Raw genomic sequence first — 72,089 nt, 5'->3', positions numbered from 1 at the left:
TTGATGCTCTATGTAGGTGTGGCAGAACCAGCTCTGACATGAGCTTCATGGTAAATGGTAAATGAACTGATTCTTATATAGCGCTTTTCTACTCTCCCGGAATACTCAAAGTACTCTTCCCCTAAGCACTGACTCTAAACTGAGTGCTTTTCTAACAACATTCACACACACATGCTGCACAATAATGTTTAACATTTAGTATTTACTGTCATATTCCCATATATCATTGTGATGTTGTTTATTCTATTACTCTTGTTCTCTTCTGCTTGCTTTCTTTTTTCTTTCTCAGCAGGTGACCCAGGTGATTGATATATGCATTTTTTTTCTCTGCCCGTTCTGTTGGTTTTTGTCTTTTGCCCTTCTCCCCCGTACCGCTTCTCAGCTGTTTCTCTTTCCCTCTTTCTTTCTCCCCTTCTTTCCCCCAGTCAAGTCTGTCCCGTATTCAGTAAGTGAAAATAAAATAAACAATAAAAGGTGAATCAAATGGACCATTACGGCAAGGCTGGGATGGTCAGTTTGGTAAAGTAAATCCGTTGGGCATCTTTCTTTGCCTTTAGACAACAATTCTGAGGGCAAAAGAGCCAAACGGGACAGGCCAAAAAAACAAAAAAAAAACAAAAAAACATTCACACACACATTCATACTCCGATGGATGCATCGGAGAGCAACTTGGGGTTTAGTATTTTGCCCAAGGATACTTGACATGCAGACTGGAGGGGCCAGGGATCGAACCACCAACCTTCCGATCAGTAGGTGACCTGTTCCGTCTAAAGTGTGGCCTTGTGGCCTTGTGCTGGGGAAGAGCGCTGCAGAGATTTAGAGAAGGTCAGGGGCAGCTTCACTCTGTCTTTAGATAAACTTTAAACCACAGACTGTATATCAAAGGTGGATGTTGCAATATCCATGAGGGGTGGATCCAGTTGTGAGCCAGCGCTCTCATTGGCTGATGACTTGTGACTGACAGGTAGTTAGCCAGAGTGAGCATGCTCTGAATAATCCAGAACATACAGACTTCATGTTTCACTCAGTAAGACCAAAATCACTCAGGGAGGGGCAGCTATCTGCTGTGACCGGTTGGGGTGAGAGAAGGAAGACAGCATAAAAGACATGCTGTGGAAGAGAACCAGAGATTCTTCTTCTTGAATTTGCCCCTCGATTGGCGGTTGGTTGTCGCATCTCCGTCGGATGTCCTCGTTTCGAAGGCGGTCTGGGAAGTGATACTCATAATACTTGCCAAAGGCAGTGCATCTGGAAAACTTAGAGTTTGTTGAACCAGAGATTAATAACAACTATGAATAGGGATGGGTATCGTTTAGGTTTTATCCGATACCGGTGCCAAATTGGTACTTTTGAAACGGTGCCGGTGCTTAAACGGTGCTCAAACCAGTGCTTAAAGAATGGAGAACACAAAATTGGTCCAAAAACCTCTCATGTTCAGCTGGTTTTTTGTAAAAAGATAACAATGTTAGCCTTTTCTGCAGCTGTGGGGCATATATGGTATCACTCTTGGCTGGAAGCAGTGCTTAAACAATGGAAAAAACACAAACTTTGTCCAAAAACCTCTCATGTTTAGCTGTTTCCCTCTTTTTCTTTGGTCATTTTAGCCTTTTTGGCCAGGGTGAAGGGAGTATCTGCCATCAAACAAGAAGACAGCTGCATGTAGCTATGATGATGTTTGCTAGTTCACCTTACATGCATTAATGTAATAACGTGGTTAGCCTACTCAATGTAAATTGCACCCGAACAACATTAAGCTACTCACGCAGAGAAGAACGGCTGCTGCTGCCATCATCATCCGTCATCACTACATCACTACACTGGCAGGGCTAGGGGCCAGGACTCTCCTCTTCATGTTTTTGGGGGATGTTGCTAACTCCGGGTCCGATAACAGGCAACCCACCCGCAGTAGATGTGCTCGGTGTGAGGTCTCGCAGCAAGCTATCAAATACGGCGCATTTCTCGGCTTTTTAAAAAAACGCTATGCATCGCCAGGTGTTTCATCGGATTTGAGGTGTTACCTCCTTTGACAGTATCACAGTATCAGCTTAAAGCACTTGTTGCTGCTGAGTTTGCATATTTTGCTGTGAAGTACAGCCAGACTTTTGACCGCTTCGCCTTGGGCATTTTAATTTGTAGCTCTGCTCTAACAGAACGTACGTACCTGGACCCGCCTACTATCCTCGGAAACGTAAAATGATTGGCTAGAAGTGTATCACAGCTCAGGAAAAAAAAAGCACCGAAATAAAGCACCGAAATGTACGCTGCTTTTCGGTCTGGTTACTACCGTTTATGTCAGAACCGGTGCCATCATGGCACCGGACACCGGTACCCATCCCTAACTATGAATCATGTGATTAAAGTGAGTGTGAGGAGCATGCTCGGATAGTAAAGGGCCCTCCTGAGGAGCTACACAGCGGTCCTGGTGGTCAATAATATAACACCCTGAAACACTTTGAGTGAGCTCACCTCAGCACATCTTCTCACCTCCAACACCTTCAACACCTCCACCTCCAACACCACTTCCAACACCTCCACCTCTGCTTCAGAGCAGGTATTACTCTTGAAGGGATTTCATGCATCATATTTAAAACGTTGATATCCTTTGTGAGCATGCAGCCACAGCTGTGACTGACCACAGTGAGAAAAGGAAGTGACATCAGCACAGGGCCTGCTGCAGATGCAGGGTCCCAGCTCATGGAACAGCTCTCTGTCATGTGTGTGAATAAAAAGTGATTTAAAGAGAGGCGCCGGCTGCTCTCAAACTGAGACTACACTCAGCGTGGAAGTAGCTTCGGGATCAGACTGCACAACCTGGACTATCCAGGGAACCGGGGTCAGCTGGTCCAGGGAACCAGGGTCAGCTTGATCAGGGAACTGGGATCGGTCATTCAGTCTGTTTGCAAGTGTGTCGGCTTGAGCGGTAAGGTGTCAGCAGGTAGAAAAGGTTTGATAGTTTGACGTTACAAAGAGTTTGAGCTCCAGATGAGTTCAGTGATGATGTCATGATTGAAGCTCCACCTACAGCTCCTGCTGTGCGTGTTTCAGTCAGGTGGGTTCATGAGGTTCTGCTCGGTGTCTGTTTGCAATGATCTTGTTCAGCTTGAGCTGTGCATCTCCTGGACATGGTCACATTACGTGAAAGCTTCTGACTGGATGATCTTTTTAATCATTTTAGGAAGTTGCTTTTTGATGAGAAATGTTAATTTCATATTTTTTCCCCATTTTACCTCATCTGGCTCTCTCCATCTGTCAGCCTCCTCTGTTACTTCCTCTCTCTCATGGCTCGTATTAGGCTGTAAAAGTTCAGAAGTGGTTCTTGTTGATGAGGTTTTTTTTAACTGAAATCCTGCCAGCTGCTCTGCAGCAGCAGATGGGAGAGGTCAGAGGTCAGAGAGACTGTCAGAGAGATTTGTTTGTGTCGGAGCAGCTGGTTTCTGAAAGTGACTCCAGAGAGAGGCTCTTTATTTGGGCCAAAGTGAGAAATTTCTTCACGTGAACATGAACACAGTTCAACTCCTACATGGAGCTTGCCGCAGCAGCCAGCAGGACAAACGGCTGCAGGGCCGAGGAAACGTGCACGTTTGATTTTAGGGTGAAGCTCTTCAGCTCGGGCTGTTGGGCTGCAGCTGTCTGATTGGTCATGTGAAGTTATTCCAATCATGCAGGGCGCCAACCTCCATTGATGATCAGTGACTCGAGTCAACAGGAGGTAATACCCTGACACAGCCAACTGTAAATCTGAGGTTGACAGCTGTGTATGTGTGTGTGTGAGTGAGTGTGTGTTTGTCTGTGTGTGTGAGAGTGTGCATGTATGTGCATATGAGCATGTATTCGTATCTTCGTGGGGAGCAAAAATTGGAAGTTTACTATACTACACACTTATGGGGACCTAAATCCCCGTCCCTACAAGTTTGAAGACGTTTTTGAGACTCTTTTGAGACTTCTGGTTTTAGTGTCAGGGTTACAGTTAGATTATGGTTAGGTTTAGAACAGTGGTTCTCAAACTTTTCACAGTACAACCTCTTAAAATATATGGCTCTTGAAGTACGACCCTTATGACCGACATTAAAGTACAGTAGAATAGGCCTATTTAACACCACATACAGTTTACACGAGACAATTTTATTTCTTATATGAATGTTATTTATTTTAACTATCATAAACAGGATGTGACATGTGATAATAATAACAACTGTACTGCATTAAAACATTTGCAACAGGTGGGATCTTGGAGTGATGACCTGATGAAACCTAGTTGCGGGCCCAAACAAGGATGTTGTGTTTTTAACATGTTTTACTGCTATTTAATCTGAACAAGCCCCTAAAACAGTCAGTGATCACCGACGGCCTCTTTCAGTTTTTATCATCACTATTCATTATCAAGCTCAGTTTTTAAAACCTTACGATGTAACTACAGCTCAGCAGTATTATTATATTGCAGTTGTTCTCCTGACATTTGTTCATAACCATCGGGAACCCTCACTGAGTGGAAAAAAAGTTAGCGTTCATCCTCCAGCTTCACTGTGTTTATATTATGCTAACATAGCTGTGTCACTAGCCACCACACAGCACATCATTATATACCAGCTAGCCCAACATCGGTAACCCTACAGACACCACTGCTGTTTAGTTTTCTGTCTTCATTTACAGTGGGGCAAAAAAGTATTTAGTCAGCCACCGATTGTGCAAGTTCCCCCACCTAAAATGATGACAGAGGTCAGTAATTTGCACCAGAGGTACACTTCAACTGTGAGAGACAGAATGTGAAAAAAAAATCCATGAATCCACATGGTAGGATTTGTAAAGAATTTATTCGTAAATCAGGGTGGAAAATAAGTATTTGGTCAATAACAAAAATACAACTCAATACTTTGTAACATAACCTTTGTTGGCAATAACAGAGGTCAAACGTTTACTATAGGTCTTTACCAGGTTTGCACACACAGTAGCTGGTATTTTGGCCCATTCCTCTATGCAGATCTTCTCGAGAGCAGTGATGTTTTGGGGCTGTCGCCGAGCAACATGGACTTTCAACTCCCGCCACAGATTTTCTATGGGGTTGAGGTCTGGAGACTGGCTAGGCCACTCCAGGACTTTCAAATGCTTCTTACGGAGCCACTCCTTTTGGATCATTGTCATGTTGGAAGACCCAGCCTCGTTTCATCTTCAAAGTTCTCACTGATGGAAGGAGGTTTTGGCTCAAAATCTCACGATACATGGCCCCATTCATTCTGTCCTTAACACGGATCAGTCGTCCTGTCCCCTTGGCAGAAAAACAGCCCCATAGCATGATGTTTCCACCCCCATGCTTCACAGTAGGTATGGTGTTCTTGGGATGCAACTCAGTATTCTTCTTCCTCCAAACACGACAAGTTGAGTTTATACCAAAGAGTTCTACTTTGGTTTCATCTGACCACATGACATTCTCCCAATCCTCTGCTGTATACTCCATGTGCTCTCTGGCAAACTTCAGACGGGCCTGGACATGCACTGGCTTCAGCAGCGGAACACGTCTGGCACTGCGGGATTTGATTCCCTGCCGTTGTAGTGTGTTACTGATGGTGACCTTTGTTACTTTGGTCCCAGCTCTCTGCAGGTCATTCACCAGGTCCCCCCGTGTGGTTCTGGGATCTTTGCTCACCGTTCTCATGATCATTTTGACCCCACGGGATGAGATCTTGCGTGGAGCCCCAGATCGAGGGAGATTATCAGTGGTCTTGTATGTCTTCCATTTTCTGATGATTGCTCCCACAGTTGATTTTTTCACACCAAGCTGCTTGCCTATTGTAGATTCACTCTTCCCAGTCTGGTGCAGGTCTACAATACTTTTCCTGGTGTCCTTCGAAAGCTCTTTGGTCTTGGCCATGGCGGAGTTTGGAGTCTGACTGTTTGAGGCTGTGGACAGGTGTCTTTTATACAGATGATGAGTTCAAACAGGTGCCATTCATACAGGTAACGAGTGGGGGACAGAAAAGCTTCTTACAGAAGATGTTACAGGTCTGTGAGAGCCAGAGATTTTCCTTGTTTGAGGTGACCAAATACTTATTTTCCACCCTAATTTACGAATAAATTCTTTACAAATCCTACCATGTGGATTCATGGATTTTTTTTTCACATTCTGTCTCTCACAGTTGAAGTGTACCTCTGGTGCAAATTACTGACCTCTGTCATCATTTTAAGTGGGGGAACTTGCACAATCGGTGGCTGACTAAATACTTTTTTGCCCCACTGTATGATACATTTTAATTTTTGCTGTGGCGGATAAGATGCCGGATTTTTGGCATCACGACCCTACTTCATGGTTCGTGCACTTTGAAACTCAGTTTGCTCTTCGTGGCATTTCAGCCGACGACACAAAATACCATCATGTGGTGGCCTCGCTGGATCCACTGTCCACCCGCCGTGTGATGACCCTCCTCTGGGATCCCCCCACCCAAGGGAAATACACCGCTCTCAAGGCGCTGCTGCTGTGGCGCTACTCCCTCTCTGATGCAGAGTGGCTGAGAAACTCCTCTCTCTCTCGGGCCTGGGTGATGGTACCGCACTCAAGCTCATGGAGGGCACGCTGTCCTTGTTAGGAACGGATGACGGCGGATTCCTCTTCACTCATGTCTTCCTACGATAGGTGCCTCCCCAACTACCTGCTGCTGGTCGCGAAGGATTACCACTCACTTGCAGAAGAAGCGGATCGCATTCTCCTGGCTACCAGGAGCTTTGGCATCAAGGGTTCCGATTCACTGGCGGCATCTCCCGCAGCCCTACCAATTCTCCCACCAGCGCTCCGTAGCGGCCACGACCGCTGGCGATAAGGAAGGGCTACTCTTTATAGAGGACTGACGCTCAGTGACACATTTTCTGGTTGACTCCGCCTCCCGGAAAAGCCTCAGGAACTCTCGTGTCGTCTTTGCATACCTCCACAATAGTATATTATTTAATCTTTAAAGAAAATTGAGATTTTCCGCATAGCACCAGAGACAGCCTGTGTGCCGTACCACTCTTTGAGAAAGACTGGTTTAGGGTAAGCGGTTAGGGAAAAGCAAAATGTCAATTAGATGTCCCCACAAGATATGAATACCAGATGTGTGTGTGTGTGTGTGTGTGTGTGTGTGTGTGTGTGTGTGTGTGTGTGTGTGTGTGTGTGTGTGTGTGTGTGTGTGTGTGTGTGTGTGTGTGGTTTTCCAAGCTTGCTGCTCTGACAGTTTTTGGTTGTTGATTCATGTTGTCGTCCAGCTGTACCAGCAGTGAGCTAACTTATTTTGAGATTATTTCTGCCAGCTTTAATTCTTCATGGTCCTCAGCTGTGTCAGTAACTGGATTTTGGTGTTCCTGTTATTTTGTCCAACCTTCCACATGACTGTCCTCTCTCTCTTCACCTCTTCCAGGATCTGGCCTATGCCTCCTTCCTCTTTAATAAGCTCCAGCGTCTCCAGTTGCCTCGCCGTGTTCACCATACTTCTATCGAAGCCCACTGTGATGTATGCGGTGCCTCCTTCCAGCAACTGAGGCAACTCGCTCTGCAGCGGGCTCTGGGCATCAGCGGGGAGATGGCACCACGCCCTGCCACTCCCAGCGCTGCCCCAATCTCAGAGAGCAGCTGGGTCTGCAACGAGCTCCCAGTGAAGCAGCAGAGGTGGAAGCACGAGGAGCAGCAGCAGGAGGGAGGAGCCCCATGGAGATCGAGCATAGTGCAGAGCACCTACCTCGGTGGGGGCGGAGCTAAAGGGCTCGCCACAGTAACGCCCCTTCCCCTGAACCCAGCTCAGAACCTGGAGGGGGTGTGGAGGGTCTCCTGCTGCACACCTGAGCTTCGAAACAGTGCGGTAAGCACCCTATTTAGCTAGTTGTTCAGGAGAACCACAGATGTCAAGGGTCAGGGGTCACCTGGGTCAGGATTGTATTTTCTCCAAACGTGCGCTCTCTGCTGGTCTCCATATGAACTGTTCAGTTATCTCACACCAGTTTGCTCAGTATGGCTCCACCTGTACTCACTTGTGCACAACTGTAAACACACACACCTGTGCACACCTGTACACACGTGCACACCTGTACTCAGAAACCAGAAGCTTCAGCCTCACATTTTTTTCTGCATGTTGGGTCTGCGCTTCCACAGGCCCCGCTGGTTTAGAAACGTATTCCTATTAACGAAGCAAGGAAGCAAGACAATCAGCGATCGATCAATTTCACTTGCTAGCAAAGGGAGCCAGACGGCAGCAGTCCTCTGCCCTCGGTCCTCTGCCCTCGGTGTCAAACGAGTCCAAAGAACCAGCTTCCCCTGCCGCCTTTTATTCTGTTACACACAAACAGTTACAGTACACACAAGCACCACCCTAATACCCCCCCTATGGTTCTAAAAGATAAGGTACTATGTGTGTATGTGTGTGCACGTGTAAGCACATGTGTGTATGTGTGTGTGTATATGCATGTGCGAGAATGTGTGTGTGTGTATGCATGTGAGTGTGTGTGTTTGTGTTTGGGGGTGCGTTTGTGTGACCTCCTGCACACAAAAGGGTCATAAAAGCAGGAAGCTTACTAAACAAGAAAACAGAACCCTCACATAGGATGTCTCATAATAAAACACTATAGCCTCCCCCACCGTTCAACAGGCTGGGCATGTCAACAGAAACAAAAGAATGTCATTGATCCTATAGTTTGTAGGGAACGCCAGGACTGACATAATGAATTAATTAAATAGACCATTAAATAATTAATTAAAATGAGAAATAATTAATTTAATAAATATTTATGACACCTTTAATTAATTATTGACTGTTTTAATTAATTAATAACACATTTAAATAATTATTGACAGTTTTAATTAATTATTTACCGATTTATTTATTTAATTCATTATGGCACTATTGTCCCATTCATGTCTCACTTTGAAATAATTTTATCTGTCAGCCTCACCCATCAGAGGTCGATTTAGAGGTCGATTTAGAGGTCGATTATCTTGTTAATAATTTCACCTCCTCACTACGTACGACTCTGGATACTGTAGCTCCTGTGAAAACTAAGGCCTCAAATCAGAAGTACCTGACTCCGTGGTATAATTCTCAAACACGTACCCTAAAGCAGATGACTCGTAATCTGGAGAGGAAATGGCGTGTCACAAATCTAGAGGATCATCATTTAGCATGGAGAAATAGTTTGCTGCTTTATAAGAAAGCCCTCCGCAAAGCCAGAACATCTTACTATTCATCACTGATTGAAGAAAATAAGAACAACCCTAGGTTTCTCTTCAGCACTGTAGCCAGGCTGACAAAAAGTCAGAGCTCTTTTGAGCCAACCATCCCTTTAACGTTAACTAGTAATGACTTCATGAACTTCTTCACAAATAAAATTTTTATCATTAGAGAAAAAATTACCAATAATCATCCCACAGATGTAATATTATCTACAGCTACTCTTAGTACCATTGATATTAAGTTAGACTCTTTTTCTCCAATTGATCTTTCTGAGTTAACTTCAATAATTACTTCCTCCAAACCATCAACGTGTCTTTTAGACCCCATTCCTACAAAACTGCTCAAAGAAGTCCTGCCATTAATTAATTCTTCGATCTTAAATATGATCAACCTATCTCTAATAATCGGCTATGTACCACAGGCCTTCAAGCTGGCTGTAGTTAAACCTTTACTCAAAAAGCCATCTCTAGACCCAGCAGTCTTAGCTAATTATAGGCCAATCTCCAACCTTCCTTTCATATCAAAAATCCTTGAAAGAGTAGTTGTCAAACAGCTAACAGATCATCTGCAGAGGAATGGTTTATTTGAAGAGTTTCAGTCAGGTTTCAGAGCTCAGCACAGCACAGAAACAGCTTTAGTGAAGGTTACAAATGATCTTCTTATGGCCTCTGACTGTGGACTCATCTCTGTGCTTGTCCTGCTAGACCTCAGTGCAGCGTTCGATACTGTTGATCATAATATCCTATTAGAGCGATTAGAACATGCTGTAGGTATTACAAGTACTGCGCTGCAGTGGTTTGTATCATATCTATCTAATAGACTCCAATTCGTGCATGTAAATGGAGAGTCCTCTTCACACACTGAGGTTAATTATGGAGTTCCACAGGGTTCAGTGCTAGGACCAATTCTGTTTACATTATACATGCTTCCCTTAGGCAGTATCATTAGAAGACATAGCATACATTTTCACTGCTATGCAGATGACACCCAGCTCTATCTGTCCATGAAGCCAGATAACACACACCAATTAGTTAAACTGCAGGAATGTCTTAAAGACATAAAGACCTGGATGGCCGCTAACTTTCTGCTTCTTAATTCAGATAAAACTGAGGTTATTGTACTCGGCCCTGAAAATCTTAGAAATATGGTATCTAATCAGATTCTTACTCTGGATGGCATTACCTTGGCCTCCAGTAACGCGGTGAGGAACCTTGGAGTCATTTTTGACCAGGACATGTCCTTCAACGCACATATTAAACAAATATGTAAGACTGCTTTCTTCCATTTGCGCAACATCTCTAAAATTAGAAATATCCTGTCTCAGAGTGACGCTGAAAAACTAGTTCATGCATTTATTACTTCCAGGCTGGACTACTGTAATTCATTATTATCAGGATGTCAAAAAAACTCACTGAAAAGCCTTCAGCTAATCCAAAATGCTGCAGCAAGAGTCCTGACAGGGACTAGAAAGAGAGAGCATATTTCTCCTGTTTTGGCTTCCCTTCATTGGCTTCCTGTTAAATCCAGAATTGAATTCAAAATCCTGCTCCTCACATACAAGGTCTTAAATAATCAGGCCCCATCTTATCTTAATGACCTTGTAGTACCATATCACCCTATTAGAGCGCTCCGCTCTCGCTCTGCAGGCCTACTTGTTGTTCCTAGAGTATTTAAAAGTAGAATGGGAGGGAGAGCCTTCAGTTTTCAGGCCCCTCTTCTGTGGAACCAGCTTCCAGTTTGGATTCGGGAGACAGACACTATCTCTACTTTTAAGATTAGGCTTAAAACTTTCCTTTTTTCTAAAGCATATAGTTAGGGCTGGACCAGGTGACCCTGAATCCTCCCTTTGTTATGCTGCAATAGATGTAGGCTGCCGGGGGATTCCCATGATGCATTGAGTTTTTCCTTTCCAGTCACCTTTCTCACTCACTATGTATTAATAGACCTCTCTGCATTGAATCATATCTGTTATTAACCTCTGTCTCTCTTCCACAGCATGTCTTTATCCTGTCTTCCTTCTCTCACCCCAACCGGTCGCAGCAGATGGCCGCCCCTCCCTGAGCCTGGTTCTGCCGGAGGTTTCTTCCTGTTAAAAGGGAGTTTTTCCTTCCCACTGTCGCCAAAGTGCTTGCTCATAGGGGGTCATATGATTGTTGGGTTTTTCTCTGTATCTATGAAGCGCCTTGAGGCGACTTTTGTTGTGATTTGGCGCTATATAAATAAAATTGAATTGAATTGAATTGAATTGAATCAAACTAAGTGGGCGGGGTTGCCACTGCAGCTTCTCTAACATTTGATTGGTTGCTGTGCAAAGTAAGTCAAGACAGGTCGATCCTAGATAATCGATGGACTTGGGGAAACCAGGTATCCCAGAATGCATTTCAAATCACAGGCAGTAATGGTGGTGGTGTAAAGTTTTAAAATGCCAGCTGTTTAAATTACAGCTACTTATGCAGTAACCATGGTAACCACGGACTCTGAGCGGCTGGATCGACGGAGGTCAGACAACAATTTTACATATATGATCTTAAAACAGGGCACAGCCACTTTACGTCCTAGCCTAATATCAAATGTGAACTCAGACTGAGTCTATCTTTGACGTTTTTTTTTAATATCTAATCTTCTCTCTCAAACATTTAAACAGCAGCGAGTCTGCAGCTGAGGGAATACAAACTCAAATTGTCAGAACAGGTTTGATAGTTTCTTCTGTGTATTAATTTGGTGATTTGTTAAATGTACAAATGTTATTCTAATCTGCTGCTGAGTCTCTTACGCTGATGAAAATGCAGAAAACACAGATCACGAACACCTGTTCAACCAATCACTTTCATTTCACTTTGATCTGTGACAAACTGACGCGCTCATCTCTGTTACAGTGTTGCGTTAGACTGCTATATTTTTTTGTTCTTTATGCTGTAGATTTTCACGTCTCTGGAATAGTGGGCAGTAATAAGGATGATTTTCTGTTAAATCATATTGATATGACCCGTGAATTATTCGTAGATGACCGTTAGATTAGTCAGCTGGGAAACGCTGGGTTAACTCAGAGAGCTTGTGGAGGTAAGCATCAACGACACAGAGCTCTCAGTTCTCACTCCTTCTTTATTCGTGTCCAACATCAACTGCGCATATCGCGCCACAAAACACAGGAACACACTTCCTATACACTGGGTGTGAGTGGAGCCCTCTAGTGGTCCACCACACATGCCCCCCGAACACCCAGCAGAACTAGTCCAGGACCCGGGGCTTAAGCAAACGGCCGGAACGGCTGAACCGGGGGGTGGGGAACTGACAGAGGGCAACCCAGTCCGGGAGCGAGGCTGGCACTGGCGGTCAGAAAAAGCTGCAGACGAGTCGGACTCCGTTGATTTTGGGTCGCTCCTGGGGGAAAAAACAGAATCCATCAGCCCGGTGACAGGTGGGCGGCCGCGGCGAGGGGTCTGGGCCGGGACCACCTGATCCTCTTGCATAACATGTGCAGGCTTAAGTCTGTCAACAGACACAACCTCCTGCCTACCGCCAAAGTCCAAAATGAAATCTTTGTTGCTTGGTTTAAGAACTCTGTATGGCCCGTCATATGGTGGACGCAGCGGAGTCCTATGGGCATCGTGCCTGACGAAAACGAAAGGAGCAGAGTCCAACGAACTCGGAACAAAAGTGTCAGGCAGGCAGTGGTGCACAGGACCAGGAACAGGAAATGAGTCTCTTGGGGGGGCGAAAAGGCAACAAAGAGGTATCGAAACATGGGGGAGGGCTCTCAGGTAAGAATTCCCCAGGGACCCGGAGAGGCTGGCCGAGGACCAGTTCAGCCGGGAAAACCCCGAGGTCTTCTTTAACCGCGCTACGCAATCCCAGCAAAACCCATGGAAGACGGTCGACCCAGTCGCCACTTGTTAAGGAAGCCCGGAGCGCGGCCTTAAGTGACCGGTGAAACCGTTTGCACATCCCGTTAGCTTGCGGGTGGTATGCTGTGATGCGGTGGACCTTGACCCCCAGGCCGTCAGCCATAGCAGACCAAAGCTCAGAAACAAACTGGGGGCCCCTGTCCGAGGTAATGTTAGCAGGGGGACCGAAACGCAAAACCCACGTTGACAAAAAAGCCCTGGCCACCGTCACCGCTGTCGTGGACGCCAAGGGTACCGCCTCCTGCCACCTGGTCGTGCGGTCCACCACAGTCAAAAGGTGCGTGAAACCCTGTGACTGCGGCAAGGGACCAACCAGGCCCACATGAACGTGATCGAAACGCCTACCTGGGACACGGAAAGGTTCGAGGGGTGACTGTGTGTGCCGGTGGATTTTCGAGCGTTGGCATGGGATACAAACCGCCGCCCATTCTTTCACCGTCTTGCAAAGGCCCGGCCAAACAAACCTGGCGCTGACCAGCTTGACCGAGGCCCGGACGCCGGGATGAGAGAGGGCATGCACCGAGTCAAAAACACGACGACGCCACAAAAGGGGAACCACCGGGCGGGGGCGGCCGGTGGAAACGTCGCAAAGAAGGTGCGGACCGCGTCCCACACCGGGGTGTACTCCAGCACGAGGCCCGTTTTTGTTGACTGAAGGGAAAGGACGTCTGGGTCAGCACGTTGCTCAGCGGCCATGGCAGCGTAGTCGACGCCGACATACACCGGAGAAACCAACACACGTGAGAGACAATCAGCGACGTGATTGGACTTACCAGCCACATGCTGAATGTCTGTGGTAAACTCTGAAATGGCCACCAACTGGCGCTGCTGGCGTGCGCTCCATGGGTCAGAGACCTTGGACATCGCAAACGTCAAAGGTTTGTGGTCAACGTACGCAGTAAAGTTGCGACCCTCGAGGAAAAAACAAAAATGTCGTGTCGCGAGGTGCAGGGCCAGCAACTCCCTGTCAAAAACACTGTACTTGCGTTCAGCATCCCGGAGCGTACGACTGAAAAAGGCGAGCGGTTGCCAGAGACCTGAAACCCGCTGTTCCAACACCCCACCCACTGCCACGTCGGACGCGTCGGTGGTCAACGCGATCTCCGCCGACGGAAGCTGGTGGGCCAGCAGGGTGGCGTCAGCCAGCGCAGACAACACCTGGATGCGTTCCGGCAGCCAGTCAACCGGATCTTTGGCTGTTTTACCTTTTAAGGCAGCATAGAGTGGCTGTAGCAGGTGGGCAGCTCTGGGGAGAAAAGCGGTTGTAAAAATTTATCATCCCCAAGAACTCCTGCAACGCTTTAACCGACGTGGGACGCGGAAAAGTCGAAACGGCCTGGACTCTGTTGGGCAACGGAAGCACACCTTCAGCGGAAATGCGGTGCCCGATGAAATCCAGAACAGGCAACCCAAACTGGCAGTTGGAAGGGTTGATGATCAGGCCGTGCGCTGCCAAACGCTGGAAAACCTGGCGCAGATGGGACTCGTGCTGGCTCGCTGAGCAGCTGGCCACCAATATATCATCCAGAAAAAAAAAAAAACCAAACGGCAGTCCACGCAAAACGGAGTCCATCAGCCGCTGAAAGGTCTGGGCAGCACCTTTCAGGCCAAACGGCATGCGCAAAAACTCGAACAAGCCGAAGGGGGTAATGACAGCAGGTTTAGGAACGTCTTCGGCGCGCACAGGAACTTGGTGATACCCCCGCACCAAGTCAATTTTAGAAAAAATCAATGTTCCGGCGAGAAGGGCAGAAAAATCCTGAATGTGGGGGATGGGGTAACGGTCATTCTCCGTGGCATTATTTAAACGGCGGAAATCTCCGCATGGTCGCCACTGACCGTCCGATTTGGGCACCATGTGAAGCGGAGAGGCCCATGCACTGTTCGAACGCTCTACAATGCCAAGGCGCTCCATGGCTGCATCCCCGGAGGTCACTACATTAGCCCGAATCAGGGGTCACCAATGTGGAGGTAAGCATCAATGACACAGAACTCCCAGTTCTTACTCCTTCTTTATTCATGTCCAACATCAACTGCGCATATCGCGCCACAAAACACAGGAACACACCTGTGGTCCACCACAAGCTGAAGATATCGTGGACATGCTGACCTCGCTCCGTGGTGTACAGGGCCGTTTACCCTCATGATTAATATTCACAATAAAAATATTAGCTGAACATCATGGAGTCTGTATGTGTTTCATAGTGTCGAACAACCTTTGTACAGTTAAACCTAGCAGTTACTACATGACGGAAACACCAACGTTATTTCTTTTATGCGTTTATATGCAGGTCATGCTCATTATTGAACAAAAACCCAAACATCAGATGTTAATCGGATTTATTTGCTCTCTCTCCTCCTTAAACATGTTTTTAATGTAGAATTGAAACAGGTATGACACATACGAACATCAGGAAATAAAAACCCAATAAATATAACCTCAGTAAATGAAGTCAGTGTACTGCGGGGGTTATGGCAGCTGTGTACCAGGACCTGCATTTTGTTGGCGGTAATAACAGCTCAATTGCTTGCGAGGCAAGCGGGTCTATCCCACCCTTTGCCATGAGACTGGGCTGGGCAGACATCTCTGAAATCATCAAAGGGCTTTTGCAAAGAGGCTCTATCTTGACAAACCAACCACACATCTGAAGATTAAACCACTACATTCTCGGCTAAAAAATATTAAAACGGTATTTGATGACACACAAACAAGGTTTTTCAAAGTTCAGTTCTGTTAGTTTTAACATGTCGGTTGTTGTGTGCTAAAAACAATGGCCACAAGGCCAAAGCAATGGTTCTGACTCGATCAGCGTTAACCCCGCCTCCTGGGTTGGATGGATGAGGTTGACAGATAAAATTATTTCATGGTGAGACCTGAAGGAGTCAACTGTGCCAAAATGAATTAATTAAATACACCATTAAATAATTATTTAAATGTGGCAATAATTAATTAAAATGTTAAATAAATAATTAAATGTTGCAATAATTAATTAATTCAATGCATCAAAAATATTTAATTAATTAATTATTTCCCACTTTAATTAATTATTGCCACATTTAATTAATTATTTAATGGTGTATTTAATTAATTCATTATGGCTGTCCTGGCGTTTCATAAGTTTGAACTAAGACTTACAAATTTAAGTAACACAATGACGACATTTAACAATTTGACTCCAACACTGCACATGATTCTAATGCAGCTGTAAAGTCAGGCTACAACTCTTTGTGTGTGTGTGTGTGTGTGTCAGCTGCAGTTATAACAGACTGAAATTTCCAGTTTCTCCGGTGTTCCCAACCTTCAGCAGCAACCTTTGGAAAAAGACAAAGTTAGTCTCAGGTGTTTGATGGAGCAGTTGTGACAGCGTGATGACGGCAGCGGGACTAAAAACTCTCAAAGCGCTGTAGGAAGCCAGGTCTTCATCATGGGCCTCATTATTTGCCATCAGCATGCTGAGTTTAATCGTGGCAGCCTCTGATCCTCCACCAGCTCCGTTTTACTCCTTCTCCTACAGCAGTGATATGATCGTTCTGAGATTCACGATTCGCCGAGGTCGTCATCATCCATGGGGATACGTCCTCACAGTCCCACTGTTGACACAATGCACCTCCTCAGACCTGGATCGTTTGTTTCATGGATTCTTGTATAATAGTTCAGCACAGTTACAATAATTCACTCATTAAACCTTCACACAGGTGTGACATGATGACAGTGATGACATAAGCAGAAGGTGAAAGGTCACAGAGCATGTTTTCTTTGCTCTGATGTTTTAAACCTTCGCCGTGTCTGTTCCTCTTCCAAACTTGGATGGAAACCATCACTGCACAGCTGTGAGGCGGTAATCGCAGCGTGCTCTGTGGCCCTCGTGTTTGATTGGTCTCACTCAGGATGGCGTTTTGGCGCTGGCTCATCCCGTTGCCGGCTCTCTGTGTAATCCTGTTAGCCAGCCGAGCGTGTTGCGGTCACACAGCTGAAGAGTGGATCTGCCCCAGTGTGCCACTTCCTGTAACTGCGGTAATTCACCATAACTAGGCCACGGATCTGAGGCCAGAGACAGGAGCTGTGCTACTGCAGCTGCAAATAGCTGGACGTTTCTGAGATCACACTCATCTGTGGCTCCATTATCCTGGAATGAAAGCACAAAAGGACAAAACAAGCTGCTCTGTATGATGAAATGTAATTATAGCAGCAGACCAGCTGACCGGTCATTAGCCCAGTAGGACTAGCCATTAGCCACGGTAAACCGGAAAAAGCCTTCAGTGGTTGAAGCAGCCATGTTTGAGCAGAACAGGAAGTCTGGATGGCAACGATCAGGCTAACGACCTGAGGTAATTAACTAATGATCTCCTCATCCAGAGCTGCCTCCTCCTGCTGCTGATGAAGCCAGGAGCTAACGGCGCTCATCTGCAATTTCTGATAAATAAAGAGCGTTGGGGGAAGTCTGACCTCTGAATAAAAATAATACTGGGATATCGGCATTATTTACTATAAATATTATACTGCTACAAAAATATATTTAAACATAAATATCAAAGTCTGAGTACAGATGTTTCTCTAAAGGTGCAGCATTGACGGCGTCTGATGGCATCGGGATCCTCTGTGAGGTGGTGTCAGTCTGAAGGAGACTGTCTGCTTTTATTAATTATGTAAATTATGAAAAATGTGATGAGTTTTATTAAAAAATAAACGATTTAAGAACAGAACAAACATCAAAAGGAGACTGATGCTGGATTTCATGTTTTGGCTTAAGACCTGATATTTGTCTCATCTGTCAGGGTCTGACTGCAGATGGAGGTCATCTGACTGTGACGGGTACAGCCCAGAACGTTCCCGTTAAACCAGCAGCCCACAGCGTCAGCACCCAAACCAGCCAGCCACCGTCTGCCGCTGCCGCCTTCTTGATCAGGTCAGTGAACGCAACACGACAGAGAGACGCAAAGCAGCACATGCTGCACATAGATCAGTGTGACTAACCAATACTAACGTGCTTTAGACCTGCATTCTGGCCAGCAAGGGGCGACTCCTGTGGTCTGACTGGATGAAGTCTGTGAGCTCAGTGCAGGGGCGGATCTAGAGAAATTTTCTTAGGCTGGCATGAGGGTGGCAAAGAAATCAAATGGGGTGGCAAAATCAAAGCCCCCCCCCCCCAAACGCATATGCAGGTGGTTACATATGGTTAAAATGATTCAAATGCAGTAAGTATACATGTTTTTCATATAAATATAGTCTATAACTTAATTTTTGTCTGTAGCCCACATAATTACACACTTTAGTTACATAAACCATGTGAGTTTTGATGTTATGTACTGTATAGCCTGTATAATAAATAAATATGTAGCCCAACAAGTATAAAATCCAGAAAGCTACACAACATGGGGCGGTTCATTTACAAACACAAGCCTAACTTGAGTTTCACATTGTTTTTTGTTAGAAAACAATCACATTGTTACAGCTTAAATTACACAAAATGTCAGAAATCTGCACTTTCATGAACAAAAATTTAAACCTAATTCTTCATGATTTGTTGGATTCACCCACTGACGTCTGAAATACAATCGGCCATTTTTGACTCCTTTTGAGTTTACGTTTGTATTTCACCCTCAAATTGTTTCTTTTTTTTCCCCCCTTGCCTTTTTGGTATCATTCTTTTCAGCTCAACTGAATTTAGTTGTTTTTTCACTGACATGCTGCATTAGTACTACTATTACTATTAATAGTACTATTACTGATCTGAAATCACACAAAGAACTTAAATCCTAGTAGTATTTTTTACTGTAAAAAAGAAAACCACAGACATGTTGAGTAAATTTTTATAACTTGAAATGAAAATATAAATTGTACATTTTCTAAACATATACAACTATTTATCTAAAAATGCAGCCAATGCACATGCTGTTTTTTTCATTTTGCACAACCATTTAAAAATATTACTAAAACTAAAATGAGAGAACAATCAGGTGTTGCAATAAGATGCCCCGCAAATGATGTGTGCCAGTAAAAAAAAAACAGCACAGGGATAAACCTGCAGGCCTGACAACAGGATGTGTACCACTCCGCTGGTTTTCTACTTAGTGACAGTGTTTACATTGCAAATGTGCCTTAGTGACATTCATTAGTGCCCTCAGTGACACACAAAATAAAACGACTACACAACAGAACAGCTACACAAGACAACACAACACACTAAGTAAACACTCCACACTAAACGTCACAAATCTCCCACATCTAAAAACTCTCTCTCTCTCTCTCTCTCTCTCTCACTCATTCGCTCTGTCTCGCTGCCGTTACCGTCATTCCCAAAACTCTCCCCTCTTCCTAAACAACTAAATCCCACATGTTGACTTTTTTTTTAATTGGTCGACATGGTACATTTTTCCACCGATAGGAAAGTGGTGGCTTTTTTTCCTTTCTTTACTGTTTTTGCGCTGTCCTTAGAAAATGCTTAAAACACACACACACAAATACGTGATGACAGTATTTAGAAAAAAGCATGGCTTATATATATTATCATAACTCTGGATTTGTCACGGCTGGGAAGGCGAGCCGTGTGGTGTGGAGGAAGGAGGACCCAAGATGCAAGCAGTGGATGAAAACGCTAGTGAAGTTTATTTACAAGGTGTAGTGGCAAACAAGCAGTGGGGGCATGACAAATAACTGAAAACATCTAAACTGGGAGAACTAAAATAACAGACCTGGGAGCATACGACAAGGGGATGAGGGGATGAGACGCAGAGAGGCAGACGACGAGCAGGACACGGAGTAACACAGACGAACCGGCAACAGGCAGGAGAACACACAGGGCTTAAATACACACACCAGTAATCAGGGGATGAGAGACAGGAAGGCAACACAGCTGGGAGGAATCAGAGCTGACGGGACAGGGGAAACGTAAACTGATCACACTCACATCAGACAGAGACCTTCACAATAAACTAGGAAACTCAAACACGGGGAACCAAACAAGACACAGAACTAAACAGACTGCTTCACAGACGGGTTGACACCATAGACAGACAGAGACACAGACGCAGACTCAAAGGCAAACCGAATATAACACATAGAACTCAAACAATAATAATAATCATCATCATCATCATAATAAACTAGAAAATGATAATAAACGAAAAGCGCTGTGTCACCGACCCAGGACCATGACAGGATTTACTGGCCCGTAATTAAAATGTAAAAACTTTGAAGTCCTAACTTTCAATGTGGGCTGACTCAGCTTGGCTGCAGCTTGTTGCTATGTCAGCTTAAAATAGTCATATGATTTGGAGGTGCAGCGTGGACCACAGAGGGTTAATAACACTCACCTTCCTTCCATTTCCAGAGTGTAGCATCCAACCACCTGAGTAAAATCCGAAATTCCCATGGTGTTGTTCAAAATGTGCTCTGGCACAATCATAAGCATGAATTGCTACTGAAAACAAGAAAAAAGACAGTTCTGCTATGGGCTGAACTATTTGTTAATGGTGCAAGGGGGGGACACTATCCAATATATTCAGTTTTAGCATTTATATTCACTGTTGACTGTAACTACGATAAAAATTGTTAATGCTATCTTATTTTAATAAACAACACCGTCATATGCAAAACTGGGGTGGCACTTGGGGTGGCAAGGGATCATTTTAGGGTGGCACTTGCCACCCCATGCCACCCTTCTAGATCCGCCCCTGGCTCAGTGAGTCATCACGACTCTCTGTATGTAAACTGTACGAAATAAACATTACAGCCAATGTAGCTCAGACTGTAACGATAAAACACGCTCACGTTTCTGTTAATTCACAGAAAACCTGGGTCACTGTGAACAAACCAAAACACTGCTTTATGAGGGAGGTCCTTATCGGCAGGGAAAACTGTGAATCTTATGAAGCTCTCTGGGCTTCAGTTGTGTTTGTCCTGTGAGGGAAGCTCATACAGCAGAACCTCATGTGTGGATTCACACGGAGATCCTGCTGCTGTAGGAACGTCTCCCTCAGGGATCAATGAAAGTGCTCCAGAATCAGATTCTCTCCTTGCAGAATCTAATTGGCAGCTTTTCCTCCTGTCCAAGCTGTCAGAGGTGGTGTTCGGCATCAGGGGGGCTTTGACTCCGTCTGTCTGCTCAAATCTGGTATTCTGACCCATTCTGGATGTTGAGGGTCACAGAGGGAATGGAGGCGGTGTGTCCTCCTGTTCGGACACACAAATGATCTGAAATGTTTTCTAGCCAGCTGTTCAGGGCGCGAACAAAACACTGTCAGAGTGTTTTATTTGTGTTTGTGTTTATTACATACATCCAATCAAAAACGTAGCTATGTTAATGCAGGGATCCCCTCCAACTGTCGACTCCACGCCGTCTGCAGGTACGACACCTGAGCCTCCGGCTGCTCTCCCCACTCGCTGTTTGCTCACTGCTGCTGCTCAGTCACAGCTGTAGGCTTAGCTCAGCCCGATGCAGCATCTTTACAGCGGTCAGGGCCACCTGATGCTGCTGTGCTGTGAGGAGGTGTTGTCGGAGGTGATGGAGACACTGTGGACACGGGGCCGAAGGTTCGGACCGGCGTTGAGCCTGGAGCACAGAGCAGAGCCACACCTCCTGCCGCTTAGACTCACAGTGAAACCCCAAAATAAAGTGAGGATTAGACCCACTCCCACTATTAGAGTCAAGTTCCCCAAAGTGGATTTCTGGCTCACGGCCCAAGCTTTTTTTATCGACTTCCTGTCCAGAATAGAGCCTCTCCCAAACCGCTCAGACCCAACAGAGCCGCAGCGCTGCAGCAGAGTCTGCCCAGAGAAGGACTGCTGGTTAACTGGCTCCAGTGTCAGTGAAACCCAATCACAGCTGCTGCTGACTTTGAGAAAGTCAGTGAACATGGAGCACAAACTTCTGCTGCTCTCTGTGCAGGGAGAGCCTCGTGAAGACATTCGTGAGTCAGAGTGCAGATAGGTAGAGCTTGTGGTTTAACCAGCGACAGGTCACCTGACGCTGCACGCTGGACAGTTTAAACTTCTCTCCACCTCGACGACGGTGACCTGTCCAGGTCCTCTTTGCTAGTGTGCAGACCTGCCTTTAACACCTGTGGGACTCCAGACCTGAAGAGTCGCAAGTACAGCCAGAATTCCTGCAGTCATTGAAGTAAACATCTTCCACTTAGGTTAGATTCTGTTATCGTGTCCTGTTGGAGGGCATCAGCAGTAACACAGTCCTCAGACACTCTGAGACACGGATCAGCCTTTGATATATGGATCGTCTCAGGCTTTTATTTCATAGCTCAGCATGTTTGTGAGGAGGACACTCTTTACTCAGTAACTAAGGCAGGCTGAGCTTTCTGCAGACGTGAGACTTTAAAATGACCTGTGTCCCTGATCCCTGTACGCATGGAATACAGAGTGATAGAGGAAGTGATGTAAGGAGGTTACACAGAGCAGAGAGTCACCCCTGGGGCTCAGCTGGGAATCAAACCTTCAACCTTGAGAGCAGTGTGTTGATAGAGTGGAAAGCTGAGGAGTAATGTGACCCACATCCAGAGAGAGCTGAGTCCTGAAGGCCTCGCTGAGCCGATCGTGCTGCAGACATGAGTGTGACGGAGGGTTGGTACCTGCTGCTGCCCACCTCAGGACTTCCTGTCCAGACCGCCTCACAGTTTCCTGTCTCATGCCGAAGAATTACCCTTGTGTAACCTCATGTAATCATGAATGTGAAACTGAAAGAAACAGAAGGTGATGATTTCCAGATTTCATAATTTATTATCAACAGAGCTTATAAAACATGTCAAATGTCTAAATTGAGAAACCGTTTGACATGTTTTAAATGTTTCACAGTGCAGCAGCTGCTCTCATCTCACAGACTGATGTTGAAGACAATGACACTGCCCTCAGATTGAAAACGAGTTCATATTTGATTAAAGATCATATTTTCTGCATTCTACTGTCAATAAACTTTATGAACATCCTGACATTTTGCAGGTTCAACATGTGTCCCATCACATGTGAACTGTGTGAAACAAACAGTGGTTCAGCGGTTCACATGGAGTGCACGAGACTGTCCGCAGTCCATCCTGATTGTGCCAATTTCATTCCCGTTAAAGTCATCGCTGTCACGACTGTTTGTGATTCTGTGACGGTTGATCACAAAAGCTCTGCCCACTGTTGTCCCTGTTCCTGCAGCAGATAAAAGACAGAAACCTCAGTTTTCTCTGGAGCGTCTTCCAAATGAGCCACTGCTGCACCTCTCTGGGTTTAAGCAAGGTTTATGTCTTGCCATAGTGAGAAGTGGTATGAATTATGAGTTGTATTATTTATAACTGCGTGACACAAATATTTGATGATTCATACTGAATTCAAAAAAAGCCACTGGGGAGTTTGGGCAAAGGGCCAAAGCGATTGAGCTCATGAAGCAAAGTCACATCATTCCTTCAGAGTTTATCTCTCACTGTCAGACAGTCGGACTTCAGCGGCCTGGAGTGCAGGGCGTATGGCAGGAAGATAAAAGCTGGTGGTGCAGAGGTGGAGCTGCTGACGGCTGTCCAGGATAACAAGGGCTGAGATGATGTTTGGAGCAGCACTCTGAGGAGAAGCTGGACCGAAGGAGCTTGCACCCACACACTGACAGCAGGGCCCTGGGTCTGACAAACATCTGCCTCAGAGGACATCTGATCACAGAGTCATCAGATGATTCTGGAACAAAGAACATTGAGAAGGACGTCCTCGTGTTCAAACCATGTGTCAGACCGAAGGTGGTACCAGGATCACAACGATAATAAAACCATAAGACACCTGTTTATGTTAGAATAAAGCCCAAAGTTTGCATTATTAGGGGCGTGGCCTCTGTGACTGACAGGTGGACACAGGCTGCAGCTGCTAGCTTCACCTGAACTGGAGGTCTAGAACGTGTTTGAGCCTTTTGAGGCATTTTAATGACATCATGTGACCAAAAATATGGCTGCCACTAGGTTACTGTAGTAGTAGAGTGTACAGGAATGTGGAGCTTCAGTTTTAGGGTTTTGATTGGATGTTACTGATTAGCAGTCGGGGGTGATTCATGGTCTTTCAGGTCTAAACAGAGCCACTTTGTGTTATTGTGATTGGTCAGAAGGTGATGTCAATCTAACATGCACACCTGGAGACAGACAGAGAAGATGAAACCAAACAGTCAATGATAAAAAAAAAAACTGTAAATATGAAGGGTGAGCGGTGGAGCCTCTGAGCTTTTAGCTCCACGCTCTCACAGACGTGGTTCTTTTAATTGTGTCTAATCGTTCAGTGAGTGAACCTAAGACCACAGCTGATCATTACCTGCCTGCAGGTTAACTGTGACAGATGGCCTTGGGCTGATCCTATCGATTGGCGTCTGCTTCAGAGAATTGATCTGGAAATGGATCTGTGGCTCTGATACCTCTCCTCGCTCTCTGCAGCAATAACACAGCTCTCTCCAGCTCCTCCTCTGATCAATAATCATCTCTCCACTCACATGTTGCTTGTTTTCCTGGGCATGCATTCAAACGTGTCCCCAGAGAGCAGCAGCAGGTAGGAACTACAGTAAAACTGCTGTCAGGCACATTTTGGCAGGTTTGTCTGGCCTGAGATGACCTGAAGGGGAGTTATGATAAATATAATTTCAGAGCAGCTGAGCTCCTGCAGACAGCGCTGAATGAACCCGAGCTCCTCATGCTGCTTTCCTCAGCTCTGATTTGTTCACTTCTGACAGTGAACTCTGTGTACTTTCCTGCTCAGGAAACAGCCAACCAGCTTTGGACCGGAGCGGTGTGTCACCACCGTTGGGCTACATTATGGAGGGTTTTTTACCCCTCTGCCATAAAATGCTGGTGTGGAGTTGCTGTCATCCCGCTGGGCAGACACATGACTTTGTGACCACGATTACTGAGGATTGTCAAACTCTTACCGCATGTACATCTATGATCTACCAGGAGGCTGAGGGGAGCACTCCTTTCCCATAGAGAAGGGTCGAAAGGAGGGAGCTGAGGTCTTCCAGGCATGTCCTAGCAGGAGGAGGCCGGGGGCAGAGCCCGGACACGCTCCAGAGATTACATCTCTCTGATGGTTACATACCCACAATCCTTCACTCTCATCGTCGCTTTTTTTTCCATGTCATACTCTGCAAGATACACATTTTACCTGCAAATGAAGAGTTCCAGTGTGTCTGCACAGGTGTTCGTTCATAAAGCTGGAACAAGCCTCGTGCACGTGTGCATAACATTGTGATGAGATTTGATGAGAAAGAGTTTTAGTGCACACACACACACAGACACAGACACACACACACACACAAGCCCGTTCAGCCATCTTAGCGAGGACCTTCATTGACATAATGGTTTCCCTAGCCCTTTAATTAACCATTAAAAATCAATGCCTAACCATAACCCTTACCCTAAACTTAACCATAACCTAATTGTAACCCTGACATTAAACCACATTTTGAGCCTCAAAAAGGCCTTCAAACTTGTGAGGACCGGCGTGTGTGTCCTCACAAGTGACTGTTGGTTCTCACAATTATAGTAGAATGCAGATTTCGGTCCTCACAAAGATGGCCAGACAGGAACACACACACACACACACACACACACACACACACACACACACACACACACACACACACACACACACACACACACACACAAACTCATTTTCATACGATATTAAGGACATCTCATTGACATTTTACTTTCCCTAGTTACTTACCCTAACCATCAAAAATGAATACCTTAGGCCTGACACTAAAACTACATTTTGAGCCTCAAAAATGCCATCAAACTCGTGGCGACACTCACTTTGTCCCATAAGTATAGTAGCATGCCAATTTTATGTCCTCACAATGATGTCTAAACATGTACACACACACACACATTCTGCCTATGTGCACAGAAGCAGTGTTGGACACCTGGACATCCCATTCACATTAAACTGAAAGGGTTTTTTTCCTTTGTCCTTAAAAAAACCATTTACTTTTTTATTAATTATTGAAATGGATTAATTTGTGTTGATTGATCAGTGATTGCAGCTCACAGACTGAAGTCTCCTGTTTGCTCTCCTTCAGTCTGTCTGTGGTTTCATATCAGTGACCCAGCCTGCAGGTTCTCAGAGAGGTTACACTACACACACTCACTCGAACACATACACACATGCTGAGTGTCTTTGAAGTCCAGCAGTGGGGGTGTCTGTCATCTCATGAAGTATTCATGTAGCATATCAAGTGTGTGTGTGTGTGTGTGTGTGTGTGTGTGTGTGTGTGTGTGTGCGCGTGTGTGTGCGCGTGTGGTGGGGTGAACAGTGGTTTCACAGCTGCTGTGTGTCGACACACCGAGAAGGCGGGGCAGTGAAAAGAGAGAGAGGGGGTGAGCGAGGAGAGTGAGGGAAGGTGAGGTGAGCAAGGCAGACGGACCCACGGACGGAGGGAGGGGAGGAAGAGGAAGGAGGGAGGCTGGAGCTTTGCCAGTGTTTCCCAGCAACAACGGCAGGGAGAGGCAGGAATCCTCCCGCTCTCATTCACTCGTTTATTTCCACCTCTTATTTCAGTCCTTTATTCCTCCTCTGCTGATGCCACTTCCTTTCACCCCTCTCTCTCTCTCCTGGAGTTGGAGGAGGAGGAGGGAGGTGGGAGGGGTGGAGAGGAGTGGCATTGCGATACTGCAGGAACAGACTGAGGAGCTACGGGAGAGAAGAGAGAGGAGATGAGCAGGAGAGGTGGGAGAAGGAGGGAAGAAAAGAAAGGAGGCGAAATTAAAGAAGTGGAGCTTTGAAAAGGAAGAAATAAGGCGAGAGTAGGAGAGGAGAGATGACAAGAGGAGAGAGAAGGAGAGGTGGAAATAATGAAGAAGGAAAGGTAAAAGAAGAAGGAGAGGAAGGTGAGAGTGTGGCGAATGAGTTGCTGCAGGGTCAGAAAGATGGAAGAATGATTCAGTACGAGGAAAGAGTGGAAGGAAGGAAAGCCGGCTGAGGCTCTTCATTTGGGACCGAGTGAGGCGAGTTCTACAGATTGGCTGCAGGGCGTGAGGACGGAGGGAAGGATGGAGGGATGCAAAGCTTTGTGGAGTACACACCATCGCAGGTGGATTGATAACAATCATAAAATAAAGTGAACTCATCCTCCAGGAGTCTCTGCAGAACTTTGCTCCAACCAATATGAAAATGTCCCGTGATCAGATTTGCACTTCCTGTCCGAAACACGGAAAGATAGATTTGGAGTTTAGCCATATGGAACAAACTGAGGGAAACGTGTTGAGATGCCAAGGTGCTGGTTTACAGATGAATACTGTCAGATATTTTTAGATGTATTTTTGATCAGGAACTCGGCACATGTTGTTGGACTTCAGTGAGAAAACTCTGATCACCTGAACATCACTCAGCAGAGGATGATTGGATTGATGACAGCGAGACGGGGTTGGGAGAGTTTGAGGATATGTTTGGACCTGTGAAGGGAGCAAAGACAGAAGGATGTTCATTCACGCATGAAATGAATGTGATGTGAGTTATTGCTTAAATGGGAACAATCATGAAAAACCTGAAGGGGTTTTTTGGTTTCCTGTCTTATTTTTGATTGAAGGACAGACTGAATCTTTATTGTTTGACAGAAGTGAGTAGGAATAATAATCTGCTGAAAGCTGAACATGGTGATAAGTCTGATGTACTCAACTGAATGCTTTAGGATTAGCAGAAGTTTGGGATCCCTCCGCAGCACTTTGGTAGTTTTAAAGATCTTTTAGGTTCAACCCCTAAACTTCTTTATGGATTTGGTAAAAACCAGATGTTGAAAATGAAAATGAACTTGTTAAAATGTTTAATCCCTCTGAAAGGACAGACACACTGTTGATGCTGTGATTGACGAACCAAGAAACTCTGCGAGTTTAGGAAAAACCATGTTGGACATCATGTTATCATCATTGTCTGGATGCATGGACAGTGTTCTCCTGTTGCAAAAGTAAAATGATTCTCGCTTTAAAGAGCGGTTTATTGGAGTTCAAGGGGGATGGAAAGTCAAACTGGTGGATGAAAAGCCATTTTGTTGGGAGCATGAAAATGAAGAGAAACCTTGGAGGACTTTGAGGCACCTGTTCTACCTGTAGAATTTACGAAACGCTACACTCGTGGATGTTTACAGCTGAATGCAGAAGGACAACAAAAGAAGAACCTTAAGTGCTTTAAAAGAGGACACATCTGGATAAACATCTGGGTAAACCTGAGACAGTGAAAATGGACTATATGGATATGGACCACCATCAGCGTTTTTCCTTGATCAGCTGAGTGTCCGCCGATCATGGGTAGATTTCTGGGTGCGCTTGGTTTGACACTGGATCTATTTTCTGGAGAAGGCTTCATAGGTCAGCCTCGATGATGCGGCCCAGGTGTCCCTCCTTTACAGCTGTGGTTTTAATACTTTGTTTGAATAGATCTGGGTCTTTACAATGGTGAATGAGGACGAGAAGAAGCTTGGTCCCAGTTCCTCTTTAAGATCAAGAAGTTTGAGCAGATAATGGATTGGAAGGAACTGTGAGTAATAATAATAGTGATTTTTAAATCCTATTTCATCTCAGTCCAGCTTCATGTTTGAGGTACTGACAGTTCTGTGGAAGGCAAAAGCCGAGAGACGTGGAGAGACGTGCTCGCGGTGATAAATGAAGTCCAGATGTAATTGATACTGTAGACGCGTGAAGCATAGAGTGTAAAATAACAGCTTCAACGAGTCTCTGATGTCTCTTCAGTTTCTCCTTCAGGGGCTGTTAAACATATTTCACCCTTTGTCCAATCTATTGCGGTTGCTCACCTGTGGAGTCAGACATCCACTCAGAGAAGATGGAGTCATCCCTAACCCAGTGACATCACTGAAACACCATCATTCGAGCTAACACGTGAAATTGTGTAAATGTAGATCACATGTCTCAGATCACGGGTGGGTGTGGATGGTGATGGTGTCAGAGCATCAGCACATCTGCATTAGCATTAAAAAGTCCTTTAAAGAAGTGTGTCAGCCGCAGAAGGACGTAACCGCCATCACTGCGGATGAGTTCCTGTTAGGTGACGTGCACAGAGAATGTCGGGTATGCCGAGGGTTAGCACAGGTTAATATGTACCTGGTTAAACACAACGATCAGGCTGAGGCTCTCCCACAGTGCGTAAACAGATAAACTGTGTTGAGGTTTACCTGAGCAGATGTGTGGACGATCTGCACCCTCTATGGCGGTATCCTCATCACCATGTTTGCCGAGCTTCACATTTTCTTCGTGAAGTAACCGAATATTAAGCATGCTTTAATGACTCTGAGCCACGGAGCAAGTTCATTAGCATCCTAATGCTGAGCCTAGAGAGAGCTGCATGACTGGGATCAAATAAAATAATCAGAGTAGGATTTTTTGTATTTACTTTGAATTTTCTTGAGGTGAAAATTGGGGGTGAGAGAGGTTTGAAATGTAAAAACAACTTTAGAGCAAAAGCATCAATTCGATAAGATAATCAGTTGACCTGTGTGACCGCCAACTGTGGTCTCTGCAGTGGGGAACAACCCAAGACCAAAACACAGGTGCCTTCCTTATGGCCCTTGTCGCTGGTGGCCCTGCTTTCGCAGAGTGCTTTCCTCTCTTGTTGTGATGCAGCGCCGCAGTTTAATGGGAGCGGGACGGTTTTCATCCTCTTTCTTTCTCTGCATGTCCTGCTGTACCTTTGCTCCATCTATCTCCAAAGCACCAGGAGATGCTGCTGCTCCCTCGGACACACGGTCACACACAGACACTCTCTCTCTCTCTCTCTGGTAAATGTGACGTTGGCAGTGAGTCCTGCCGGTGGTTGGAGGCAATAATGAGTATAGTATCTGTCTGGGAGGGAGTTTGAGCCTCCTCCTCCTCCTCCCTTCTCTCTCTGCCTGTGTTTGACATGGACCTTAAACTCATCTCTTAATACTCAGTCTCAGATCAGCTCTTCTCTCTCTCTGATCTTATTTTATGTTTTCTTTTATTTCCTGTTAAACGGTGTGTTTGGGTGCAGCTCGGTGCTCTCTGACTCTGTTTCTGTGTTTTGTGTCTTCAGGGCGGCTCACAAGCTCAGTCTGTCCCGCAGGAAGAAGTCCCCGCCCGGCTCCGCCTCCCTGCCCGGCGAGTCCCCAGAACCGCTGCTTTACACCGGGGGCTTCAGCGGGGCCTTGCAGCTCTCCCCGCCTGCCATCCCACCATGTCTCCTTCGAGCTGGGTCAAAGGTCAAGGACACACCGGGGATGGGAAAGGTGAGATAGTGTGGTGTTAGTCTGGATCTGATGGATGTAGCTACTGGGACTTTACCTGCTCAGCTGATGGAGTCGAGCCTTGAAGTCAGCGGTGGGGGTGTAGGGGAGGGTACCAGGTCACTGTAAGCTCTAAGGAGCTCAGAAAGAATCAACTGCACTTCTTCAGGTTTGGTGAAGAAGCTTTACCTCGCTCATGTGGCTATGGGCTGGCTGCAGGTGGGCAGTCTCTCTCTCAGGAGCTATCGTCCCTCGGCAGGATATCTGCAATCAGCAGGAATCTGTGCTGTAGTCTTAGTCTGGGCTCACACTGCCTGTGTCACATGTTTCTAACAATGGGTTAAACATCTGCTCTCCAGAAGATTAGCCCTGTAACCAGCATTACTCTAAGAAGAGTGTCGTTAGCTCAGAGGCTTTAATGAGCTCTGCAGCCCATCGGGGGGCGCTGACAGGCTCGTCTCTGACAGGTTAATGTTTGTTGGCGTTTGGGTGCAGATCAGACGCTTGGCTGTCAGACTGTTGGTGGACGGAGCGATTAGCGTCTGAGCTCAGGTCTCCACCAAATCACCGTAATCACACGATGTCCTTGCTAACCTCTCAGACACAGCTGACTGGTGAGCCAGGTAACTCTGGCGCACCATTAGCTTGAAGCGTGAGCTCCTCATTTCTGTGCTCTCTCATCTCTGCTGACACAAAGAAGCACCGAACTGAGACTCGCAGACATACATGGTTCACTGACGTGTTTGAGTTTGATGACTCTCCGTCCATGTGAAGCCCTCATCATCCCCCTACACTCTTCCTATGCCAGCTGCTGTGACTGCAGCAGTAAGTGTGCCTGAATCCTGAAGAGGAAGCTCTCTGCTGGCATTCAGATGTCAGGTGATTCCTCCTGCAGCAGGTGGGCTCTGTGTGAGGTCCCCACAGGTCAGGGTGTGCTGCTGGCTTCAGAGCCCTGCAGGCACCATGTAGGGACTCCATGTCTCCTCGCTGCAGCTCAGGTTCCTTCATCTCCATCCGCCGGCAGCTGCAGGAGCTCACATCTGCATCCTGCCAATGCAACGGTTAATGAGGCAAGGACAGAAATGAAAGAGCATTTTAAAGGAGACGCGGTGAAGTTAGGAGGATCATACATCTCTGCTCCTGCACCTTACACTGAACTAACAGAGTCACTGCCAACACCTACAAACTACTCACAATGTAGATCATCATTTCATCTTTCTCCTTCTTCTTTCCTTCTGATCTGAACACAAAGTTCTCATTAAGAAAACTGAAGCTGCTCGTATTCTTCTTCTTTTTCTTTAATGGTCTGCACAACAGATCACCTGCCTCCATCTCCTCCTATCCTAGCATCCACCTCTGCATGTACTTCTTCATCCATGAGCCTTCTCTGCTACTCCATCTCCATCCTCTACCATCCCTCCTCTGCACATGCTTCTTGATTTGACTTTGTAAGAATTTAGTGACATTAGATGAACTCCTGGAAACAGGCAGAGTCAGAGGTAAGTATTCACTCTGACTGCCGTCTCTTCTCTCGTTTGCATTCAGCGCTGCATTCATTCCTCTGAACCTGCAGTTATTCTCTTTAATGTCTTAAAACTTCTCACCATGGCCTCTGGCTGCTCTCTGTGTGGGCGAGAGAGCCTGAGCTGGATTCTGGGTGTAAACACTTCATCGTGAGTGATATCAAACTCTGAGTTCAGACTGAGGTCAGAGCTGTTTCTGTTTGAAGCTCTGCAGTTTGAAAGCAGCCCTTCAGATTTTTGCTATTTGCTATCTTTGCTATCTATTGATGCTGTACCTTTAATCTGAAAATATCACAGCGAGGATCTGACCCAGCCTGCTTCTGCAACACTGCACTGAAACATGCACTTCCTCTGACGTCCAGCAGAGGCAGCAGGAAGTCAGTGCCCACATGTTTACAGCCTGATACACAAACTGTTTGGTCTCTATAAATATGTGTCCCTGTATAACAGCTGCATTTGAATTATTAGGGGTGTGGCCTCTCTGACTGACAGGTGACACAAGGGGTTTTAGCTTCAGCTAAACTGGACCTCTGTGCTGTGTTTGTGCTGTTGGAGCTTTTTGGAGCATTTTTAATGACATCATACATCTGCACTAACAGACTGTCCAGGAAGGCGGAGCTTCAGTTTTAGGGTTTTATTTGGATGTTACTGATCAGGTGAAAGAAAAAATGAAGAAAAAATCCTGTAAAAACATTTGTGATTGAACATAAATGTGCCGAGTAGGGCTGGGTATCGTCACTGATTTCTAGAATTGATTCACAAGGTCCCGATTTGATTTGATCCATGATTCGATTCGATTTGATTTGAATTGGGGAAATTTGCCTCAGACAGAAATATTATAATTCTGATCATTTATCAGTACATATCCATATTTTTATATCTTTAAAAAGAAAACTGACATTTCTGTAAGCATCACAGCAAATGCTTTTGTGTCAAAGTAACAGAGCGAAAACACAGAAAAACATGAAGGAGAATTTCCTGACCTGTCTTTTTATAGCAGATAACCACCTTAAAAATATTCTGCAGTAAAACAAAAACAGAAGAAAACCATTAATCTACACATGAACATTACCTGATGTTTCTGAAGTGAAAGCAAATTTACAGAGGTTTAATTAGAGACACAGCTAAGTGTTTTGCAATATCACATAATATTGAAAATTTTCTTCAGTATTGAACAAAAGAAATGGGGCTTTCTTGTCAGAAGTCAGTTAAATTAAAAAAAAGAAAAACAGCGGCCGACAGCGCTGTACATAACAGTAGACTTGTGCGTAATAAACAAGAAAATAATGCAGAAAACAGAGATTTTTAGATGAGAAAGTGTTTTTGAAGTGCACTGAGAGAGAGAGCTGTGCATGAAGTGTCATTTTACTGTGGTGGAAGCAAAACAGCAAAAGAGAGAATTCATGACGATGTTTATGTGAAGTGAAATGTGAAGCGTAGTTTGGATCTTCTTTTGCTGCTGGTTCAGTCAAATTTGGTTGGAGAGAGACATAGCCTGAGATTCTGGCATTTCGGGCATAATAAATTTATATTTAGATTTATATTCATTCAAGATTTTAATGAATCGATATTGCGTTATTCAAGCTAGAATTGATTTTAATCTGAAAATCAATAATCAAAAAAATAATCAATAATCAAAACCCACCCCTAGTGCCGAGTGACTGGAACACATAAAATTAGCTGTGACTGGATCAGATGGCGACTTTCAAGCTGCTTCCTGTCTGTATCCGTGGTGACAGAGGAGCTGGCTCGCAGAGACTCGATGTTTAAAACCTGCTCCGTCTCATTATTGGCTGTAAACTCAAACTCCTCGCCACCAGCTCAGCAGCTCTATGACAGCACAATAAAACCCTTTAGAAGGCTGAGGGACACGGGCTGTTGAAGGTCAAAGGTCAGGAAAGCAGTGTGACTCCCTGCTCAGTCCAGCTCTGATTACAGTCTAAAATGTCATCCTGGAATACCTGAAGAAGAGCTCAGGACGTCTCTGGAGGCGTTACGGCTGATTCTGAGCTTCTTTCAGCACAAACAGTTGATGGTGTGTATCAGGTGATCTGAGTCAGGTGATCTAACGCAAACTCAGTGAAAACCACATGGAAAACAAAACTAAACAGCAGGTAGAAAAAATCAAATCAAAGTTTAACTAAACAAAGTCAAAGAAGCACAGTTTCCTTCCAACTCGGTGTCAATATCTCTGAACGCTTGTACCCAAGATAACGAACGGCTGCAGGTGAAGCAAACGTGGCCACGTTCAGGCCAACCATCTATCACTATCTGAGCACCTCTGGCTTAGTTTAACGTTTCATGATGCAACTCCATTGTCCAGCCAGAGACTTGATGAACGCAGCAGTCTTCTCTGTGCTTCATGCTTCCTGTCTGTCCTCAGGTCAGAGTCATGGTCCGGATCTGCTCGGTCCAGGATGAGTCCTCGGAGTCCATGTCCTTCCTGAAGGTCGACGGCAGGAAGAAGCAGCTCACGCTGTGCGAGACGTCAGCCCAGAGACGGTCCTCAGCCTCAGCGCCAAAGACCTTCACCTTTGATGCCATCTTCTCGCAGGACGCCTCCCAGGTGAGTTCTCCAGCATCAGGAACTTTACCATATCTTCTTCCGGGGATTAGTGTGGGTAACGTTACAGCTGATAATTTAGCTGCACAGACCTGCTGCTGGTGACGCAGAATGAACAGTTTAAAGTGAAACTTTCAGAGTTTTCTGAATAAAAATCTAAATTCAGGGCACCCACGAAGGTTTGAGCTCTTCATCAGCAACGTGTCAGCATGCTCTTTACCCACAAAGAGCAATGACAGCAGCAGACAGATCACAGTGCTGTGTGTGTGTGTGTGTGTGTGTGTGTGTGTGTGTGTGTGTGTGTGTGTGTGTGTGTGTGTGTGTGTGTGTGTGTGTGTGTGTGTGTGTGTGTGAGTGTCAGTGCTGAATGTTTGTATCTGTGATGTGACATATACCTGCAGATAGATTCATAAAAACATGTTTATGATGTTCAATTTTTCAGCTCCAAGCAAACAACATGGCACTCAGCATCATCGTGCCTGCTGGGCTGCAGATCTTCTCTCTTTTTAGACACCTGACTGCATCGGTGATATAATGGTTTCATGTTTAACACGAGTTTTATTGGAGAATTGGAGAAAACACCTGGGTCAGTGTGGAGTCCACGCTCAGGTGTCTGACTGCTGGACAAAGTGCACCAATAAGAGACTTCCCTCATTCTTATTAATTTCAGTTTTATGTATATAGCACTAGATCACACCAACAGTTTCCTCAACAGTCAATCGTTGTTGTGGAAGTTACTTCTTACACAAATGAAAGAAAGCAGTCCTACATATTTGTTTAATATGTGCATTGAAGAACATATCCTGGACAAAAATGACTCCAAGGTTCATCACAGTGTTACTGCAAGTCAAGGTAATGCCATCCACTGTAAGAACATGCGACTCACTATGGAGCCCACGAACTTGCAATCCACAAGCCACTTTGCTAGCTATGACTGTGTCTACTGCTGTCATTGTACTGAGCCTTAATTGCACTGGCTGAGTCTTCACATTTAGTGCAGAGACCAGATCTCCCAAGATGAAAGTTGAATCGCTCTGTGTGTCGAGCAGAGCATATGTGAGAATCTCGCTGTGGGGGTCTTCTGCCAATGACACAAAAACAGGAACAATGCTAGACGTAGCTGAGGAGTATCTTGTCAATGTGTGTGACATGACTAGGGATGGGTATCGTTTAGGTTTTATCCGATACCGGTGCCAAATCGGTACTTTTGAAACGGTGCCGGTGCTCAAACGGTGCTCAAACCGGTGCTTAAAGAATGGAGAACACAAAATTGGTCCAAAAACCTCTCATGTTCAGCTGGTTTTTTGTAAAAAGATAACAATGTTAGCCTTTTCTGCAGCTATGGGGCATATATGGTATCACTCTTGGCTGGAAGCAGTGCTTAAACAATGGAAAAAACACAAACTTTGTCCAAAAACCTCTCATGTTTAGCTGTTTCCCTCTTTTTCTTTGGACATTTTAGCCTTTTTGGCCAGGGTGAAGGGAGTATCTGCCATCAAACAAGAAGACAGCTGCATGTAGCTATGATGATGTTTGCTAGTTCACCTTACCTGCACTAATGTAATAACGTGGTTAGCCTACTCAACGTAAATTACACACGAACAACATCAAACTACTCACGCAGAGAAGAACGGCTGCTGCTGCCATCATCATCCGTCATCATCCTGCTACACTGGCAGGGCTAGAGGCTAGGACTCTCCTCTTCGTGTTTTTGGGGATGTTGCTAACTCCGGGTCTGATAACAGGCACCACACCCGCAGTAGATGCGCTCGGTGTGAGGTCTCGCAGCAAGCTATCAAATACGGCGCATTTCTCGGCTTTTAAAAAAACCCCGAAATGTGCGCTGCTTTTCAGTCTGGTTACTACCGTTTATGTCCTACACCGGTACCCATCCCTAGACATGACATTGCGGACTTCCTTTGTCTCATTTCCTGCAGATGGTGAATCACTGTTTAACATTTCACTGGCTCCCTCAATTCTCTCTATGTGCAAGCAAGTTGGATGATTTCGACCACATATAGTGCATGTGTGCCTTCTTTTGCATTCTTTACTAGTGTGACCCTTTCTTAAACAGCCGAAGCAAAGACGGTTTTCACGAATGAAAGCTCTCTTTTCATCAGGAAGCCTTGTGGCAAAGGTTGGGCACTTGGCGACACCGTGTGTTTCATCGTTGCAGACGAAGCATGGTGGTCTTGGCTTTGAAATTAAGGTCCCTGGTTTACCTGCAGAGTGCTTAGCTTGAGCATTGGTGCTGAGTGCCTTGGTTCTCAGAATCAGAATCAGAATCAGAATGGGGTTTATTGCCAAATGTTGAGCAGGTTTACAACATTAGGAAATTGCTGCGGTGCTTCAGTGCAAACATGGTGTCATAAATAACACTTAAATAGACATGGAAAAAATAAAAGTGGGGATAAGAATTAAAAGTGCTACGTGGAAAGATATGTGCATGAGATATACATGAGATATATACATGAGAGTAAGAATTAAGAGTGCTTCTCTTAGGAAGCCTTTCATCTGTTACTTTAGTGGTTAATAAGAAGGGAGAAGCAATGGGGTTGCAGGCTATTCTAGCTTCCCTTTGTAGAAATCTGGTGAAATGAGCAAATGGTGGATACTCTTGACATCTGTCTAGTTCATCCACAACAATGCGACCCCATCTGCGTACCAGCCATTCGGGCAGTTTTTTGAGAGGTTTATGATTTTCTTCACAATCATTTAGAATTGCCAGCCCTTTAACATGAGGGATGGCCTCGGCACAACTTTGAAGGAAATCTGAAAACTCTCTGAGGGCTACTGGGTCATTGGGAGCTATTTTTGGCCATTTCATCAGTTTATCCCTGAAAGCCTTGTGGACGACAAATGAACTTCCATACCTCTCCTGAAGAATCTCCCAGGCACCCTGATATGCATCTTCTGAGTTTCGATAGAAGAATCCTTCGACCGCCTTCCGTGCCTCACCTGCAAGATAACTTTTCAAATACAACATTTTTTCGCCTGCGGGGAGGGGTTTGTGGCCAGTCAATGCTATAAAGGATATCTTCCAGTCTATAAACTTTAAAGGGTTACCAGTGAACACTGTGGGTTCAGGTTCAGGCAGACGGTTGGAGACGAACAAGCTTGCAAGCTCCTGTGTTAAGCTGACCTCCTGTTGCTTTTGCAAAATCTCAGGTGGTGCACACTGCGGTCGAAATGATTCAGCCTGTGGATTCAATGGATTCTGAGATTCAATGATTTGGCTATCAAGTTGTGATTTGTCATCTGCTTCATACTTAAGGCTTTCCAATCCATTGTAGTTGTTGTAAGCTCTCACTCTGGCTGCTGCTACTTTTACCTCATTTTCTGCCTGTAGCTGTTGCAGTTTAGTTCTCTCTTCCTCTAACTTTGCTGTCATTTCTGCAATCATTTGTGCTTCCTTGATTTTCCACTCATGCTCTAAGCTACTCAACTTGGCTTGCTGTTCATGTATTCGTTGCATTGCCTTCGCCTGTTCTAGTTTAGCTGCAAGGTCAGCTTCGGCATCCACACGTTTGCTAGAAGTCGTAGATGTGGCTCCAGAGTATGAATCTGAGCCCTTTGAATGCTCTGAAATAACTGTTTCTGTTTCAGTTTTCCCAAAAACAGATCCATACTCCTCCTTACTTAATATCATCCTTACACGCTCCTTCTCGAACCTGTCATTAAAAGTCTTATCTATATCTTCTAGTCGTTTACTAATGAGATCACAAATTTCTGTTGTTAGGGCAACACAGGCATCCATTCTCTTGACAACATCTGGAGTAGAAGTATGATTACGTCGGCTAGGCTCATACAGTTCATGTACTAATGCTTCTTTAGCCTTAATGTCCGTTTGTGTTCTAACAAGGTCTTCGTTTGAGAAGAAACCTTTCAGCTTTGTTCTAACTCCTCTTGCTAACTCCTTCCAGGACTCATATGCCTTGCTAAATGACCTTTCATTTTTCTTGGCCTCCTGTTCATGCATCTCCTGCCCCTTTTCTGTTAGTCTTCGCTCTCTGGAGCTGGACCTGGCCTGTTGTGCCTCTGTAGATTTGTCTATTTCTTCAACGGGGGACCACATTATTATTAATTTTATTTTTGGCTTGTTGCACCTGCCCTTTTAAGTGTATATATCTGAACTCAAATGGGTTGAGTGGTGGTTTCAAACTTATTAACACTCAACTTAGATATTTACACCTTTAACCTCACAGACTGGCAACAAAACCCAAATAATACTGATGATGCCCTCAAATCAGACAATTTGCCACTTAAGTTTTTTTTTTTTTTTTTTTTTTTTTAATAAATAGGACAGGGGGAATGAATGAGAGAAAGAGGGGGAGAGAAAGAAAGAAAACCAAAGGGGAGAAGAGACGGTGAGAAGGGGGGGGAAGAGAGAGAAAAAAAAAAAAAAAAGATCTCCTGGGTCACCTGTATGGAGAAAAAAAACAAACAAACAAAAAAAACAAACAGGATATGTTCTTCAATGCACACTTAAGTTTTTACAGAAGTACAACTGATAGCATAAAGCCCAGATTCAGTCTTAGACATTCTGATGTAAGAAATGTGGGATATTCAGCATCACAAGTTTACATGCTACTGTGTTAAATACAGAAGAGGTCTTTCTTTCTTGCATTACTTTAGACTGCCATGTTGAAGATCATTTGCTCACACAGCTTACAAGATGCAGATGTGCATGACATTGTATTTATAATGTCCTTATTTTGAGTCCTTTACTGATCCAGCAGTCTCTGGATGATGCGATACACTCCTTTACTCACAGTTCGACGAAAGAATAAGATGAGCGTAGATGGCTGCAAGGCAGCGATGAGTTTCACTGTAGCAGCCCTTGGCATCAAGAACAACAGAAGAGTCTCTAACGGGTGCAGCCATTTATTTCCTCACCACACACGGCTCATTCACTGGACGTTGAGCACCATGAAAACTATAAAATAAGAAAAAATTGATACCCGTACAGTACTTTTTGAACTATAACAATGAGGAATAACAACAATGAGCTTAAGTTAATTCAGGCAAGTTCAAACAAGTAATTATGAGATATACAGTCACAGATTAAATAAAACAAAAGGGGTTACTTCAAACAGCATCAAGGGATTACACAGTTCAGTTAAATAAAATATAACAACAGATCACCTCTCATCACATACCTCAGTCCGCTTGCCAAGGGTGCAAAACTCCGGTAAACACTTAAACACTTCGGCCCGTTTCTCATGGGGTGCTGCTAGCTTGCATGACACACATGTCTTGCCAAAAAAAATAGCACATGGATGTAAGTAACGTAAATACAGAATAAAAAGGTTTTCAGATAGCTCACAATACAAACGCAGCAACATACCTTACATTAGAAACACACTTATCATACTTATCAAAGTATTATCGTAACTTACATGGACTTTGTACAACTTATTCCTGCCGCGACAGACTGCTCCATACACATTACGGGGTATGCCTCTGAGCACATCTGTCCTTAGTGCGACTGCGCATACAGTTCCGACAACCCCCGCAAGGATGACTTATGGTACAGATCAGCGGTTCATTACATTGTATTTAAGGCACTAGAAAAGTCAAGATACTCAATCTCCATCAAAGTAATTAAGTAATAGATATACAACAACTATTTTTGGTTTGATTGTTTTTATCAGAACTCTTCCTGTAATTCTACACATTTATGTATTCCTGCTGATGATTTCTTTCGTTTACTGAGCTGTCTCTTTTTTACCTCCTAAATCACCATGGTAATGAACGCTGAACACTCATTTGGTTTAAAATCATCTGGAAGCACTAGATTTTTACAAATTCTCTTATTTACATCTTGCTTTCAGTGTGATATGAATGTTATATGTGCAGCCATCACCTTAGAAACAAACAGCAGCACTGAGCATACCCAGACACATCATTCACTGCCATTCATATCTTGAATTTACTGCTGTGTGACACAAATCACTAGATTAACCAGTTTCTGCCACTTTTGTCTTTAAGACTATTTTACTGTTAGATTTTATCATCGTCTCATCTGATATCGTCTCTGATTGGAGAAGGTGGAGCTCACAGGGAGCAGAGAGCCACAACAGAGAAAGTTGATAACCACAGTGATGAGACCCATGATCTCTGACTGAGGTTCCAGGTTTAGTTGAGTTAGCTAACTCAGAGGAAGCCTGGATATGTTAACTTCCTTTGTAGGACACCTCTCAGGTGTGTAAGCTCAGCTTTAAAGTCAAGGCATCCACATGGGGAAGGATTCACTTTGTCACTCACAGCTGGTCCTAAATGACTTTTCCTGCTCTGGTTACCTGCAGCAGGTCACATACCTGCCATGCTGTTGCTGGCATGTCAGCAGCGGGCTTCGGTACACCAAGTGCTCCAACATCTCTGACCTAAAGCTTGTCAAAAATACTGTACTGTGTGTATTGTTATGTATGAGGCGCTGTGATAGTGGCAGTGCTCTAAGTGATCGCTGGCTTCTCTCTTCTAGGCTGAAGTGTGTTCAGGAACGGTGGCAGAGGTCATCCAGTCGGTGGTGAATGGCGCGGACGGCTGCATCTTCTGCTTCGGGCATGCTCACCTGGGTAAACACATGATACGCCACCCACACACACAAAGACATAATTCTGAAAAGTCACATGATTGTTGAGTTGACCCTGCCTCCACAGGTAAGACGTACACCATGATTGGTCGGGACTGCTCCACCCAGAGCCTGGGTGTGGCTCCAACGGCGATCTCCTGGCTGTTCAATGTGATCGAGGACCGGAAGGAAAAGTCCGGAGCTTGTTTCTCAGTCAGAGTGTCGGCCGTGGAGATCTCCGGCCGCGAGGAGACGCTCACCGACCTCTTGGCCGAACTGGCGGCAGCAGGGCACCAGGAGGCACCAGGCCCTGCTGTGTTGCTGAGAGAAGATCCCATCTGTGGATCCCAGGTACAGGAAACAACTCGCACTTTGAGCACTTTTTAACCAATCACACAAACTGGCCTCTGATATAAACCGAGGACTGTGATTAGATGATATATAACTAATGATTACAGCTCAACATGATATCCAATATGTTCATCCAGTCATCCGGGCCACTCATGCCGTTCCCTTTCAAAAAAGACCTCGCCATCTCCTCCTTTCCTTCTCTTTGTCTGTTCCTGACCTACTCACTGAACTCCTGTTCACTCTAGAGACTTCTTCACTGTTGACACCTGTCCAATTAGTCCTGACCTTCCTCCTCCAACTCGTTCAGTTTGTTTTATCTCCCCGGGCTCCTTCTATCTGCGCTCACTTTAATTTTCTTTCTCTTTTTCTCCTCTCATTCTGACATCCTTCCTTTTTTTCCTTTATCAAACCTCATTCTGTCTTACTTTAACTTTTATCTCGTTCATTTTCTCTCTAAGAGTAAAGAAGGATTTCTACTTTGAGCCAGAAGAACATCACAGAGCTGCAGATGGCAGGAAGATGATCACAGTCTGGTTTCTGTGCTGCAGAATGATTTAAAGCTTTGTTTCAGTCCGAGCCTGACTAATATGGGGTAAACTCTTGGCAGTGTCTGCGCCTGATTGCAAGATGCCTATGTGTTTTAATCGTGCCTGATGTTAAACTGAGTCAGGAGAAAGACATCAATATTGGATAAATACAGCTTCCATCAGGGTCATAGCTCAGTGAAATCTGAATGTGAATCCATCCATCCTCTTCCCCCTGTCCTGTGGTAGCTCTCAGACTCTGTGTATATATAAATCTAAGTTGGCTTTATATGAACAGAGAAGAAGAGCTCTTTCTTACTGCAGGATCTTCATTAGGGATGGGTATCGTTTAGGTTTTATCCGATACCGGTGCCAAATCGGTACTTTTGAAACGGTGCCGGTGCTCAAACGGTGCTCAAACCAGTGCTTAAAGAATGGAGAACACAAAATTGGTCCAAAAACCTCTCATGTTCAGCTGGTTTTTTGTAAAAAGATAACAATGTTAGCCTTTTCTGCAGCTATGGGGCATATATGGTATCACTCTTGGCTGGAAGCAGTGCTTAATCAATGGAAAAAACACAAACTTTGTCCAAAATCCTCTCATGTTCAGCTGTTTTCCACTTTTTCTTTGGTCATTTTAGCCTTTTTGGCCAGGGTGAAGGGAGTATCTGCCATCAAACAAGAAGACAGCCACATGTAGCTATGATGTTGTTTGCTAGTTCACCTTACATGCATTAATGTAATAACGTGGTTAGCCTACTCAACGTAAATTACACACGAACAACATCAAACTACTCACGCAGAGAAGAACGGCTGCTGCTGCCATCATCATCCGTCATCATTTCACTACACTGGCAGGGCTAGAGGCCAGGACTCTCCTCTTCGGGGTTTTTTGGGGGATATTGCTAACTCCGGGTCCGATAACAGGCAACCCACGCACAGTAGATGCGCTCGGTGTGAGGTCTCGCAGCAAGCTATCATACGGCGCATTTCTGGGCTTTTAAAAAAAAACCACTATGCGTCGCCAGGTGTTTCATCGGATTTGAGGTGTTGCCTCCTTTGACAGTATCAGCTTAAAGCACTTGTTGCAGGCTGCTGAGTTTGCATATTTTGCTGTGAAGTACAGCCAGACTTTTGACCGCTTCGCCTTGGGCATTTTTAATCTGTAGCTCTGCTCTAAAAGAACGTACGTACCTGGGCCCGCCTACTATCCTCGGAAACGTAAAATTATTGGCTAGAAGTGTATCACAGCTCAGGAAAAAAAAGCACCGAAATAAAGCACCGAAATGTGCGCTGCTTTTCGGTCTGGTTACTACCGTTTATGTCAGAACCTGTGCCATCATGGCACCGGACACCGGTACCCATCCCTAATCTTCATCATGTACACCTGCAAGCAGAAGCTGAAAACATGGACTTTCATGCTAGCCTGCAGCATTTCACCGTGAAGCATGCCTCTGTTCTGTGCAGCCACCTCAGTCCCAGCTTATCTGCATCTCATTAGCTCTTTCTATCAGCTGCAGAACCAGATAGAGGTTCGGGCGAGCAGTGCCGAGCGAGCAGCATCCTTCCTGGACGCCGCCCTGGCAGCGAGGAAGAGCAACCAAATGCCGAACAACCAGGAAGTCCGAAGGAACTCCCACTTCCTGTTTACCCTGCACCTCTACCAGGAGAGACTGGACAAGAGCAACAAGGCAGCCAGTGAGTGTGTGCGTGGTCATAACTGATATTTTGCCAGAATTATTAAAAGTTGCTGTGACGTTAAAACTCTACTCATATTTGTGGACCAGTTTCGCAGCTTCTTCCTCTTTTCAGTATGTTTGTTATCAGGAAGCAGAACCTCAAGCAATAAAACCTAAACCCTTTAAAATTCAAACTTGAGATCACTGAGGGAACTGACAGTATATCAGGAACATATACCTCACTCGTCTGACACCTGTTGGTTTGTGGACTCCACGTTTTGAAGGCTGAGACTAACCAAAGAGAACACTGATGGCAGGTTAAGCAGATACATGATGGACTAATGCTCTACATGGTTCACTTCTGACACGGTGTCAGACAAGTAACTGGACATGCTCCGATGAAATGGCTGAGAGATTCAGGCTGGGTGGAGCTCTCTGAGTTTGGTCTCCCTTCCTGTTGAGATGTTCACAGACGTTTCTGAAGGTGAAGGCAAGGTTGCAATTCATTCCATACAAACTGTGGATCTGGGAAAAAGCAGGGCGCTTTGAAGAGAAACTGGTACTCAGCATGTCATTGAAAACCCTAAATGAAGTCTGAATGGCTTATTTGGTTCAGCTGAAGCGAGATATGATAATCCTTAAATCTCCCAGCAGTACACAGACCTGCACACACACTCCAGCTGCAGACTCATCAGCTCAGCAAGGACTTGGAGCAGCAGCAGGTTAGAGGCTCTGACCCCGGGACAAGAATAAAAGCCCCCATTAGCGACCATGCAGCTGTAAAATTTGGCAGCTCAATTAGTCGTTAGCTCTTTTTTTCCACACTCCAAAATGTAGCTGCTAATTAGCTTGGTGTTGAATTGCTAACATGCTCAACAGGAGCGTTTACAAGCAGAGCAGCTACACTAACGCTGCCTCCACCCACGTCTACCTGTCAGCAGAGCCGCTTCCTCCGTTATTGGGCTTTTATGCTGGAATAAATCTGCATGGCTAACGAGCCCTGATGGCTTGGCATCCTGCAGTGTTTATAGAGCTGTGGAAAAGCATCCACTCAGTGGCGCTCAGCACTTTCTAAATCTTGCTGATGTGGCCGGTTAATGGTTCTCGCCATCATTACTCTGAATTAATGAAATGAGCAGGCAGTTAAACTGAGTGGATCAGACTGATACTGAAGCTTAGCGGGATGCATTTGGGACGTGTTCAGATGAAGCTTCTTTAACATTTGCACATGCATGCAGGCGTATATATGTTTCTACATTTGGTTAGTAATGTATTGGAAGTATGATCTGATGACTTGAGATTTGCTGCAGGACTTTACTTCAGCTCGCACACAGCCCACGGGCATTTTATATGATTCCTATCATTCACAGATAAGGAAGAGATGTCTTTACCCTAATGGCTGCTTGGTTCCTGATAAATGATTCAAAGCAGCCAATAAGTTATTACCAAAGCTATTGATTATGTTTCTGTCTATAGACTAATGAATAGATTGTTGTCTCAGAACTAATGAGCAGTTAAGCAGGCAGTGTCATACATTATAAAGCCCTCTCAATCTGCATGGCAGTGTCCAGTCGGAGTCGCCTTCACCTCCTGGATTTGGGCAGCTGCGAGACGGACATCAGCAGGACCCGAGAGGGGGGCGGGGGTCAGTGTCTGTCGTTCTCGGCGCTGGGAAATGTCATCCTTGCCCTTGCCAATGGAGCCAAGCACGTTCCCTACAGGTACGGGCATTTTGATGAGCTCAATGGGGTCAAAGGTCACAGCAGCCAAACAACAGATGGACCAATGATCCCCGTGAGGGGGGTGGGGGTCAAGCTGTGAGCTTTAATGAGCTTTCAGTCAGTGTTAAATGGTTGTTTATGCTGATGAATAAGTCACAGTAATGATAACTGATGTTCAGTCCTTTTTTGCTCCTCACATTTGGTCTTTTCTGTTTAATACCTATTTCTGGATGCTATTTTTTAATTATATTGATGAACTTTCACCTCGCTCCTTCGTCCCCTTTTCTTTTCGTTTGTGAAGCCATCAGCATCACATGTGTTTTATTTATGGAGCGAATATCTGCACCAAAGAATCTCATCAGTTATCATCCACAGACTTCAAAGACTAACATACAAGCCTGTCGATGGAAGAATCTTTGATATCTTTATGTTTTCATGTTTTTTAATGACAAGCAACCCTTGAGTTGTTTGATGCTCCAGTCACATCCATTAATAAGATTTTTTTTCACACATTTACATGAGTGAAGTTAGTGAGTGGAAGTTGAACCAAAGAAAACCCCCAAACGAGGACTTGTGATATTTTAGGTCAGTCGGTGGCTGGAGTTCAGTCGTGTTGGGCTAAAAAGGAGAAAAAGCTTAGACTGTTGTATGTAAATTCTGTGTTTGATCCGTCTTCTGTAGCGATAGTCCAGGTCTTTTCAAAGGCAGAGTTTCATGAACATTTCAGTCCGTCTCTGCCTCTGGATCACATGTGGCGTGTAGTTCAAAGCGAACTTCATTAATGTGAAATGAGAGCTCGTTCCTATTCCTTTTTGCCTATCTGTGCCAAACTGTTGTGCGGTGTAATGAATGGTATCTGCGGCCCCGTGGGGATTCTCACGCCCGCAGCATGTCTTCCTTTTTTTGAGCTAACGAAGCATTTTTTTAATGTATTATTCAGGGATAGCAAGCTCACCATGCTGCTCCGCGAATCCTTGGGCAACATCAACTGCCGCACCACCATGATCGCTCACATCTCCGACTCCCCGGCGGGCTACATGGAGACGTTGACCACGATGCAGTTGGCCTATCGCATCCACCGCATGAGGAAGAAGAAGTCGAAGGTGCTTCATCTTTATTCAGGTTTTCTTTCTGGAGCTCGTTGTGGCGGAGGTCACGGATCTCTGGTACAGTGTGCAAAACACCAAATGTTATATCACCAATACAGAAACCATTTACTCACATGTGGATGAGATTGATTAGGTTCTGATTGTTGTTAGGTTGAAGTTCACAGAAAACTGCACCTCAAACTTAAATCTCAAGTCTTTGTCTCTGAACATTAAACATCTATAACACTGAAGGCAAAACAAATTCAAAGGACAAATTGAGGTTTAAAAGTTATCAAAGTCTTCAAACCATTCTTTGGGATTTCCAAACATTTTGGACTCTAAATGAATTTTCACTAATTTCTTGAGGCTAATAACAATAAACCCCTCACATCTATTTTAATGAGTTCAGAATGTCATAATTCACCGACTTTTCCTATCATGGTTTGATAGATAATCAATACCAGTGTATCTACAGAGATGGGCGTTTGTGTGCTGAGATGAGCCTCATTAGGCAGACTTACACACTGTATGTTGAAGATTTCAATCCAGAGTTAGTAGCATGTGCATCTCACTCACATTCATTTTAATGTAACACAGTGCATGGGCACTCATGTAATGATTTCCCTTCAGTTTAATCGCTGCATGCTCCAGCTCTCTTTAGGAGGTTAATTCTGTATTATTTCTCTTTTATTCGCAGCATGCCTCCAGCTCATCTGGAGGGGAGAGCTCCTGTGAGGAAGGCCCATCCTGTCGGCCTCCTCGTCTTCGACCCTTCCACCCTCTGACCGTGGCCCTCGACCCGGATGTTCCGCTGCTACTCTCGAGTGATCCCGACTATTCCTCCAGCAGTGAGCACTCCTGTGACACTGTCATCTACGTTGGGCCGGGAGGGAAGGCAATCTCAGACCGAGAGCTGAGCGACAACGAGGGTCCGCCTTCCTTCGTTCCCATTATTCCGTCCCTGAACAAAAAGCGAGTCAAAGATGCACCCAAGTCCGACGGTGACCACTTTAAGTGTAACACGTTTGCAGAACTACAGGAGAGACTCGACTGCATTGATGGCAGCGAGGGCCCGGCCATGTTCGGCACAGAGAAGAAATCAGTAGCGCTGAAGGCTCAGAGTGGCCCTCTTAAACCCACAGAGGCAACGTCTCCACCCAAATCTGAGAAGAACTCGTCCCACATGTTCTCAGAAAGCACACTGACAACATGCATAGACAAATCAGATCAGGATCAGCCCAAACTACCTTCAGCTGGTGGCTTCATCGAGACGTCCAAAAGGACGAGTGCAGATGGAGAGAAGCTTTCAGGCACCCCCGTTCAGCCATGTGTGGTAAAGTCAGGGGGGGCTCCAACCCATGACTCAGAGCCTGTAGTTCGAGAGAAAGTCTACCTCAGAGGAGCTGTACCCAAGCCACTGGCCTCACCGTCCTTACCCAGGACAACGAGGACGGCACCTCGGCCTAAGGAGGCTCTTGGCAGGACTCCCCCTGTCAGTATAAGTGAACAAGCAATGAGGCAAGACCAGCCACCCAAATCTATAAGCCCTAACCTAAACACAGATGGAGCTGCTCACACAAGCAGGTACCCCACGGAGGTGAACAACCTCCGGGCCTCTCTGTTAGGACGATGCCTGGACGGAGACTTTCTGAGGACCACAATCACTCTGCAGCAGCCCGTGGAGTTGAATGGAGAGGACGAGCTCGTGTTCACAGTTATAGAGGAGCTCCCGCACAGCCTTGTCCCAGATAATGGCCGTCCCTCCAACCTCCTCAGCTTTAACACCGACTGCTTTCCACAGACTTTAGCTGCTGGCTCTCGCCCGGTCAGCATCATCAGTAGTATTAATGATGAATATGATGCTTACACCTCTCTACAAGGAGCTGTGGGACCAGGCACTGATGTTGGCACCGAACACCAACAAGGTTTGCTTTCCCACAACAAAAAGCAGCCGTCTGTTGGCTCATGGCTTTGTGAATCAGCTGAAGGTGATGGTATTCATTCACAAAGCAGGCTTTACTTGAGGGATAAAACAATGGACAATGCCACCCTGCTGAGCTCACCATGTATATTCCATAAACAGCCGTTCTTACAGCATGGCATTAGGAGCTCCTTAAATGACAGCGGTGTCTGTTTCTCAGAGCTGGAAAGCGACCCTGCTAGCCCAAACAAACCATCTTTTACTAAGTGCCCTCCTTCCCCCGAGTCAGCCAAAGCATCTCTAAAAGGCTCTCTGAAGGTGAAAGCCAATACCCTGAACACATCAGTGTCAACACAGATTCCCCGCCATGCCACCCATTCCAGTCTTCCCAGGAAAACCAAGCCTACCTCATCTGCAGCTGTGGGCTGCAGCAGACAGGAAGGCAGGCAGGATGATGTTTTGCTTCAGCGAAGCAGTTATTGTGATACCAGAGAGGCGGAGTTTCTTTCTGCAAGTAAGCCAACAAGAAGTGGCGTGACTAATGTTTCCTCCAAGAGGTCCGGAGGGAACAGCAACAGTGTACCTCGCCCACCAAAGATGCAGATGTCTTCTTCAGCCCAGAGGGTTGTTGATGGCTGTGAGAAGTCCAGCAGCAGGAGAGGAGACACTCTCATCAAATTGCCACGACTCACTCGGGGCGCAACAACTCTAGGAACCGTTTCCACCCCCCAAGAAGCTGCTTCAGTGATCAGTACACTGAGGTTTTCATCCCTGGGAAAAAAGGCAAATGGACAAAAAAGCAGCACAAAGTTTGGACAGTCGAGTCAAGAACAAAAATTAAGAATTGTGCTGTCTCCAAGTGCCTTAAAAACAAGCAGCAACACTGGAAAGTCCTCAGAGGATGAAGTGCATGTCAAGCTCAGAGCTGGTTCATTCAGCCACAGGACATCCAGCTTTAAAACTGAACACAGTTTTGCAAGGACATCCTCAAGCCTGAAGACGCAAGGAGCCAAAGATTCTTCCAGGTACTTTGGGAGTCTAATGTCTTTGGAAAGGTGCGACAGCCCAACCTTAGCTGGGTCCAAACCTGAGCTGTTCAGAGAAAACAGTGGTGCTACATCTGGAGGAAATGGCAGATCCAACAGATCAGTGCCAAGACTCAGTGATCCGGCATCCACCTCCACATCGGCCTTTCCGTCCCAAGTTCCAGCTGGTGTTTTTGCAGCAACCAGCAAACTGTGGCAGGTCCGCAGTGGCAGCGGATCAAGAGGAGCAGCTTCTGGTGGACTGAAACTTCGAACGTTGTCTGCCAGCACTTCGAAGAGCCCAAGCTCCTCCCCCAAACTGCCAGAGAATGTAGCTGGGTGCAACACCAACCTACCTTCCAATGGCAAGTCCCCATCTCGCTCTGGAACCGGAGGCAAGACAGTAAAAGGCACCATTATGGGCACCAAGCAGACCATCGGCAGGGCAGCCAACAGCCGGATTAGCGAGTTGGTTTCAGGTAGCCAAAGGAAGATGTTTGGTGGTGGAGCTGGAAGCGACATCCCTGGCAGCAGGACTGGTAGCATCACTGGATCACCCCTCAACGCACCATTGCCATCACCTTACAGCAAGATCACAGCGCCTCGGAGGCCACAGCGCTACAGCAGTGGGCACGGCAGCGACAACAGCAGCATCCTGAGTGGGGAGCTGCCCCCCGCCATGGGACGCACCGCCCTGTTTTACCACAGCGGGGGCAGCAGCGGCTACGAGAGCATGATCCGAGACAGCGAGACAACCGGCAGCACCTCCTCGGCACACGACTCTATGAGCAAGAGCAGAGCATCCTCATCAAATAGGAGCCGAGTTTCTAAATCGCCCAAGAAGAGAGGAAATGGTGAGTGCATGCCGCCGCCAGAGATGGGGTAATGTAACACAGGTAACACTTTAGGTTCTGCTCCATGCAGCACTGCCCCTTTTTTACAGTGATCAGATCTGAAGAACAAAAATCTTTAACTCGTTGACTTCTCTGTACTCATCATAGAATTCTATGTAGAGCGCATATAATGAGCTCATCACCTAAATATGACATGAATTCAGTTCTAAGGCTCAGTGGAAGCTGAAGATTTTTTAAAGTCTTTTTAAAATTGTCTTTTCAAGTCAAGTCAACTGTCTTTATTGTTATTCCAACCATAAAGACAATTGCCAGTACATAGTGAAGCAAGACAGCGTTCCTCCAAGACCATGGTGCTACATAAAACAGACAATCAACACAGGACTACATAAAGTGCAAGTGTGCAAAAAAACAAAACAAAGACAGAAGAGAACGATACAGAGACAACAGTGCCGACACAACAGTGCAGGCACAACAGTGCAATAGAAAAGTGCAGCAATGACAGTGGATTGTGCAAAAAGTAGCTTGATGTGTGTGTGTGTGTGTGTGTGTGTGTGTGTGTGTGTGTGTGTGTGTGTGTGTGTGTGTGTGTGTGTGTGTGTGTGTGTGTGTGTGAGATAAGTGCAGATAAGTGCAGATAAGTGCTTTTCCTTTTTTTGGCCCAACATTATTACTGTAAACATGATGTGGTATGTCAGCTGCTGTTCCATCAAGGGCCACATAAACACCAATGTCTGGCCACTCCTCCCCCCTTTGTGTCTGTCAGCAGATCCGTCCCGGTCGCTCCCATGTTAACCTCACAGCAGCTCACATAGACTTAAACGAGCCCTTGCTCTCCGAGGGATGGTATATCTAAGCAGTTATGGAAACGCAAAACGAAAGGTTTATGGGTTTTATGAAACAGCGGCTCGTGCAGAGGAACTTGGAAGCTTTTCTATCACAATGTGATATTATTTAAATAACCTGTGAAATCATTAGAGCTGATGGCCAAAATTTAAATCTCAGATTTGATATTCAGCAACTATTTCTCCGTGCATCGACTCAGAAAGTGAAAGAGCAATAAAACTCATCTCTGCTGAAGAATTAACATATTTATGGCTTTTTCCAGCATCCATCAGTGTGTGATGATGGCTGCTCGCTACAATATTCCTATGAGTGCTGAGCACACCGAGTACAGGTGCTACTGCTGTGGGAGCATCTATCAAAGGCAGCTCTCCTCCTTGATATCATGTGAAATTATCTCTCAGCCGGTGTCTTTGTACAAAAACTTGACATGGGCGCACATCATGTGGCACGCCGCTGCCACGTCCCAGCTCCCAGCAGCCGATTGCAATTCGTGCGGCAGGCGAGCCAGCGGCCTGATGCATACGGAATCGGCACTCTTGTGATCTGTCTGCCATTGGCCTGTGGATCTCGCCTCATTTCTGCCTCATGAATGTTTCATGAGGACAATTCCCAGTGTACATATCCAACTCCAATTATCACCCACACATCCTCCCATCCACTCCACAGAACTCCACAGCCTTCACACCCACTCCTCCTCAATCTGTCATCATGTCTGAATCCTCATCAGTGAGCCCGGATGTTTTTAATAAGCCATAACGGTTTTTTGTTTGTGGAGCACATGCCTGCTTCTGCTTTTACTTGGGAACCTAATTTGACAGCCGTGTGTACAAAGTCGTTAAAAATACGAGTGAGGTCTTCAGGTGGACAGCAGCGGCCTTAAAACCTGATCAGCAGCTCTAATGGATGTTGACAGAGGAGGAAGCACCACAGAAGAAGAGAAGGCTAATTAAAGCTGTCTGCTGAAATCAGCAACTTTTTATTGAGCTTATTGTGATATTTCACTGGCTCGCCTAGGGATGGGTATGGAAACCCGGTTCTTGTTGAGAACCAGTTCCCACTGTTTCAATTCCTTGGAATTGTTTGGCATTTTTGCAAACGATTCCCTTATCGATTCCAGTCGCCCCAAATGACGTCACCACGTTGCGGAGCGTCGCTTACCTGGCAGGAAACACGGCGTGTAAGCGGCTCAAATACTCAAAAGTTTGGTTATACTTTACGAGAACGGATGACAACAGGGCAACTTGGAATACTTGCAAAGTAGATATTTAATTTAAGGGAGGAAACACTACGAATATGCAAAAGCATTTGCTCACAAAACACACGATGACCTTAAATAAATGTCGTGTTGTTAATTCCGCTCCGGACTCGTGAATCTCAACCCAGCAGCAGCGGTAACGTTTGCACGTCCTCTCCTGTTAATGCGGCAGATAAATAATCAACTAACAGTGCATATTATGTTAGCGCGATCGGCCTTATTACAAAACCTTCCATTACTGTGCATTTAGGTGACCACGATGAGAGACAAAGACAGAGTCTGGCTGGCTCAGATGCTGGCAGTTCTCGCTGCAGTCTACCAGTAGCGTCTCCTTTCAGACCAGGATAGACGAATGTCACCGAGCAGTGACTGAGTTTGTGGTAAAAGTCTTGCACCCATTTGCCACAGCAGATGCCCCCGATTTCACTTTGGTAAGTGAACGTGTTTAATTGTAGGCAGGACATTACTGGATATTCTTGTGTAATTGCTACAGAATAATTTATGTTACACTTTGTTATTGCTACAGAAGAATGTTTATTTTATTATTTTACATTTACATTTTTTTCCTGGGGACCCTGTGGCACCCCATTGAAGAGCCGTAGGCTGTGGATCTCTTAAGATCTCACTATTGGGTTTGTAAGGCCATGTTACTCCTAAATTTCTATCTTGTTCAAAGAGAAGATATAAAACAAAGTTCTAAGCTAATCGACCTTAGTGTTCTCCTTTTTTAAAAATAAGAATCGATAAGAGAATCGATAAAGAATCGAATCGTTAAACAGAATTGAAAATGGAATCGGAATCGTTAAAATCTTATCAATACCCATCCCTAGGCTCGCCTCACAACAGACAAACAGCTTTCTGTTAGCGTTTGGCGAGCGTTTATGTTCCAGCTGTGACTTCAGGTCCATCACCACCTGCTGCTGGCATTTAAAGGCACCGTCACATATTACACATAAAAGTGTTTTTATGGCCAATGTGGACAGATTCAAAGTAAATAAAGGATAAGACTCGACAGCTGGCTGATATTTGACTCTTTACTTATTGTTTAATAATGTCTTGCACAGTCAAAGGAGCAGTTTAAGACACATTTCAGTGCGTGTGTCTTGTTCAGTGGTGGTTGTCTTTCAGCCTTTCTTACCTTGGCCATGTCTCTGAGTATTGCACACCTTGTGCTTTTGGGCACTCCAGTGATGTTGCAGCTCTGAAATATGGCCAAACTGGTGGCAAGTGGCATCTTGGCAGCTGCACGCTTGACTTTTCTCAGTTCATGGGCAGTTACTTTGCGCCTTGGTTTTTCCACACGCTTCTTGCGACCCTGTTGACTATTTTGAATGAAACGCTTGATTGTTCGATGATCACGCTTCAGAAGCTTCGCAATTTTGAGACTGCTGCATCCCTCTGCAAGATATCTCACTATTTTTGACTTTTCTGAGCCTGTCAAGTCCTTCTTTTGACCCATTTTGCCAAAGGAAAGGACGTTGCCTAATAATTATGCACACCTGATATAGGATGTTGATGTCATTAGACCACACCCCTTCTCATTACAGAGATGCACATCACCTAATATGCTTAATTGGTAGTAGGCTTTCGAGCCTATACAGCTTGGAGTAAGACAACATGCATGAAGAGGATGATGTGGACAAAATACTCATTTGCCTAATAATTCTGCACTCCCTGTACAGTCACCAGTCTGTGCCCTTCATTACACACGTTCTTGTAGTTTGTGCATGCCCAGCTACAGTGCTGATTTAAAATATGGTTCTTGAACACGACACCACAGACTGAGCTTACAGCTTTTCCTTTGACTTCAGTGAATAAAGAGTTTTTAGTCCGGGCCTTGTTAAAAACGCAGCATCGCAGATTGGTCAGTAAACATTTACCTGCACATGCATCTGTACATCAGTGAAAGTCACACGGGCTGGACAGGAAGGTTCACATGGGCTGATGTGGGCCAACCTGGGCTGACATGGGCCACGGCCCGTGAAATGCCCAGGTCTGGTTTAAGGCCATGTGGTGCAGCTGCGTTACAGCCTTGATAGTCCTGCCTGTTATTGAGTGCTATTGGCTGTCTTTTTAATGACATCACCGGCTCCTTGACACTGACTCAGGTACCTGCTCAGAGCACAGGTGTGACTAACTTCCTCGCTGACTGCAGCTTTAACTGAGCGAGTCAGCTGGCTGTGTTGAAGCTGTTCAGTGAGCATTCAAACACCAGTCTCCGAATGCAGGGCCCTGATGTTAGCTTCCACAGCTGGAAACACCTGCACCCCTAGCCCTGTGAACTTTACCTGACACACAGTCTGCTGCATTTACTGATCATGAGTTATTTCATCTCATCTCCTTTTCCACCTGCAGGGTTCCTGCGGCGGCGGCTAATCCCTGCCCCCCTGCCGGACACCTCCTCCCTGGGCAGGAAGCTGGGTGGTCAGTGGGTGGACCTGCCGCCGCTGGGCGGCACCCTGAAGGAGCAGTTTGAGATAAAGGTGTATGAGATCGACAACGTTGAGTGTGTGCAGAAGAGGAAGGAGGCGCTGATGGGATCTGAGGTGAGTCCTCCACCTGACCAGTAGGTGGTGGTTAAATAATGACGTGCTGCTCACATGCCATTCAGCATCACAGCATGCTGGTTTAGTCCCCTCACGTGGAGGTCGTGTTAGAACCCTCCGCTTCTCTGCGATGCACTGACAAGAATGACTCAAACACAGCCTCCTGAAGCTAGGTGGAGTTTCATCTGGACCCTCAGCCTCAGTCTGAGCGCACTCAGAGGAGCTTTTTATATTTTTATCCAAATCACATATATAAAGCAGACCGTGGGGGGGATGCTTGTCTGGTCTCTGTGACAGCCGCCTCTCTCAGTGTTAACGGGTCATTAACCCTCGGCAGAGCGGCCTGTCGGGCTCTGATTTATTTTCAATTAGAGGAAGGTGACGTGCTCTTCATATCCGGAGCACTGCTCGGTGAATAATTGGCTTCTCTCTGTTTTTTTTATACATATCACTGTACAATTTTTCAATTTTTCTATACATATTCTGTACATTGTTACCTGTATATATGGACTTCGGTTGCTTATGTTTATAGGACCACCTTGTGTCTTCCTTTTATATTTTATTTTTCCTTGCTGTAAGAGCTGTGTAACACCAAAATTTCTCATCCGTGGGATAATAAAGGTTTATTCTATTCTATTCTATTCTATTCTATTTGTGTCCCAGCAGACGTTCCACGATGTTGAGAAGGTGAGTTGTCCTTTACACGTTCATTCCTACATTCCTCCAAACAAACCATCCATGACATGAAACTCGAACCGGCCCTGGTGTGGAGGACCTCTGTGATCCCACCGGAGAGTGTAGGGTTAAAGGTCAGAGAGGGTGCCGGTCTGACTGGCGGCCGGTGTAGAGACGCCAACATGGAGGCCGTGTGGTGTCGCTTGTCTGTGCTCAAACTTTTGTCTCACACACTGTGCCTGTCATGCTTTTTGTGTTTACCTGTTCACACTGGATTCATTCTGCTCGCTTCACCTGTCGGAGGTGCTTCCTGTCCTGCTGCATCTATTCATGTGTATTTTACACCTGCATGCTTTCCCCAAATCCCAACTTGTCCTGTAGCTCCAAATGAAACAAGGCTTTCTTGCTGCTGACACAGAGACCTGAGTTGGCTTTACATCAGCAACTCGCTGGTTTCACTGGTTTCCCCTCCCATGGGCCTCACTGAGGTTGGTCACGCCTGTGTCATGGCCTCACATGAACAATTTGTGATGGTCTAACTGGAGTCAGTCAGTCTGACTTCACCTGACAATCTGGCCTTTTTGGCTGCGTGTCACAGAGAAGCTGCTGCAAGTGAAACATAAACACACAGTTAATGTTCAGGTCACTTATCATCTGGATGATCAACTCTTTTATTACTGCTCAGCTGCCCACATTTACAGACTTTCACAATAGAAACATCCCAGGATTTTCAGAATAAAGCTCTCTGAGGGGCAGCTGTAATGAAGCGCAGGTCTGAACCACCTCTCTGTCACCTGCTTGTCCTCAGTTGTCCTTAATCCTCCTCTGATCACAGATTAGCACTGCACTGACTCCTAATTAAAGCCAGACACAGGCTGGAGTCTCGAAGCCTCGTGCTAATCCCCCCTCCTCTTCCTTGTCATCGTCCACACCCCTACCAGCCGGTGTGTGCAGTTCGAGGCTCTGACTATGTGCTCGCTCCTCAGGGTCTGCTCTACTTCAATGCCCGGTTGAGGATGCTGGAGAAGCGGCAGCAGCAGATCCAAGAGCTAAAGAGCAAACACGACAGGCTGAAGGCGGAGCTGGAGGAGGCCAAGAGCTGGCTGATGCTCCACCCGAGCAGGTGGAGTGGAGAGTGTGAGTATGAGCTGCAGCGGGAGGGAGCTGGTACTCATATAATAGATTACTCACCGTTTAGAAAGCCATCAGTGACCGGCTGCGATATTTCTGTGATGATGAACCACAGAAACCTCAGAGTTCAGCTTCATGTGTTTGTCATTAACTGAACTTAACTGACCGGGCCAAGCGTTCAGAGATGCTGTGCACGAGCAGCTGAGGCAGCGTGGTGATGTCATGGTACAAACGTCGGCCCGCATGCATCTAAATAGCTAACCGCTTTCTCTGTGTTTGCAGTTGACGTGGACCAGGACCTGGACTGCGAGTCCCAGGAGTACCTAGAGGCTCTGGCTCAGGCCACGGGGGAGCTGGAGTACTGCGTCAACCTGTGCAAGTCCCGTCTCATGATGGAGACCTGCTTTGACATCACCGTGATGATGGCAGGTGACGCTGCGCAAGGGGGCCGTCAGGAGGTGGAGGTGTGAAAGGTTCGCTGACTCACCGACGGAAGATTGAAGCAGACGTCCTGTCAGAGCAGAGCAGCAAATGGCTGATCGGAGATCAGACCTCAGAGGACGCAGCTTTGCAAGTGCCTTCTATTCACAAGCTCAACGACTCTGTGAGCTTGTTTGTCGTGGTGTTTTTTATGGTGCTGAATTCATCCGTTGTGCAGCAGAGTTTAGGAAAAATGATTCAGCTCCAGCATGGACTCTGTTCACCTGTAAGCTCCACCCCGAGCCTCAAACCTGAAGAACCCAGAGCAGGACCATGGGTTTGATCCCGCTCAACGACTTAAGCACTCGAGTTGAAGTGAACCAACTCTGAAGTTGGTTTTAGGAAACCGCCTCGTCCACCCTGAGTTCAGCCTGCTCATGTTCTCAGTGACTCAAACAGATGTTTCAGCAGGTAAAACATCTGTGGCAACATACATGATGACATCATCTGCACTGCAGCCAGAACCACAGAGCAGGAATGGTATCTAACTGACAGATGTACAGACATACAAACACACATTAAAGGGGACGTGAAACACTGAAACACTATGGTCTCCTCTCAGTAAATAACAACTCGGATGTGTTTCTGAAAGAGAACAATGTTCTGACAGTATCCAATTTTAAAATCACTGAATAAAAGCTAGAATCTCGGTCAGGTGACATCACGAATCACGTGACCGACGATCGCAAGTTGCCCATTTTAATTCGAAGCGTCCAGAACAGGGGTGTCCGTATATTGACGTGAAGAAATATAATGCAGTTTTTTTCTGTTAGGGAGGATTTGTTTGTTGTTAAGTGTAATGTTAAAATAAGTTCTTTAAAAAGCCAAAAATGATTTAATATGATGGCAATATGAGCAGAGAGTGCAAACATACTAAGAGATTGACTATGTTAGTTCAGTGAGACAGTCAAAAACTAATGTGTACACTTATGTCTGCATTTTTATTTTGTTAAATAAGAACAAAATCAGAGCAGAAGTGCTGCCACGTGTCTGGCCAGAAAGACAGGACCATTGTGTTTATTTGGTAGTTCAATGAAAGGCTTTAGTTAGTTAAGAGTGAGGAAAAGAATCTGTGTTCACGTTTGCAGTTTTGTCTTGTTATACACTATCTGAAATTTAAAAAAAACAAACAAAATATTACATTTTCAGAAATATTTGTGGGTGTTTTCTTGTTTGTTTCTTTGTTTCTTTTTTAATACCTGAACGCTAAAGTGGCCCTCCAATGAGATGACGGTGCCAGGAGTGGCCCACAGCTCATTAAAGTTTGAGACCCCTGGTCCAGAAGAGCACTGATGTGTAAAACCTGGAGATCTCTGACTGAAGCCCCACCCACTTATAAACTGTCAGTCACTTGTGGTTGCCTGATCGATGGTCTGTGGCCACGTTTATGCACACTCACTTCCTGTTGGACCCTGAAACGTTAGCTTGTCATGACGCATCGGAATCTTTTCTCGTCCACGACTTCTACAGCCACATGAGGATGTCTCTGAAACTCCAAACTGTCCCCAGATGCTTTCTCAGACAGAGCAAAGATCAAACTCTGAGCTCCACACATGACCCCACCTCCAAACACAGTATACTCTCTGAAGAATACAAAATAAAAGTTCAGAGTCAGCTGTGAGGATGTAAAATTTCACATTGCAGATTTCCATCACACGTGTGATGTGCAGCAGGAACTGACACACTCAGATTCAGACGTTTCCCGTCTCAGGCTCTTTCTGAAGTGGCTGCATGAAGCATCGTTCTGCATTATGTTCTTGTTTTTGTTCGTCAGGTTTCGTGTTTTTCTTTAAATTGATTAAATCGCTCTGCTGATGTGGCGTGTTAACCGTCTGTTTCCTTTTCTTTGTTTTTGTATTGTACAGTTTTCTAACTATTTGTAAAAAAAAAAAAAAAAAAGAGGAGTGCGTGGGTCGGCGCAGAGGCAGCATCAGGAACATGAATAAAGATTCAAAGATTTCAATTCATGTTTTTGTTATTTGGTGAACTCTTTTTGTGCTCCAGGCTGAGCTGGTGGACTCGTTGCACTGCAGCACTTACCAATCACACGTCAGCATACGGCCAGTCTGTAAATCAAACCTGACCCAACAGAGCTCAGCTTCATCAGGTCGCCTGTTTAAAGTCCTCCATACAAGAGACATCATCATTCAGGAAACACTCCTCCTCCTCCTCCTCCTCCTCCTGCCTGCCTCCTCCTACTCCACCCCTTCTCCTCCTCCTATCCTTCCCATCCTCCTCTTGTCCTCCCCTCCTCCTCCTCTCGCCCTCCTCCCCTCCTCCTCCTCCCCTCCTACTCCTCGACAGTTTCTGCTCCTCTCATCTCCAGGTCTCTCACACACCTGACATTTCACTTTCTGTCATGTGACTTCACACCTCGGTGGCAGTGGTCAAGTATGAGGAGGTAAAACGTCTACAAATGTCAGACTAGAGGACGTGAGGCCGGACTGAGCAAACGTGTTTGTTTATGTTAAGTTCACATCCAACCAGCTCCACCTGCACTGCCACAGATCTGCACCAGACTCACCTTCAGTCTCCGCCTCAGCTCAGTGTTTGTGGGCAGGGCCTGAAAGGATTAGATCACAGCTCCCTCTGAAGGCATGTGAGCCATTGGCCTCTGTCCGATCACATCTCGGAGGCCAAGCGTCCGTTTGTCTCCTGCTCAGTGGAGTTTCCCTGTTTCCTTGACTTTTTCTCTTTACCTTTCAGTAATAACCTTCCTGCTCTAAATCAAAGGCTCCTGTTAATTCATTTGACCAGGCTTCACGCAGCCATGGCAACACAGATGAAAAAGCTTTTCATCAGTTCGTTTCTGCTAAATTAGCCATCGTTCAGGAGGTGGAAACAACCTCACCTCCTCCACTCTTCCTCACTGATGGCTCTTAATTAGCATTTGTCACCTGACCTGATTGCTGTGGAAACGCTCGCTGTCAGTTGATTATAAACTGTGACCTGGGTTTAAAGAGACAATTTCACTCAGCATCACTGATGGTTTTTGGTCACTGCAGAGATTTGTGTGGCATGTCTGATGCCGCCATCATAGAGATGAATATTTGTGAACACAGCTGACCCGTGATGTGAGCACGGCCTGGGTTTAAAGATGGACATGTGAGGACAGACATGCTGTGTCCACGTCTCAGTCACACAGACCCCGACCGTTTGGCAAGTGGTTGCTAGACGAAGCCCGTGGTCACCCGTTGACTGCTGCCATGATCTGCAGGAACACGCTACTAACACTACACAAAGAAGAACTGGAAATGGTGGATGCCTTTTTGTATTGATTTATACAACAGGAGCGATATGTTAACGTTGCTTTAATCAGTGCATATGTATATGAGACCTGGACCCTGGTTAGGCTTTAAAGACACAAGGAAACAGCATTATTAATAATTAATAGTACAAATACATGGAAACATTTCACAATAATCATTAATATAAGCAGAACCGCTCCAGAGATTACAGATTTGATTATGTAACATTTTATCTTTGCATTTAAGATCTGTGAAAGTTTTCATTTGTTTCATAAATTAATAAAAGATTCTGATTCTGATGTCAAAGGGATCCAGATCTGTGAAGTGTCACAGATGACAACCACATGATGTTTCAGTAACTTACAGTCGCTGTAAAAGCACGCCATGGTCTCGGTGCTACTGCTGAACCGTCAGTCTGATTGTGTGTGGCGGTTGCAGGTTACATTGGTTAGCTCACCCTGAACATTCACACAGTGGAACTTCACAGGCAGTCGGGAGCGAACACTCCGAAATCGCTCATCCTGATGCTTTTACTTTGAAGGGGAACATCCTCTGTTTCCGGTCTGTGTCACACTTTTAGTCTCACTGACAAGTCGTTACATGTTGCCTTGACAACCAGTGGTTACCAAGGTCAGCCCTGACCTCAAACAACCAACCAGATCTGAACCAGGAAGTGTACGAGCCAGTGATGCTGCTGCAGGGTGAAGGTCCAGCACAGGTGGGTGGAGTGATGGTGCGTTCAGACTTCGGGTGGTGCAGTTACAGACAAACAGGCAAATCTCAGGAGTTAGTCAGTTAGTCTGACACCTGTCAGTCAGAAATGTGGGAGGAGCTTATGACTGAATATTCACAGGTTTGCACAGGTAACACGAACCCGTTACTATAATATTATTATAGTACTATATACTATATAATATTTTGTGTCATTTTAATCAGATGTGTCTGCAGCTCCGGCTCTCTTGCCTTTCCATACAGTCTGACCTCTGTCCTTTTAGTGACGGTATAGGTGAGTCCTGACAGTGGAGGTGTGTCTCCTCTTGGTTCTGTGTGGATCGTCTTTAATCGTTGAGGCTGGACCAGCACTTTCACCTAGGGCTGGGCGATATATCAAGTTTTTTAAAAATATCGATATATTTTTATACGAGATATAAGATGTGACCATATCCTTTATATCGATATATACGTTATAATTATAGTTGTGGAGCCACAAGTTTGCCTCTCTTTCGTCCACTTTTGTCTTTACGCAACGTTACTCCGCCTTGCCTCTCCTTCACTGAACACAACTCCCCCTCCTCCCCCATAGAGTCACCTGCAGGCAGCGACAAGATGAACACGGCAAATCTCCGTTAACGAGTTACTGCGCATCGCTCCGTGCGTGGGGCTGGATGGCGTCAACGTGCTAATGAGCTAACCACGCTAATGAGCTAACCACGCTAACGACATGCAGCCCACAGGGGCTGCACAGCCTACAATCCTTTCATTTTCTCAAAAGTTGACAGCCCGCCTTATGTATGAATTCTAGTTGTGCTTGATGACCGTGAACCGATTTTATGTGGAACACAGCGCTCAGCAATCTGTCAAAAAATGTTTTAGTACGACTTTGGTAAGCTACGGAGCTGCACCGCTTGATAGATTGTCGGAGCATTACGGCTACCGAGGAGCCTCGCGTAGTAATACGCACTGTGCTTCAACGTAATATTACCGTATTGTGTGTGTATAAGGACCATAAATGGCACCTGAAGCGGATTTCAAACTCCAGGCTGTCAGTCACACAGTAGAACTTGGGAACAGAGCAGCTGTGAAATCTGTCTTTGTTATTATGCTCAGCGTCTTTTAGTTTACATTTTGACTGCACAATTGTGAGCTTTTTGTTATGGACAAAAACAACATACTTTTCTTTTATTTACGGAGCATTATTTTTAATAAATGCTCATAATTTATTTTTGAGTAGTTTTTTTCATGTACATCTATGCTTTATGTTAATAAAAGTTCCTGTGTGACATCTGGGACACAGCTTTGACTAAGAGCTCTCTTTTTGTTGTTACTTCATGGCTTTAAAAAAATATCGAGATATATATCTTATATCGCCATCCAGCTAAAAAATATCGAGATATGAATTTTCGGTCATATCGCCCAGCCCTACTTTCACCTTTGACGTCCAGCAACAATAAAAACGTAACAGTGAGGCAGTCGGCCTGCTTCCAGCCTCTGATGTGGAGTGATTTGGATCGGCTCAGCATTGATGCTGGACGCCATCACCATTTATCGGAGTCATTCAGAGTCTGCAGAGTGTTCTGTGTGCTGACGTCAGCAGTCTTTGAAGAAGAGGAGCAGCAGTTTGACGTCTCAGTCTGAGCTGCAGACTTCAGGTTCCTGACAGCTCAGCGATGAAAGGTTGTGTTTGAGCATCGTGGTGATGTCACTATGAGGACAGCGAGCAGCTCGTCTTCCTCTCCGTCTCCGAGTTCTGCCATTAAAATTTGTTCATTCTAATGCATCAGCTGAACTCTGGCTGAACTGAGCTGTCGCCGCTTTAAAGGCACGTCTGATCAAACAGGAAGTCAGCTACAGCGAAGGCTGATGCAGAGAGATTTAATCTATATTTAATCTGATGAAGACAAGCGAGGAGGAGGAGGAGGACAACAACAACTTTAGTGCTGTGATAAACAGAAGTGACGAGAGTACTGACATTCAGGACTGAAGTAGAAGTACAGATACTAGTGTTTCAAATACTGTAATTAAAGTTGAAGTAGTGATACAACTTCTTTACTCAAGTAAAACTGAAAAAGTACGCAGCAGAGATGGCGCCCACAGAAGCCAAACATGTCCATCCAATAAGGGCACAGCTCAGAGCCGAGACCATGTGATGGTCCTACACCTCTCTGCATTTAATCAGTAGTTGTTATTAATCTCTGGTTCTGCCAGAGGTTTCTTCCTGTTAAAAGATATTTTTTCTTCTCCACTGTCACCAAAGTGCTTGTTCAAAGGGGTTGTCTGATTGTTGGGATCTCTCTGTGTTACTGTGGGTCTTTACCCATCTAAAGACTTTTTTTTTCATACGTGTTTTCAGAGTCTGAACCCATGATCAGCATAATGTGGCCTGTTCATTAAGAGGCTCATTACACGTCTACGAGTACATGCACCCAGCACAACATCCTTCCTCTGAATTCATGCAGTAATCAAGCCCATTCCCTTATGAGACAGGTGTTATACAGATGTGTAGCTGCTCTGTGTGTATGCACAGGTAGTGTTATGGCCTGACAATGTGCTCAAACTGGCACAAATGAGACGGGTTGTAGGTGAGGTCAGCCCTGAATTTACATGTTCACGTCACTAATTCCTTTCTTTGTTCCTCATCAGCGAGACAAAAACAGTGTTCTCCTGGAGTTGGAGTCCGACCTCAAGGGGTTACTCTGACCCTGAGGTTGTCGGGACCTCGAGGATAGCTCACTCCGGGTTCGGTCAGAGTTCAGCGACAGTGTCATATGATGCATTTGGAGGCGAGGCTCACAGCATAAAGGTCTGAGCAAAGGTGTGCTCAGATGTGTGCAGAGACCGGCACCATGGTTCGGTTCTTGCAGGTTTAAAGAATTGATCTGTCTGACGGCAACCTACAGGTCACCTCTCCCTGCTACTCCTCCTGCGCCTGATTTGCTATCCTCGCTGTTATTAAAGTGCTCGGCCACCGAGGTCCCACAAACGCTTTCAGCTCAGATAAAATTATTATTTTTATTGAGATGATTTTAAAAATCTACAAGTGAAGCAAAAAATTGGATCTCAAATAAGGAAATGTTTATATTTAGTTTATGTTAAAACTGCTCACACTCATACAGAGGTAGTGTCTTTAATCATTTTTTATTTATTTTTGTTGTTTTTTTAGGCACCACAAAAGTTTTAAATAAGATTGGATAAGTTTACAGTTTGAACACAGAGCACAGTGATGAATGATTAATTGTGATGATTATTGTTGTAAATGATTCACAGTAACTGACTGCATTTCAACAGTGAAATACGATGAAACTGGGATTAAAGTGGAAGTTATTCACATTTTGTTTCTTTTGTTTTTAACATTTTCTGTCGTTTAGATTCATTCAGATGGAAAAATGTTTGACTTTGAGTTTCTTCTGCTGACCTGATCAATAAAACATCTTCTTCAGAACTGTGAGAATAATTGATTTTTTATTGGGAATCATCTTTAAACATGTTCACACTGTTTCCTAGTTTGATTTACTTCTTCTGTTTAACTCCTCCTCCTTGTTGAGTTGTATTACTCTGCTCTGATGAAGCTCCGATGATCTTTAACATTCAGGAGACCTGTGAGCGCCACCCATCAGCTGATTTGAGGAACCTGCAGGTCAGAAACAATCTGAGCTAATGAGTTTGAAGGAGGAACCAGCTGTTTGTCATGAAACACGTACTGTTTACATAAACTGTGACATCACAGCCAAAGGGTAGCTGCCTGTCTGTTTGTATGTGTGTTTGTTAGTTTTTGTTTGTGTCTATTTGTTTGTATTTGTTTGTTTGTTTGTATGTGTGTGTCCCATGAGCGTCGGCCTGACGATGAAGTTGCTGACATCAGTTGAGCTGTGGCTACAACTGTAGCTGCCTCCACCAGTGTGTGAATGTGAGAGTGAATGAATAGTGGTATTGTAAAGCGCTTTGGGTGCCTTGAAAAGCGCTATATAAATCCAATCCATTATTATTATTATTATTATTATTTTTGGCTGCTGGCTGATCTTGTCTCTTCCCCAGCTGTGGGAACCAAACCCTCAGCAGATTCTAATGAATAAAAGCTCACTGTGATCCTTACTTCCTGCTTCCTCTGAATATCAGAACCAGCAGCTCTTATCAGTCGCTCGATGGGTCAATGATTTGTCCTTCTGTCAGGGTAAATCCATCCCATCACACCTGCGGGGTTTATTTTGAAATCTCCAGTTTGGTGTTGTGGTGACCTCTGCTGCTCTGAGGTCTGGAGGCTCAGCAGTGAGGATGAGGCAGTCTGACCTTCATCATCAGACACATGAAACTTCCTGTTTCAGTTTGTCGTCCATGCAATGATAATGACTTAATGCAAGGTTAATTAATGCAATGATAATGACTTAATGCAAGGTTAATTAATGCAATGATAATACAGATAATAAGTAACAGTGAAATAATTTGTTTAATCCCACAGTCGTAATTGTGAGGATTGGTTCTTTCAGCTTCACGCTGCGATCAGCTGACTCTCCTCTGAGGAAACATTTCTGCTGCAGTTTCATCGTTTTGGTCACTTCCTCCATTAAAGACTCTAAGGAGCTTGGAAAGAAAAGCATCTGGACTTCTTTAAGTTGTTTGAAGACGTTTCAAATCTCATCCGAGAGGCTTCCTCACTTCTAAGGTCAAATGGTGGAGAGTCCCAGATCTGGTGGAGAGTCCCAGATCTAGAACTCTCCACCACGCTTTTCTTTCCAAGCTCCTTAGACTATGATGACTTGGATGACTGAGAACCTTCACAGTCCACTTAAGACTGTTTTTTAGCTTCCAGCTAATTCAGGTGTTTCCTCCCGTTTTGTTTGGTTTGATCAGACGAAGCTCTGCAGTCAAAACTGACACACCTGGCTCACCTGTGTGTGTTGACGACTTACCTGCTGCTGCTGCTTCCTGTGTCTCTCTGAGCGAGGTTCAGCACATCTGCACACAGCTGTGTCTCTGAGTGTTGAACAGCAGGAGGAGCCAATGGCTCGCTAACCGCTCAGATAATGAGCTCATGTCTGTATCTGCTCACAGACTCAAGACTCACACCTGGAGCCAGGTAACTCCCAGCAGGTTTCTACACTGTGGGAGGGGCTGGGTTACCTGGGGGGAGGGGCCGGGGTACCTGGGAGGGGCGGTCTGCACTGGGATTCCTGTTAGAGATCCTGTTACACAGCGTGATCGGCTTATCTGAGGTCTGTGTGTGAAAAGAAACTTCAGAGGTGAGCTCACGTCAGATACGACACAGCCACCTGTGAGCTCCCGAAGGTGTCCACAGGCACACCTGTCACTGGATCTGATGGATGGAGAACAGGAAGGTCATCGAGTGAACTCAGCTGCCCACACCAGGAGGCGAGGGGAGGCCCCAAGCAGCTGCTCAAGGTGTGACTGTTATCACGCAGATATTCCCCATCATTAGGATTTATGTCTTCATCACTCATGCTGCCTGTTTGAACTCACCTGACCCTTGACCTGCAGCAGGTCTGAAAGTGTGACATTATCAGGTGACATCATACCTCTAAAGCTTCATAACTGATGCTTCACCACCTGCTCAGCTTTTGTTTAAGATAAGATAACCTTTATTAGTCCCACATGTGGTCAAGGCAGAAAGTGGACACTACAGAGTTAAGAGCAGCAAAAATTAAGAAAAACAATAGAATTGTATAAAATAAAAAAGAATAAAATACTATGTTCCAGGCAGTGTAAACTAAAATGTTCGGATGTACGGTCCAAAGAATGTACAGAATAAAATCTAAAAATTTAATAAGGACATCTGTAAAAATATACATATATGTACGTAAACAACAGCATCAGAAATGCTCCAGAAAAATTGCACATTGTGCCCAGCAGTAATAGTTTCACCTGAGAATTGCTCATGTTGCATCAGATAAATTGCACTTTGTAATATTGTAAATCAGGGAGACTGGGCGAAGGCTATAAGGTGTATTAGATGTGTGTGTGTGTGTGTGTGTGTGTGTGTGTGTGTGTGTGTGTGTGTGTGTGTGTGTGTGTGTGTGTCTGCATTTGTGTGGTCATCTGTAAAGTCTTTATTGTGGAGTCTGACAGCATATGGAAGGAAAGACCAGCAGAGTCTCTCCGTCCCACATTGTGGGTGCCACAACCTGCCACTGAAGGAACTGCTCAGTACTGTCAGAGTCTCCTGCATGCAGTGGGAGATGATGTCCAACAGGGATGACAGCTTAGCTACCATTCTTCTTTCACTCACTACCTCCACTAGGTCCAGGGGGTATCCTAGAACAGACCAGAGAGCAGACCAGACCGTAAAAGATGACTGAGGCTACCACAGAGTCATAGAAGGTCTTCAGAAGTCGGCCCTTCACTCCAAAAGACCTGAGCCTCCGCAGTTACAACAGATACAACCTGCTCTGCCCTTTTCCGTAGAGAGCATTTATTGTTCAGATGAACACCAAGGTATCTGTAGCTATGTACAGCCTCAAATGAACTGAATTTATTCTTTATTGTTTATTTATTTTGCCAATTTTGTTTCCTCAGCTGAGATTAAAGTGTCGAATTATTATTATAAGAATCACCTCAAACACAGGTGGGAATGTTTGTGTTTGGTGCATCAGACTGAAGCTCAGACATGGGGGACAGAAAAGAACCAGCTCGGTGTTTTTCGCTCGGTCTCATTTTTTTCCCTTCTTAATCTCAAACAGCGCTGATGACGTCACAGAGACGGGCTCGTGCAGCAGTGTATCTGAGGGCGTTCTCACACAGGTGAACCCCGCGCGTTCTCACGGCGCTGATAACGGGAGTGCTGCAGGGCGTGCCCCCCGGTCCTCCCCACGGTGTGCAGAGACATTGTCGCGTGAACGGAGTCCAGAGAGGAGGAGGTGCGTGCGGGCACGAAGGTCTTTGTACACAGGCAGCAGCCGAGGGTGTGATCTGCAGACACGTCACCGTCAGAGCCGCCATGGACCGGAACCAGGACCTAGACCGGAACACGGCCGCGGGCACGCGCTGCGAGCCCGGCTCAGCCTCCGAGGGAACGCGGATCAGCGCGCAGGACTGCCACGAGCTGCTGAGCAGAGCCAAGCGGGACCGCGCAGAGGACGAGCAGGAGCGTGTGTACAGCTACATGAGCGCGCACTACCTGGAGGTGCTCCGTGCTCCCGCGCTGTACGGCCGTCTGAGCGCTGCGGAGCGCGCACTGATCTTGAGCAGGAGGACGGAGTGGGCGGGGCTAGAGGCGGGGGAGGGGGTTCTGGCGGTGGCGGAGAGTGGGGAGGAGGCGCGCGGCCCGCGGCGCGTGCTGTTCCTGCACCCGAGTGCGCGGCGCTGGGAGGAGCTGACCCGCCTCCCGGAAGAGGCCCCACCCACCGGCTCTGGAATGTGCACTCTCTTCAATTACCTGTTCGTGGCGGGCGGTCTGCGGGGGGGACAGGCCCAGGACAGTGTGCTGTGTTTCGACCCGCTGAGCGGGCGCTGGAGTGGCGTGCGGCCGCTGAGCGAGCCGCGCTGCCAGCTGCGACTGGTGGGTGTGGACGGGCTGCTGTACGCGGTGGGCGGGGGCTGCCTGCTGAGTGTGGAGCGCTACGACCCACGCGCCGACAGGTGGAGCCATGTGGCGCCACTGCCCAAAGGCTCGTTCGCGGTGGCGCATGAGGCCACGGCGTGCGACGGCCAGCTGTTTGTTTCGGGGGGGTCGCTCTTCTACCGCCTCCTGCGCTACGACCCCCGCCGCGATGAGTGGGAGGAGTGCCCGTTCAACGAGAGCCGCCGCCGCTCCGCCGACATGGTCGCGCACCGCGGCCTCGTTTACCGCTTCGACGTGGACCGCGAACGTGCCGAGGTCAGCGTGCACAGGTACAGCACAGTGGTGAAGGTGTGGCTCGAGGCCGCCACTTTTCCGCTGGAAAACACACTGCCATTCCGATGCGCTGTGCTCGGTGACCGGATCTACTGCGTCAACCGCAGCCGCACGCTGCAGTTCCACATCGGCGAGGAGGAGGCCGGCTTCCTGCCCGAGGCCCTGCCAGCCCCCACCGGGGCCCGGGGCAACCTGGTGCCCTTTGTCCTCAGCCTGCCCCAGAACACTCTTGCCTCTGATCATGGATCACAGACCATGACCTCTGACCCTGGCATTTAAGATCTGCAGTCGGGCTGCTTGGCCTCTCCTTGTCGTCGCTGTGCCTTCTTGTTCCTAACTTTGACGATGAGAATGTTTCCTGCGTGTGCATGGGTGGCGGTGGGCCGAGCTGGGACTGTTTTTATTCAGACACTTCCTGTTTGGTTTGTGACCGTCAGAGAGGATGCTGCTGCTCGTGAGGAGCTGAAGCGTGTGTTTAGAGTTATTGATGTCGGACTTTGATCATGGCTCCTGATGCTGCATGTCGATCAATAAAGCAGAAATCTGAGTGAACGCGAGTGTGTGTGTTTCATGTGACATCATCACCTGTCAGGAGGAAGGACACATTAGTAAACATTGATGTGCAAAAACCTATTTCATCTTACTAAGTAGTACTGAAGTTCATTTTCACTCTGCTGATAGACTCAATAACTTCACATATTATTCCAATATGGAAGTTAATGTAAAGTTAACTGTGACACACTTTTGAGCTGTTTAAAATGTTTTTGATGCTTGACGTTAACAAACATCCTGAGAGAGCTCCACACCCACTAAATGCGGAACAGGGAAATTAATAATAATAATAATGACAGTAATAAATATTTGCTCTCAGCAGCAAAATCTTGTTAAATGTGATTTAAAACCATTATGTTTAAGGAATTTAATTCTGAATCATTTTAACTGAAGTCAGAGGAAAGCTGCTGCAGCAGGTTCAGTCTTTACATCCAAATATATATATTAAATCTGGGTTTATACAAGCAGTCTGAGCACAAACAACAATATTAATTTTAATTATTAGAGCCTCACAGACAGAGTACAGTAAGACTGTGTCATTAAAACAGCACCCTGAGTCGGGCTCACGCTGACAGAGAAACAGGAAACGCTGGTTGGAGAGCAGCTGAAGATGGAGGTAAAGACAGATTATTGATCATCAGAGCAATGTCTGCATTCATGCTGAGCGTATCCTCAGCGAGGGCGTTCCATGACAGGCTGTTTAATGAAGGGTGCAGTTTGTTATTCATCACACTTATACATCTATGTATGTGTGTGTCTCAGACTGCTGCAGCTCTTTCTGCTGACGCTGCAGATTTTGAAGCAGCAGTGAGAGGAGACTGCTCACAGAACTGATCTGAGACTGATTCCAAAAAGCAGCTGCACAGACTCTGAGCTGATGAAGGCTGAGGATGAACTTGCTGCTGATTCACAAGTGTGCAGAGGTCGGGCCGATGTAGAGAGAGCAGGAAGGGCAGCAGCCATCATTTCAGAGTCTGCGAGGGCCTGATCCCCTCCACCCTTCAATTGAGTCCTCTGCCGCTTTCGCATCATCTGGCTGCGCAATCTCAGTGCTCTTTGTCTAAGTCACAAGTTAAATCAAAAAAAAAAAATCTTTATCCAGAGTAAACCTGCTGTCGTGTCCTCTAATGGAGAGAGGCGTTCATGACTAAAATACAGGGAGTGCAGAATTATTAGGCAAATGAGTATTTTGTCCACATCATCCTCTTCATGCATGTTGTCTTACTCCAAGCTGTATAGGCTCGAAAGCCTACTACCAATTAAGCATATTAGGTGATGTGCATCTCTGTAATGAGAAGGGGTGTGGTCTAATGACATCAACACCCTATATCAGGTGTGCATAATTATTAGGCAACGTCCTTTCCTTTGGCAAAATGGGTCAAAAGAAGGACTTGACAGGCTCAGAAAAGTCAAAAATAGTGAGATATCTTGCAGAGGGATGCATCACTCTCAAAATTGCAAAGCTTCTGAAGCGTGATCATCGAACAATCAAGCATTTCATTCAAAATAGTCAACAGGGTCGCAAGAAGCGTGTGGAAAAACCAAGGCGCAAAATAACTGCCCATGAACTGAGAAAAGTCAAGCGTGCAGCTGCCAAGATGCCACTTGCCACCAGTTTGGCCATATTTCAGAGCTGCAACATCACTGGAGTGCCCAAAAGCACAAGGAGTGCAATACTCAGAGACATGGCCAAGGTAAGAAAGGCTGAAAGACGACCACCACTGAACAAGACACACAAGCTGAAACGTCAAGACTGGGCCAAGAAATATCTCAAGACTGGTTTTTCTAAGGTTTTATGGACTGATGAAATGAGAGTGAGTCTTGATGGGCCAGATGGATGGGCCCGTGGCTGGATTGGTAAAGGGCAGAGAGCTCCAGTCCGACTCAGACGCCAGCAAGGTGGAGGTGGAGTACTGGTTTGGGCTGGTATCATCAGAGATGAGCTTGTGGGGCCTTTTCGGGTTGAGGATGGAGTCAAGCTCAACTCCCAGTCCTACTGCCAGTTTCTGGAAGACACCTTCTTCAAGCAGTGGTACAGGAAGAAGTCTGCATCCTTCAAGAAAAACATGATTTTCATGCAGGACAATGCTCCATCACACGCGTCCAAGTACTCCACAGCGTGGCTGGAAAGAAAGGGTATAAAAGAAGAAAAACTAATGACATGGCCTCCTTGTTCACCTGATCTGAACCCCATTGAGAACCTGTGGTCCATCATCAAATGTGAGATTTACAAGGAGGGAAAACAGTACACCTCTCTGAACAGTGTCTGGGAGGCTGTGGTTGCTGCTGCACGCAATGTTGATGGTGAACCTCGGAGTTCACATCACGCAGGACCTGTCATGGTCCTGTCACATCAACACCGTGGTGAAAAAGGCCCGTCAGCGTCTCTACCACCTCAGACGCTTGAGAGACTTCCAACTGCCCTCCAAGGTGCTCAGGAACTTTTACTCGTGCACCATAGAGAGCATCCTGGCGGGAAACATCTTAACCTGGTTCGGGAACAGCACCATGCAGGACAGACGAGCTCTACAGAGGGTTGTGCGGTCAGCTGAGTGCACCATCCGCTCCGAGCTCCCTGACCTGCACTCAATCTACAGCAGGCAGTGCTGGACCAAGGCCAGGAAGATCGTGAAGGACCTCAGCCATCCCAACAACAGACTGTTCTCTCTGTTGAGG

General features: G+C 45.8%; 2 protein-coding genes across 5 annotated transcripts; both read left to right on the top strand.

Annotated features, from left to right (window-relative positions):
* The first annotated feature begins 26,523 nt into the window (after nt 1–26,523).
* Nucleotides 26,524–57,837, top strand: LOC113037469 (kinesin-like protein KIF26A). Of its 4 annotated transcripts, none has more exons than XM_026194582.1 (13): nt 26,524–26,913; nt 30,108–30,300; nt 34,204–34,386; nt 40,868–40,961; nt 41,046–41,308; nt 43,347–43,530; nt 45,076–45,232; nt 46,173–46,335; nt 47,018–50,120; nt 54,574–54,764; nt 55,428–55,451; nt 56,426–56,576; nt 56,853–57,837. In XM_026194582.1, exons 1-13 carry the CDS (start codon nt 26,900–26,902, stop codon nt 57,038–57,040), a joined length of 4,908 nt encoding a protein of 1,635 aa, XP_026050367.1. In that variant the 5' UTR covers nt 26,524–26,899; the 3' UTR covers nt 57,041–57,837. The 4 variants fall into 4 exon arrangements, with proteins under 4 accessions (XP_026050367.1, XP_026050365.1, XP_026050363.1 ...); XM_026194580.1 differs by having other exon boundaries at nt 26,892–27,138; XM_026194578.1 differs by having other exon boundaries at nt 26,892–27,554.
* A 9,817-nt stretch (nt 57,838–67,654) lies between these two features.
* Nucleotides 67,655–69,413, top strand: LOC113037652 (kelch repeat and BTB domain-containing protein 11-like). The gene has a single exon (XM_026194950.1). The coding sequence runs from the start codon at nt 67,965–67,967 to the stop codon at nt 69,138–69,140; it is 1,176 nt and encodes a 391-aa protein (XP_026050735.1). The 5' UTR covers nt 67,655–67,964; the 3' UTR covers nt 69,141–69,413.
* The last annotated feature ends 2,676 nt before the right edge of the window (nt 69,414–72,089 follow it).

The sequence above is a fragment of the Astatotilapia calliptera genome, chromosome 15 (assembly GCF_900246225.1).
Source record: "Astatotilapia calliptera chromosome 15, fAstCal1.2, whole genome shotgun sequence".
NCBI classification, from domain to species: domain Eukaryota; kingdom Metazoa; phylum Chordata; class Actinopteri; order Cichliformes; family Cichlidae; genus Astatotilapia; species Astatotilapia calliptera.
This window is presented reverse-complemented; position numbering and strand designations above follow the sequence as displayed.

What these genes read in the sequence shown, in the direction of transcription:
- LOC113037469 (XM_026194578.1), top strand. Translation starts at nt 27,490, where the DNA reads ATGTTTGGACCTGTGAAGGGAGCAAAGACAGAAGGATGTTCATTCACG. An exon ending in GCCAAGCACGTTCCCTACAG is followed by an intron (nt 45,233 to 46,172) that starts GTACGGGCATTT and finishes TGTATTATTCAG; the next exon opens with GGATAGCAAGCTCACCATGC. An exon ending in CGTTCCACGATGTTGAGAAG is followed by an intron (nt 55,452 to 56,425) that starts GTGAGTTGTCCT and finishes CTCGCTCCTCAG; the next exon opens with GGTCTGCTCTACTTCAATGC.
- LOC113037652 (XM_026194950.1), top strand. Translation starts at nt 67,965, where the DNA reads ATGGACCGGAACCAGGACCTAGACCGGAACACGGCCGCGGGCACGCGC.